We start from the raw sequence: 72,089 nt of genomic DNA on the forward strand, positions 1-72,089 counted from the left end.
TCCTGTTGGTGGCGGCCAGCCTTGACCTCCCTGAGAAACATGGCTGAGTCCACCTGCTACCATGTTTAATTACGTTGAAAGTAAAAGCAGAGGTCTGAGAAATCAATTAGCTTTGAAAGACACGGACAGGGCAAGGACACAGCCTGTTACAGACAAGAATGACAAATGTGGACCATGTGCTTCTTATCTGTGTCTCAGGTGTGTGAATGTGTGTGTGTGTGTGTGTGTGTGTGTGTGTGTGTGCTGTGTGTTTGTGAATAGGTGATCATTCTCTGTATCTGTTTCCCTTTGTCCAGATGTGAGCACAGGCTTGTTGATAACAAGTGATTTTTGCTTGGAGCCATGTCTGTGTGCATGACTTCTAGTATATGTACATCCACGTTATAAAGACACACAGGTGCCTACTCACATGTCTGAATCCTTCCCTGCACAACTCTGTAAGGAAGGGACCAAAGTTTGTTGCATGCTTCTTTTATGCCCTTTCCTTCATCTGCTCACTCTTCCTCATTCCTCTCCTCACCTTGGCATTTGGCCTATCCCACTCCCTATGTGAACTTTTCCATTAGACCAAACTGCGTATGTCCATTTCTGTTTGTAGGCCAGCGATATGCTCTGTCCAGGTGCTGGTGGCTCATGCCTGTAATCCTAGCTACTCAGGAGGCTGAGATCTGGGGATCACAGTTTGAAGCCAACTTGGGTAGGAAAGTCCTTGAGGCTCTTGTTTCCAATTAACTTCTAAAAAACCCAGAAGCTCAAGTGGAAGAGCACTAGCCTTGAGCAAAAAAGCTCATGGATAATGCTGGGACCCTGAGTTCAAGCCCCAAGACTGACAAATGAAGAAGAAGAAGAAGAAGGAGGAGGAGGAGGAGGAGGAAGAGGAGGAGGAGAAGGAGGAGGAGAAGAGGAGGAGGAGGAGGAGAAGAGGAGGAGGAAGAGGAGGAGGAGGAGGAGGAGGAGGAAGAGGAGGAGGAGGAGGAGGAGGAGGAAGAGGAGGAGGAGGAGGAGGAAGAGGAAGAAGGAGAGGGAGGAGAAGGAGGAGGAGGAGGAGGAGGAAGCAGCAACAGCAGCTCTGTTGCTTCTAGCACTTTCTAGTGTCTGTTTCCCAGAAGAAACTTTCTTGGGGCAGAAAAAAAAAGAGACTCAGACTCCTTTTGCTACATAAATAGATGTGATAGTCAAACCCAAAGTTAAATGGAATTTCTCGAATATTAGTAGGCTTGTGCAATGACCTATGAAGTCACAGTCACTAAAGTTGTCTGATTAATTAGTTGCATGTAGAATCTTTAGTGCTCTAAGGACAAATGAAAGAAGTGAAATGATCACATTTCAGTACTGGCTCCCTATGGAGATGTTCAAAAGTTCTGAGGAGTTTACCTTCCTTAGAAGATCTAGGGACATTTTCTTTGTATAGGAAATCTGCTGGCAACCAAAGAATTTTGCAAACAGATTTTCAAAGAGAGGGCAATATTTTGTGATGGTGTGCCTGAACCAGACATAGCCAAGCAGCTTTTCCCAAAAGCCTGCCTGAGCAGGACATTGTCAGGACAGAGGGCTCAATGGGTTCCCCAAAGCAATGAGATATCCACCAGCATCGATAATTGAATGTGACAGGTACTCCATAAATCTTAGGTAGTAGGTGGAATACTCTAGAACTGAAGTGGTTAGACTGAGGGAGCAAAGAGCACAGAACATTCCAGAAGAGGGCCAGGAGAGAAGGCCTTTGGCAGAGCCACAAAGTCCTAACCCAGTCCTGCTGGTTTGGATAAGCAGTGGATTTTTCTCTCTCAGCCAGGCTGGGAGAATGGAGAGCCTTGGCTAAAACTTGTTTCTGGCCTACATGTGGTTAAAGCCAGGAGGAGCTGCCCAGCTGGAGTGATGGGGGAGAGGGAGCTCCCTGAAATGAGACACTGCCCAGTGGTCACAGCCTGGGCAGAAGAACCAAAGAGGCCAGCTGACCCATGAAACAGTTCCTCTTCCTGCCTGCTACACCGAGGGGATTCTCTCCTTACGTAATGTAATAAATTCCCCTGGAATCTCAAGATACAGGTACGAGCTTGGCCCTGGTGAGAAATGGCTGGCTTCATGTTCCCCTCAGTGTGATTTCCTATACATACTGATAGGGGCCCTGCCCACTGCCCTGCATGCCCAGAAAAACAAGGCCGGTTCATGTTTGTGATTCACTTCTTACCTCATGCTAGAACTAGCCTGACCAGGAAGGGGGCCTTAGCTCTCAGAATGAGAAGGGCAGATGGGAAGCTGAAGATTGTGTGCCATTTTGGGCTCTAGACACTCTACCAGCATCACCCTCGGTGGGCTGTCTCTCATAAGTCACGCCTTTTCTTGTGTCTGCCAGTGTATTGGAATATGATACTCTTTCCCTACCACCCCTGCCAGCATTTACTTTACCTTTTCTTTCCTTACTAAAGTTATCAGTGAGGGTGGCATCTATATAGTCTCCTATTTAAGCTTCCCTTAAGCCATGTCCAGCACAGGATTCTACCAATTACAGTGGAATGAGTTGAATGGCAGACAATGACCCCCCTGGCAAGACAGCACAGAAGAGACAAGAAGCCCAGAGCGAATTCCAGCCAGCCCTGGCCGGCAGCTCGCAGGAGACCTCCCTCTGCTTTTCTCAACAATAATCTCAGCCCTGTGTTATGATAAACTGCTTGCTCCGCGCTCGGCAGTACATTCAGGAACTGGACTGTGGCCAAGGAAAACACAGGGGCAATGCTAGGACTATTGAAATAAATTAATGGCCTATGATAAATACAAGAAAAACAGTGCTAGTTAATAAGCTTATCCACCGGCAAAATCATAGTTATTGTGGAGTCATTTTTACATAAATGTCTATGGTTTTAAGTACTAAGACTAATTTTTTTTTTAAAAAGCAATTCATAACTTTTTTTTAAAAAATCCAAGTAAAAAGTTAGTATCAGTACATTGGGAAGCACCAATTACCTAAAACACCTCTATTAGTCTTTTTGTAGAGATCGTCATAGCTGGTAGAAGAGGAAAATTAGAACCATTACTTGGCCATTTTGCTTTCTGGTTTGTTTCAAGTCCTAAATGTTGTCAACCAACTTGATTATTGGTCCTGTTTTATCAGACTGGACTCCGAATTATTTGTGACAGTTTCCAAAAAGTAAGTCTACCTTCAGAAACATAGATCTGTGCCAGAGAGGATCCTATAAGTTCTGGACTTTCTAAAGGGAGATTCCAAAACTTCTCTGGGCAAGAAAAGTGTCCACATGGACCTTGCAGGTGACCACTGCAAATAGGCAAGTTCTCTTCCAACGTCTTCATTCAAAGATCTGTTGTGTCATTTGCGATTCCATGTTCCCACTTGCTTCTTCCACGGAGAATGTCTTTAAGTTTGGTTTGCACAAAATAGTTGACCCAAACCAAGGAATTTAAACTTTGAATACCAGACCAGCTCTGACACTGGGATCCCTAGGAGCCTTCTCAAAATCAATATGAAAACCCGAGCAGCCCACATTGGTGTCCCCAGCTGGCTCTCCACAGGAGGCACATGCAGAGAAATAACTGGAAGCAGCCGGTTTTCCTTCTAACCTGGCATCAATCATTCAGATTCAATTTCTAGGAGACGGGGCTTAGAGGCTCATGCCTGTGCCAAGCCCAGCAGCCCGTGGTTGAGCGAGAACCTTGGTGTTCTTCATGTGCTGCTGAGGGCTGGCTTGTCTTCATGACAGAAAAACTCCATGAACCCACTTCCAGATGAGAGCAAACGCACTCACAGCACGAAGTCTTTGCTTAATGCAAATCCAATCCATTGTCCCCTGTTCTGCTGTACCTTAGGGAAATGGAACTGCTCAGAAATTCCTGCTACCCCAGACTTAATTCATGGCACCCCAGGAGGTATAGCTCTTTCTGCTTCTCCCTCAGAGGAGCTGTAAGTGAATGAAAGGCAGTATTTTTTTTTTTTTTTTTTGGTGTACATCCATGCTTGTTTGTCAAGCTAAAGCCCTTCTTCTTGGCCCTAGTTAAGAGATGGGAATAGTAACTCCCAGCTTTTCAATACGTGGAGTCCCTTCTAACTTGCAAGACCCTCTACCATCCTCCTCTTCTAGTGTCTACTTTCTATACAGAGGAAGAAACTGGAGAGGCTTGATTCATGAGCTTTCAGGTTAATAAAACACTATGTGGCCTCTTCTGTACAATTGTGTCTTTATTGAAGAGTTCTTGCACGTGTGCATGTGTCATTCCCCCATGGAAACCCCATGGGGCTTGACAATATGAGCTAGTGTAGTTTTTTCTGTGGTTGTTGCTGTTGCTGTTGTAGGTAATATTGGGGTTTGAACTCAGGACCCCATGGGATTGACAATATGAGCTAGTGTAGTTTTTTTCTGTGGTTGTTGCTGTTGTAGGTAGTTCTGAACTCAGGACCTCTTTCTTTCAAGACAGGGATTCAATCACTTGAGCCATACTCCCAGACGCTTTTTCTTTTGTCTTTTTCTTTTTTTTCTTTTTGGTATTGTCCTAGGATCTGAACTCAGTTCTGTCCCCAAGCTTCTTTGGCTCAAGGCTATAGCATTCTGCCATTTGAACCACACTGACCTTCTGGACTTTTCTGAGTAGTTTATAGGCAATAAGAGTCTTACGGCCTTTCCTGCCTAGACTGGCTTTGAACCACGATCCTCAGATCTCAGCCTGTGGAGCAGCTGGGATTACAGGCATGAGCTACCAGCACCAGCTGAATTGATTATTTTGAGGTAAGGTCAGTTTGGGCTGTAATCCTTCTGTTTGTGTTTCCCAGAGTCGCTGGGGATGAGGCATGCATCACAGTATCTGGCCATGGCGCCTCCCTTGTAGCTGGGAAGATAGGTATATGAAACTTTTTCACTCAGCCACTGAGGGAAATGGAATCTCTCAAATCTTTTTTATACCTGAGCTGGCCTCAGACCTTGATCTTTTGACCTCTGTCTCCCAAATAGCTAGCATTACAAGCATGAGCCACTATGCTTGGTGAGGTAAAGTCCAGATGGCTCCTAACCTAAATGATAACATTCCTAGGTATGTGGCAGGTGTGTGAGTCAGTGCTTGTTCTTTTTTTGGGGGGGTAGGGGGTCATGGGGCTTGACCTCTTGAGCCTAGGTGCTGTCCCTCAGCTCTTCAGCTCAAGGCTAGCGCTTTACCACTTGAGCCACAGCACCACTTCTGGTTTTCTGAGTGGTTTATTGGAATTAAGAGTCTCATGGACTTTTCTGCCTGGGCTGGCTTTGAACCATGATCCACAGATCTCAGCCTCCTGAGTGACTAGGATTACAGGTCTGAGCCTGTACAAGCTTCAGCACTTGATGAGGGTTCTATCACTTACCAAACTGTGTGACTTGGGACAAGCTTTCTATATCCCCATTTTTCCTCTTCTACAGCAAGATTATAGGATCACTATAATCTGTACAAGGTCACTGTGAGAATTCAAGCTGGAATGGATATCCAGCCATACAATAGTTTGGACTGCATAGACTGTGCTATATGAAAGTTAGCTGCTATGACTTGGAGAAATTTGATGCATCAAAGGTCACATCCCATAAATGAGAATGGGGAGGGAAACGGAATTAGAAATGAAGAAAACAAGAGTCAGCGGAAGTCAGCCAGCAGAGTGAGCTTCTAGGGAGAGATGGCCTGCATTAGGACCACAAGTCTTTGTATGGTTTACTCTGACAAGTCTTCTCTGACTTGAGAATGGGGCTACCATACCTAGGAAGGGCCTCAGGCCACATTCTTTGCAAGCCTGCAATAAATCTCCCCCCCAGAGAGTGAGGCTTCCTCTTTAATTCCTGTCTCTTGTCTACTTGCTGTTGGATCAGGTGAACTTCTCTTCAGGTCAACAAACTTTTAGGACAGGCCTTTTATTGAGTGAGGAATTGGGCTACAAAGGTGAGTGTCAAACAACAGCAAATATCACCCTCAAGAATAATCTCAATAATCCCAGTGACAGATAAGGAAATCATTGTGTAATTCAGTGTTGAGCGTGGTAGCTATGGGAACACAGGAGCTGGACTTGGCCCAGGGCAGTAGGTAGTTAGGAAATGTTCAGGAGTGACAGGAGGAGACAGAGGAGGGATGGGAGGCAAGGTGAGGAATGATAGCCCAGACTAGAAGAAGCACTTGAAGTTTATTTGGGGCACCAGCTCTCTCTCTCTCTCTCTCTGGAGATCCTAAACCATACTTTTTCTTTTGTCTTTCTCTTCCTCAAGCCACTCTGAAAGCACTCAAGCTAGAAACAGGGTCAGTGGAGTTGGTCTGAGTTGTTCAACTTCTTTCTGAGTGGATCATAGGCCTCCAAATGGGCTTGCTACAGACAGGGTAGGTAGGGATGGGGGAGAAGCACTGCAGACCAGAGATAAACCATAAGAAAGGATTGCAAAAAGAAGTTCAAGTGGAGGTGTGGACACAGTGCAAACTTGAAGGGCAGATCCTTCCTATCAGATGGCTTTGTCATCTGGAACAATCTGTTGTGTCTCTTGGATCTTGATCATAAAATTGTAGAACAGTACTTGATAGGGTGCTTTGGAGGAATGAATGAAATAGATGAGGAATACCTGAAACACGTCTATTTTGCAAATAGCTGGGAGGGATTGCCGAGATCCCAGCCTCCCTGGCTCAGTCTGCTGCCTCACTTGTGGAAAATGACAAATGACAATGTTAATAGCAGAATTATGTGCAAAACTTATAGACAATGTGTGTCCATCAATAGAGAACTTGGTAAATGTGTTATGAAGCCAAACATTACAGGTACGTATAGATGTGCAAATGTATGTGATGATTAATTTTATGTCAACTTGACTGGTCTAAGGGGTGGCCTGGCTGGCAAAACATTATTTCTGGCTGTGTTTATGTGGGTGTTCCTGGAAAAGATTATCATTTGAGCCAGCAGGCTGAATGAAGAAAATCTACCCTCTGTGCCCAGGGGTAGTGGTACACATCTGTAATCCCAGGGAGGAAAAGGTAGAAGGAGAGCAAGTAGTGTAAAGCCAGCCCCACAAAGCCCTATCTGACAACTAAAGAAAAAGGCTAGCGGCATAGTTCAAGTGGAAGAGTGCTTGTCTAGCAAGTGTGAGCCTTGAATTCAAACCCTGTTTGTTGTTTAGAAAACATTTGCCCTCCTCAGTGTGAACAGGTGTCATCCAATCTGAAACGAGCCTCAACAGATCAGAAAGGCATGGGAAGGGCAATTTGCTCTACCCACTTGGGCTAAGGTATCCATCTTTTACCCTTAGCCATCAGGGATCCTGGTCTCCAGGCCTTCAGAATTAAACTGGAATTTTCCTGAACCTCTAGCTTGCAGATAGAAGGTGGTGGGATTTCCCAGTTTCCATAATCACATGACCTTTCTGCATGCTGTATCTCCATACAAGCTATTTGTTCTATTTTAGAATCTTGACTAATATAATACATACATATGTATACTTTCTATGTCAGTAAATATCTCCCAGAAATATTGGTATATCCCAAACAAGTTGTAGAACAGCATTATAGCCTGCTACCATATGTTTATGTGTAAGTAATTCCAGAAGGATCTTTTTATTTTTATTTTTGTCAGTTGTGGGGCCTGAACTCTGAGCCTGGGCGCTGTCCCTCAGCTCAAGGCTCAAGTCTAGTGTTCTACCACTTGAGCCACAGCGCCACTTCTGGCTTTTTCTGTTTGTGTGGTACTGAGGAATCAAACCCAGGGCCTCATGCATGCAAGGCAAGCACTCTACCACTGAGCCACCTTCCCAGCCCCTCTAGAAGGATCTCGAAGAAACAAATTTCATACGTTTCTTGTGGGGAAAGGAACAGATTGATTGAGGACAAAAGCCCAAGAGAGTCTCATTATTTTTTAAACTACTTTTTTCAGCTAGGTGCAGGTATCTCATATCTGTAATCCTGCTACTTGGGAGCCTAATAACAGGAGGATTGTTGGTTTGAGGCCAGCCAGCCTGGGAAAGAAACGTTTTCAAGGTCCCTTGTCAACCCATAATTAGATATAGTGGCATCAGCTTGTCATCTCAAGCTACATGGGAGGCTGGGATTGGGAGGATAGAAGTACTGGGTCAGTCTGGGCATAATAGTTTGAGAGATTTTCCTCCATGGGCTGGAAGCTTAAAAGTAGGTAGATCAGTGGCTCAGGTGCCAGCCCCTGAGGGACGTGAAACCCTGTCCTAAAAATAGCTAGTGAACAACAGGGCTGGAGGCCTGGCCCAGTGGCGTTGGGCCAGCCTGGCAAACACGAGGCTCTGAGTTCAAACAATTGCCTTAAAAGTAAGTGAACAGGGCTGGGAAGGTGGCTCAGTGGTAGAGTGCTTGCCTTGCATGCCTGAGGCCCTGGTTTCGATTCCTCAGCACCACATAAGCAAAAAGAAAAAAGCCGGAAGTGGTGCTGTGGCTCAGGTGGTAGAGCACTAGCCTTGAGCTGAAGAGCTGAGGGACAGCGCCCAGGCCCAGAGTTCAGGCCCCACGACCGGACCCAAAAAAAAAAAAAAAGTAAGTGAACATTTTGTCAGCAGGGATAAGGTCAAGGGAAGAGGAGTTGATGAATAGAGAGAGGAAGATTGAGTAAATGTAGTAATAATATTCAACGTATATATGTGAAAATGGAATTAGGTAAATTCAGGGGCTGGGTAGGGTTGGGAGAGATGGGGGTGAATAAGAGAAGGGGTGATATTGATCAGGATGCATTGTACTGATAAACTGACATGTTGAATTGAAACCCCTTTATACACACCCATTCATACCCATACATATAAAACTATTTACAAGTTAAAAACAAACACTGAGATAAACAAAGTACAGATTATACACACAAAGGAGTATTATTCAGCCTTGAAAAACTTAGAACATTCTGATCAAGAAAGTAGAATGGTGACTACCAAGAGCTTAGCAAAGGAGAGAACACAAAGTTACTGTTTAGTAGCTAGAGTTTACAGGATCAAAAGAATTTTGGAGAAAAAAAGAATTTTGGAGATTGCATGTACAGTAGGGGAAATGTGCTTGCCTGTTGACCTGTACACTAAAAATGGTTAACTTTTAGATGGCAGGTTTTATGTTGCCATGATTCAAAAATCTAAAATGTTACTGGACACTGGTGGCTCACACCTGTAACCCTAGCTACTCAGGAGGCTGAGATCTGAGGATCATAGCTCAAAGCCAGCCTGGGCAAGAAAGTCTGAGAGACTCTTATCTCCAATTAAGCCCCCCAAAAGCCTAAAAACAGAGGCTTGTGGCTCAAGTGGTAGAGCAGTAGCCTTGAACACAAAAGCTCAGGGATGGCTCCCAGGCCTCGAATTCAAGCCCCAGGACCATCCCATGCACACCCTAAATCCCCCTCCACACAAAGCTAAAATGTCTGAAAACGTTTTTTAAGAATGCTGATTAGATTGATTTCATCCTCGCATTAAGGAATCCCCTGGCTGCCGCCCATTGCCTAACATGCTCAAGGACTTAGGAACTCTGCTCTTCCAGGCCTTTCCCTCAGTTCAAGCAAGGCCACGTTATCTGATGGTTCTCTGCTTTCCTTCTTTAATCTGAAAATAAGAAACAATTTCCCGTCCCTGATACTTTAATTGGATTATTGCATATTGCTATTTTGCCAAAATGGTAGGTTCCCGGCCATTTTGATAACCTCCTTCTATGCTCTTCCCTAATCTAAGCTGCAAGTGAATGATGCCTTAGTGCCTGTGACATGCTCTGAGCACCTTAGACTTAAATGAAGCTAAAAAGTGAAGAATCCTTTTGACCATTAAGTATTGCCTTGCAGCAGGCCTCCTAATGATATGTGTGATGACCACTTAGATCCATGCAGGGGTGCAGAAAGCCAAGATCTCAGCCGGCCAAATTGTGATACCAGTCCTGCCCCCTGGCCCTCTGTAGAAGCCCCAATGACTGAGCTTCTCCTCCACCCCAGTGTGAGGTGAGAAAGATGGGATGGAGATGGAGAAGACGCACATACACAAAGGGATGCTGTTTGTCTCTCCATGTTGGTGCTAAGTCTCTTACAGCATTCTTCCCTAAACTGGTGAGCTCACTAGTACATTCCTTCCTGCAGGGCTAATCCTGCAGGTAATACACCAAAAAAACAAAACAGGCAAAAACAACCTGCTTCGTTTCAACATAGTGTGTTTCCTAGTCCAGCTCATTTCCTCTTTGACTAGAGTGGTAAGGAGTTGTTAGCAGGCCTCCCTTCTTCCCCCAGCCAGCCCTAATTGAGAAATCCAGATTACATGTCCACCAGCCTTCCTTCCAGGCTGGGAAGGAGAATCATGAAGAAGAGTAGTCTCCTCTCTTCCCTGGACCCAGATTGGCCATCGCAGGATTTTAAGCCTGATTCTTATTCTCTCTTTGCCTACCAAGTCTCAAGTCCACTGCCAGGCTTCCCATGCCCATTGTGATCTGGATCTGCCTGTTCATCTAGTGTGCTTCTTGCCACCTCCTACGATAGGCTATGCCCACCCCTGCCTCAGTCCTTTGCCCGGGGACCCTCTGAGCAAACCTTATGCCTCTTCTGCAAGGGTTGACAGAAGTCCAGCCCTCCACCAGCCCAAATCCCTCTTTTCCTCTTCTAAATTCCTATGGCGTTTATAGTTAGCTACCTTGTAATTTACCAAACCACTTAATCACATGCTATCAGGCGCTTCTCAGTGATTAGTTCTTGCAATTGAATCTGGCCTTCTGAGTCAAGCCCATAGGGCAAAACCCTGACACTACATTGCTATTATACTATGGAACATATAGTAATATTATTATTACTATGTTTTTGCTGGTCCTAGGACTTGAACTCAGGGCCTGGGCACTCTTTGTATGCAAGGCTAGCACTCTATCATTGAGCCACAGCAATACTTCCAGCTTTTTCTGAGTAGTTTATCGGAAATACAAGTCTCACCGACTTTTCTGCCCAGTCTGGCTTTGAACCACAATGCTCAGATCTCAGATTCCTGAGTAGCTAGGATTATACATGTAAGCCATTGGCACCTGGTTAGTAATATTATTTATTATCACTTATTAAGCACTTAGTGCACACAACACATTGTACTTGTTAATGTCCCCAGTACATTTAATGAGAGAGTACCATGTTATATCTAAGTTTCAGATGAGGAAACCAAAGCCCAGAGAGAGTAATACAGACATAACATTAATAAGGGTTGAGATGATTCAAGACATTAATCAAACTCTTTTTTTTTACATATATAAGAAAAAGGAAGCCAGTGCCAGTGGCTCACATCTGTAATCCTTGCTCTCAAGAGGCTGAGGATCATGGTTCAAAGCCAGCCTGTGCAGGAATGTCCATGAAACTCATTTCTACTTAACCAGTAAAAATCTAGAAGCAGAGGTGTGGATCAAGTAGTAGAGTGTCAGCTTGAGCAAAAAGTCCAAGGAACAGTGCCCAGGCCTGAATTCAAACCCCACTATCAGCTCACACTCACATGTACACACACACACACACACACACACACACACACACACACACACACATACACACTCACACACACAAAATAGGAAGAAAAATAATTTCCTGGTAACATTCCTTTGTAAGGCATCAGAACTACTCTTAATGTTTTTTAAAAAAAAGCGTAATGAAGAGAGCCTGGCACATAGTAGATTCTCAGCAAACTATTTTCTGAATGAACAGATGAAGTATAATCAGCAAACATCCTCAGTGTAGACACCACCTGTAAGGAATGATTCATACAACCAGAAAGAATAATGGAAATGACACTTTAGTTTGCTTGATGAAACCCCACATGCTGCAGCTGCAGTCTGCTTTCTGTATCTACAGATTCCACCAGGCATGGATCATAAATACCCCCCATGCTGTGTTGTTGCAATATGGACTATGCAGTTAGGCTATCATAACTGCGCCTCTACTGAACACCCACAGACTTATCATAACTGTGCCTCTACTGAACACCCACAGACTTAACAGATTCACGGGATTGGGAACTGATGGGAAGTTCTAGTTCAGAAGGTAGATTCCTGGCTGAGAACTCACTGAGAATCATACAAGTTAATTATTCTTCCTCACATTAGTAAAGCTAGTGCATGAATGTAATAGAATCTTCTATGGCCATTAAAAAAGGATGCTACATCTGGCAGTATCCCCACACCCACCCAATGATCTAGCAATTCCATGCCTCTCTCTCACCATCTGGAATGTGTGTATGAACTCTCAAAAAATGTACAACAATGTTCACAGCAGCTCCATTCATGCCCCCAAACTGAGAAATGCACATAATGTCCATGAATAGTAGACCAGGTAAGCAAAATGCAATTCCAATCATCCAGCAGACACAGCCACAGGCAATGGAGTATTATTCAGTCATAAAGAAGAATGAAATTACATCAGTTGCAGAAAAATGGATAGAACTAGAGATATCATGTTAAGCAAAATAAGCCAGAAAAACAAATACCCTATGTTTTCTCTCAAAAGCAGAATCTAGATGCACAAACAAACATGAGTGGAAAAGGACTATGGGAGGAGATACCAGTGGCAGTGGTGAGGGAGACCAGACAGGGTGATGTGGGTAGTTAAGTATTCTAAGTACATTGAATATGTCTATAAAAATGTTACAATGGACAAGTTGAAAAAAGAATTTAATATGTTACAAGAAGACCCATCACTTTGTAAAATAAAAAAAGGGAAAAAAGTAAAAAAGAGAGAAGGAAAGTAACATTTTAGGAAGTGGAGCTGGCTCAAGCAGTAGAGCACTCACCTTGAGTTGAAGAGCGCAGGGACAGAGCCCAAGCCCAGAGTTCAAGCCTCACAACCGACAATAAATAAATAAATAAATAAATAAATAAATAAACAAACAAACTAACATTCTAGTAAATGTAAACAATGTGAGTAGATAAAAAGAAAAAAGAAATAGGTACAAGCTTGGACAAAATTTATACACAGTTTTATGGGTGACTCTCACACACTGAGAATGTTCACTGAAAGAAGAAATGAGGTTGGGTGCCAGTGGCTCAGGCCTGTATTCCGAGACACTCAGGGGCCGAGTTCTGAGAATAGTGATTTGAAGCCAGCACAGGCAGGAAAGTCTGTGAGATTTTTATTTGCAACTAACCACCCAAAAGCCTGAACTAGAGCTGTGACTCAAGTAAGAGAACGCTAACCTTGAGCAAAAAAAGCTCAGGAACAGCACCCAGGCCCCGAGTTCCAGCGCAGGAGAGGCACCAAAAATAAATTAAATAAATAACAAAGTCATTTGCTTTTTCTTTTCCTTTCTTGCACGGGGCCTTGGAAAGTGAACCCCACCAGCTCCTTCAGTACCCTCCCTAACACTTTCTGTCCTCCTTTTCTACCTACTAATTCTTTTAATAGGGATAGATTACTTTCATCTAAATCAAAGCTCAAGCTTAAAATGTAAATAACCTGGATGCATTAATGCATACCATTAACATTCACAATAAAGTGTGGAATACAGTTTTTAAAGAGGAGGGCATGGGTGGGGAAAGGGATACAGGTCTTGTGCACAACCGGGTACTCATCCATGGTCCTCATCCTTCTCCATTGCTCCTAGCCCCCGGGCCTGCTCTCATGATCCAAACCACCCAGAAAGCAGAAAGTAACCATGTCTCCCTTGACCAGCTTTATATCTATTCCAGACTCAGGATTACAATAATTTGGGAGAGGGTCAAACAAGTCAGAACCCCAGATGGCAGAAGAGCTGCTTTAGCTTAAGACTCTTAACTCTTTCCTCAGGGCAGGAAAGGTTGGAGACAGTGAAGGATGAGGCTATCCAGGCTCAGGACTCAACCTCAATCCAAAGCCTAGTTATGGCTTTAATTTCTGTAAATCAAAGCCTTTAGTTTTTCTCCATTTGCTTAGCTGGACATGTTTCCCAGGGTGCATAAAATTTTTTTTAAAAAGCAACCAAAGTAGAGATTGTGGAATATTGTGGCTATCACCAAAACCATTGGCAGGCAGGCAGACAGGCAGGCAGGCAATGCTGCTTTACTAAACTTTATTTCTTAAGCCTTTTACTCACTACTGACTTGACATTATCATCCCATCCTTAGCAAACATTTGACTAATTATCATCACACACGATGGGCCTAGTGCCAGCTGCTTTTTATTTTAACTTCAGATTCTTCAGGGTGTTTGTTTTTTCTTTTTCTTGGGGGGTGGGGAGCAGGATAGAGGAATGTGTCTGCTTTTGCTGTTACACAGAACTGATCAGATTTCCTTTTATAATCACAATGAAACATCCAGACCAGATCACATGAGACTTTTTCATTCAGAGTATCTGGATGCGCGTTGACTTGGTCCATCTCAACAGACCCTCTAACTCTGAAGGAGAAATGCTGATTGGTGAGGCTGAGCAAGTCACCCTTGGATCACAATGAGCAGAGAGACTCAAGGTGTCCAATACTCCATGTTCTTCATCTGGGTACTGTGAGGTTAAGCCCCAGAATACTTAATGTAGCCCCTCTGATAGGATAATAAGCCCTTACCTCAACATCTGCATTGTATCTGGCATTACAGGCAGTGGTCAGTGAATCTCTGTAGATAATAGATATCACCTTTTGCTACCAACCTCTAGAGTGGCTGGGGTAGTGGTGGTGGAGGGGCAAACTTCTTAATTCTCTGTCCAAAGCAGGACCACCAAGCATTAAAACTTAGACCCACTGTAGATCTAGAAGGCCAGAGCACTGAAGCAGTGCTTGGAGGCCTTGAGACTTAGGGGTGGCAGGGCACAGCCAACCCTCTGTTCCTGTTGCATGTCATCTCAGGGCTCCTGATGAAGTCTATGGAGGGCCTGTACCCACAAGGACCCAAGGAGCTCAGACTCACAGGCTCAAGGCATAAAGCTATATTATTGGGAATCTGAGAAATGAAAATGACCAAAAATATACAGGGGGCTTGGAAGAAGCTTCAAAAGCATAATGAAACATAATGAAGACAGATGTCTATGAAACTAAATCTTGGTAGTCACCTCTTCTAGAATTCCAAGGGCATATTCATCAGATATCCAAAAATGGTTAGAAATGGAGCTCTACCTTACCATTCAGTGTTCTGCCAATGAAAGGAGCAGCCAATGCCACCCCATTCCTAAGTGGATTTCCTTGGAATAACTCTTTAAATGCATAAGTACTCTAAGGGGACTAATGCCATGAATTAGTCTGATCTTAGATTTACTTTAATAAGAATCTGACAACTATGCTTGTAAATTGGACTCTTCCCCCTCCCCACTACTTGATAGGCAGGTGCTCTACCACTTAAACCATGCCTTCAGCACTTTTTATTCTGGCTATTTATTTATCTTCCAATCCTGGGGTTTGAACTCAGGGTCTGGGTGTTGTCTGAACTTTTTGTGCTCAAGGCTAGCGCTCTACCACTTGAGCCACAGCTCCTCTTCTGGCCTTTTCTGAATAGTTTGAACTGCAGTCTTCAGATCTCAGCCTCCTGATTAGCTAGATTACAGGGCAGAGATTTAGAATAAATAAATGAAAATTTGAAAAAAGTACAAAAAGAAATGGTTCAGCAAATAAAAAGAATACAATAGCCAATATTAGTATTTAAGTAACAAAGTTACTTTAAGGCTTAGTTGGTTTTATTGGGGGGGGGTTCTATTTTTAACTCTTCTTGGTAGGAGAGTTAGAAGACCAGTAAAGGATATGTTAACTCAAAAAACCAGAGCTTTACCAGCTTTACAATGTCGGTGGGGGGGGGGGGGGGAGGGAGGTATGATTGGGTGGGGGGGAGGGAGGAGGCTGGGAAGGGAGGTGAAGGGTAAACAAAGGAGGAGGCTGCAATGCTTGGTAAGAAATGTATGCATTATCCTGCCCATGTAATTGTAACCCCTCTGTACAGTATGTTCGCAAATAAAATAAAATTAAATTAAAAAAAAAAAAAACCAGAGCTTGCTTTGTATGTGCTAGGATCTAACAGTTAATAAATAGTTGAGAATGTTTTTGTTTTTTTTTAAAGGAAGGCAAACATCCAAAGATCCTTAAACACATTTACATAACAAGCTACTGTGAGAGTCAAGGACGCCTGGCCTCTCTAGGCTGGGCAGTGAGCAGGTAGGTGGCCAGCCAGGGAAAAAAGAACCTGGCCAGCAGCGATCTCCAGGATGGAAAAGGCAAACAGGAAGAGTCAGAGGGCAGAAGCAGAGCTGGGAAAGAAGGGGCAGGCCTTGGGGACAGAGTTCCATTTTCCCTAGAATTCAGAACTCCTAACAGTGAGGTCTCTAGCAAAGGAATTGGAAGGCTAAGGGGCAAGATGAGAAAATGAGAGCCTCTGTTCTACTGTGTTGTATCTTTTGAGTGTTGACCTTTATAGGAATATATATATATATGTATAAAATATGGAGTGTGTGTGTGTGTGTGTGTATGAAGTTTTGAAATGTTGGGCCTTGGCTCCTGGTTGAGATAAAGACACCTTGTCTTCACTCATATGAAACATGCCCAGCCTGGGAAAAGTTAGAAATCTCCAAGCTGAGCCCCCTTTCTCCCTTCATTACTATCACCAAGTTTAGTTTTGTCTGAGATTCCTAGGACTCAAGACCCTTGGGTTCCGTCTACAGGTAGCTGGTAATCTGGCCAACCAGGCAAGGGAAGGAAGGGAAGGTGGATAGGCAGGAGTGGAAACTAGGCAATAAAGTTCCTGTCACTTTCCACTTCAAACCCACCACAGAAGTGACAGTACCAGGTCCACATCATTCCTGCTGGCTCAGGCCAAACCAACACAGTGGTATTGGAAGGCTGCACCTCTGTGAAGCCAACCTCAGCCGACCCAGATCTTCTTGGAGCTTTCAGGAAGGCCACATAGCCTCCAGATGGGGCTGGGAGCCAACCCAGGCTTGGGATAAATTGGCCAGCATGCCTCTCCCCCACCTTTTCTCCCATCTTTCTGGCAGATTCCTCGACATCCTCTTCCTTTTTTTTTTTTTTTTTTTAAATCCTGGACCATCCTCAGTCTCTGGCACCAAACAAATAGACAGGGGGCGGGATAAAGGAGGAGAGAGAGACAGGAGAGACCTTTGGTTTGTTGGGACCAGCGGCCCGGGAAGGCTGGTGGAGAAGGACCGAGGCTGCTCCGCCCCGCGGGCCCCAGGCGCGCGCTCTGCGGCCTCGGGGAAGCACGCGTGGAAGCCGGTCTGAGCGTTCGCTGGTTGCTTCCGCCAGTGGGTACGAACCCGGACTGTCTTAAATGCATTTTTTCCCTCCCTTATAGTCTGTTAAATTGACTAATAAACTCAACACAGCGTTCTCTGTGCGGCTTCAAAAAACTCAGTAATTTCGTTAGAAAACGTTGAAATCCAACCCCAAAGTATTCAGCCCCAATGTTTAGTTAAAGTAACCCCGTGGGTTAATAAACTAAACAAAGGCAACCCATGCAAAACTGGAGCAATGAAAACCAGGCTAAATAAACGAAGGGAAGTTTATAAGAACCCTTTCGACGGGGGCGGGGGGATAAAAAAAAAAAAAGAGCAAAGGCACCGGGCGCGGAGGTTTAATGTGGACCATGTGAGCGGGGCTCAGCTTACAGGTACGCGGGCTGCCGGCGCGGAGGAGCGCTGTCAAGCGGCCTCGCCCAGTGCGGGTGGCTTTGCGTCGCCGGGGAAACCTTACCCCGGGCGCGGCGAGCAGCCTGGCGGCGCGGGCTCCGCTGGTTACGATCTCCCTGCCGGCCCCTGGCGCTCCGCGGGCCAGCCAGACGGCACAGCCGTGCGCTCCCGGCACAGCCGTGCGCCCCGGGCGCAGCGCGCGCACGAGCCCGGGCACTGCGAGCCGCCTCGCGGTGGCGCTCTTCCCATCCCGGGATCACTCGCTTATAAATTGCCCTATCAGAGGGACTCTGTGCGATGTCACCGAGGCTGCAGCAGGACGTCCCGCGGGCACCAGAGACGTTGCCACTCCTAAAGACCTTGAAGAAGGTCTGATGAAAAGGAGGGCAGGCGGAGGGACGCACAATTGCTAAAATTAGTTTCTTGTGCCTTTAGGGTCCCGAGGGGATGGGGGGTGGGAGGGAGGGGAAAGCCGGGGAGGTAGAAAAGAGAGACAGCTGGAAACGGCTAGGTCCCGAAATCAGGGCGTCATTGTGACTCTCGCTTTGGGATTGAAGTTGTAAAACAACCCACCTTCTGGTCCATCTTGCCCTCACCGCAAATCCAACAAGAAAGGAAAAAGAAGGGATAGAAAGGAAAAGAAGCTTTATTTTTCGGATCAGGCTAACTTTCTTCTCCCGGGCTTCCTTGCCTCCTTGGCCCCTAGAATTCCGAAGAGGGGCGGCTCCAGCCATCACAGCCGATTCTGGGCGCTGCTCTTGGAGATCCGAGGCCGTGCACGTTCTCAGTTTAAACCTTCAGGCTGCGGAGGGACAATGGTGGCACCGCGCACGGGGGGGGGGGGGGGGGGGGAAGGGAGGGGGAGGGGGGAGGGGAGGGGGAGGGGGAGGTGCGTAGGGTTCCCGCCGCTGCTTTTCACCACGTGGTGAATCCTCCAGTCTCCAACCGCCTTCCACTAAAGGGGCGACCTGCGAAGAGCGGGACACGCGGGCGATGGTTCGAAAGAAGGTGTGAGTTTTAATTTTAAAAGAGCATAATTGGAGGAAGGTAATCCCCCCCCACCACACACACTCACCCCCAGCCCTTGGCCCAGGGGGTGGGGAGAGGAAGAGAAGAAAAAGAAAAATCAGGCGAAACACCACACATTTATCTATCGACCGCTTAGACAAGACAAAGAGGTTTTAACAACAGTTTGAAAAGAGCGGCCTGTGAATGGTTACTATTCAATTTGTATTTTATTCCCCGCTGGTCATGGAATTGAGATCAGAAGAAAAAGTGAAAACACATGGCTGGGGTCAGGAGATCAGAGAACCACCACATACAGCAAAGGGAAGGCAAAGCAATGGGAACTCGTGTGAAGAAATGGATTATATAAACAGAGCTTACCATCGCCTGCACCCCATTATCCTATAATTTACCCTGCATGGGAGCATAGAAATATATTAAACTAGTGATAGGTTTTACCATTTCTTTACAACCCAGCCTCGTGCCAATCAAGCCTACTATATACTTTGAGACATGTTTAGAATTCTCGAACTAATGTGTTTATTTTAAATATCACAGGGAAATTATTACATCACCAGAAAATAATGCCAGAGCGGGGGTCTGCCGCCCTTTTGAAGTCTTCCTGCAAGGAAACATGATTTTAATTACATAATCACTTTGAAACTATAATTATACAATAAACGACGAGGATTAAGCGGGAAGTATAGAGTACATTAAAAATTGCTTAGGTCTTGAGAAAACAAACTGAACATGCAGGAGGAAAAGAAAGAGATGAAATCCGAGGAACTTGGGGGTGGGGTAGGGGGGGAGCGTCGATAAATCCTAAGATTGCCTTCCCCGGAGCGGCGGCGAGATGGAGCCTGAGGCTCCGCTGGGCCACGGAAGGGCGGGAGGTGCCCGAGTGGTCGTGCAGCTCAGTGAAAGCCGGTCAATCTGAGACCGAATCAAAGAGCAGCTCGGAGGAGGGCTCCGGGTGCATTTGTTAACCTTTCTCACACCCAAACAAAGTCGTTTTGGAGTTTACAGAATTCATTCATATTGAAAATCGACGCGCATGGAAATGCCGTCGGGGGATTGGGCGCTGCCTAAGGCTTTTGTTTGTTTTTCCCTTCCAGAAGGAAAGCCCCCAACACGCAGGGCGAACGGGTGGCGGGTACCCCGATGCCCGCGATGAGTTTATAAACAACCGCCCGTGCGCGGCTCAGTTAACTCGGCGGGCTCCTAGGGCGCGCAAACTGTAGACACGCAGGCTTGGCCTCTTCGCTCCAGCTTTTGTGTCCTGGGCTTCTTTTCTGAAAGCTGTCCCGCCAACTTACACTGGTTTCTGGGTTCACATTTCGAGCCAGGCCCAGGGAAGGCCTAAGGGATTGTCCTATAAAAGGTAGCAACTCGATTGTGGGTAGTCACTCGACTGTGTCCCTTTCTGTTTAGTTTCGTGAGTGAATCAGAACGTACACAGAACCAGAAGCCGACCCCCGGCTGGCCCTTCTTGCCTTTGGGTTCTGGTAGGAGATAATGCACTGAAGCCCCTTCCCCAAAACCTGGGAAAGCACCCAAGGGACAAATATTCCACCAGTCGGAGGCCGGGGACTATGGTTTGTCCAGAAGCACCAGTTGTACCTGAGGGCTTTGCCAGGACACAGTGCAATAGAGAAAGGAGGAGGATACAGTTCCCAGTCTTAGGCATTCATCTTTAAGTGGAGAGTTTTTATGAAATCGCTGTCACTGCCTCCTTGACCCCCCCTCCCCAACCCATACCCTCGGAAGGTCTTTAATATTTCAAGGCAGGTGCCCTAGGTAAGGGTGGTTTGAAATGGGAGTGGCTGGTCTAGCCACACTTTATGCATGCATGAAGGGTTAAACACCACCACCCTGACCACAGCAAAGAAGCACACTCTGTGCAAGAGGACATGATTTTTGTTCAAGCAGAAAATTATGATTGCAGAAACAGTGATGTTTAAATTCAAACACATTCTGGTAGATGTTTCCCCAGGGACTCCAATGTGAGGTATTGGGAGACAGGAGAGAAAGTGACAATAGGCATCTTTTCTGGCCTTTACTTGGGCCCGGGTCCCTCCTAACTTTGCCCAGTCTCCTACAGTATGAGGCAAAAGGTGGCCTTTAGCTCTGAACCATTAATATTAAGACACATGAGCATCACATTAGTCTGCAATGGACCATCAACGACCAAAAGTGAAATAAAACAGTTCATCCAAAGAGTCCTACTGGGAATGTGTTTATTTTGTGCTTTTCTAAGCCCAGGATGCAATTTACTCACTGCCCTCCTGCAAACAAAAGAGCTGTGATCGTCTCCAACCTCAAGACCCTTTCAAAACCCCAAGAAAATTACCACTGGGCACCAACTGAGGAGTCATTTTGAGTAGGAAGCACTAGTACCTAGTATGTTTAGCTCTTCCCTCGCGAATAGCTCCAAGGCTCTGATTCCTCTAGATCAACAGCAACATCAATAAACATTAGTTGTCCTCCTCTTGAATAATAACGGCAATCTTACCTGTCTCGCTTAGTTCCCTGCAACAACTGCAGGGAAAATTTGGAAACACTTTATTAATAGCATCAAGCATGTCCACCCTGTTTATTACATGCTCTGGAACTGAGGTGTTTTACATTCAACTATTCCCCTCTGGTTTGCCTGTGGGTAGGAATATTTTGATCACCATTTCCAGGAGCAATCGAAGCACCCAGAGATGACCTAATCCGTACCAGGTAACATGGCAATAAAGGTCCATAATGGATTTGAGGTCTTTATACTATCTACAGGGAGTGCAAAATCGGAGAAACTGAGGTTTATCTGAAGCTCCAGTGTGCCGAGGAGTCAGACAGGAACCTAGGATCCGTGTCATCATGACTTCACCTGCTGAGCCACCCGCAAGGCACAGAGAATATCCCGCGGTGCTATAGAAGTCCAAGCTTGGACTGCATGCTCTGCCTGAGAGCCAGGGCACTTGGTGAGTGGCTTGGTCCAGCCCTGAGCTATTTCCTCTGCGTGGCAGCATCAAAGGAAACGTCAAGGAGGTGTCAGTCTTCTTGGGATCGCCTCATGACTCTCTGTACCTTCGAGGAGACGCAGGAGCTTAGGGGATCTAAACTGCCAGATTGAGAGAGGACTGGAGAGGAGGCCTGGCCTGGCGGTGGGAGGCTGGGGGCGCAGCTGCCTCCACGCGCCGGTGATCGCTCTTTTCCTCCCAGACTAAGAGCTGGCGACCCCGGCTTTGCAGACTACGCAGTGCGCCTCCGGTGGCAGAGCCGCGCATTGCAGGGAGGCGAGTCACAACATGCCACTGTAGTCCATGCCCCGGTACCACTCTTCAGTGTGCGATTTCTCTGTACCACAAGCTCTCAGTCACAGCAGAGCTATGTGATGGACAAGATGGAGAAGGGTCCCAGAAATTGGCCAGGAGGGGCCATTTTTGGAGGTTGGGTCTTCGGTGTGTGGGTAAGATCAGGGGAGACTGTGGTTGCCACTATCTGGATCTCCTGCATCTCCGGAAGGCCGCATCAGTAGAGGTCTGCTCCCATTTATGGGCACCGCTTATGGACTGGGCCAGCTCTGTCTCGTTTTCTCTTTCTAGCTATTAATGAGCAGCGCAGTGGTGCTCATCCTTATTAGACACCATCCAGCTATCTTAGCACAGTGCCCAGCAACTCTTCAGGAATAGTAATGCCAGTTCCCTATCACGGGAGGAAGGTAGCACCAGGGTACCACATTTGGTAGACCCAGCCAACATGTGCCCCGGTCTACTGGAATGGATCTGGTGTCAGTCACCAGACAGTAAATCCCTTCCAGTCTCCCTCCTGATCTTTCAGAACCCACAATTGTGAGAAAACTCAGCATAGGATCTCTGGGCAGCAGCAGAGAGCAAAAAATGTGATGGAGAGAAAATCCTTCCAGAAAAATATAAAAGACAGAAGTCCTCTTTGGAGGGCTATCCAGTTCTGGTGCGAGGGGGCATTACCATTACTGCACTCCAGACATGGTGGATGGCTTTAGGGAAATTGTCCCAATCCTCACAATTTACCTAGTGACACTTTGGTGATGATCGTTTCCTAGGTTGGGGCTTAATGAAGATCTGTATTTGGTCCAAGGTTAGCCCAGAGGTAAGTCCAAGTTAGCCTGATGCGAGAGAGCAGGTATTTATTTAGCCTCTTTAGGCTGAGACCTTATAGCTGTCACCCCCTAGATTTCATCCTACTGGGAAACACCCTGAGGACATAGCAGGGAGATGTAGGGAGGCCACCCAAAGTCTCAGCCTTGGGCAAAGAACCACCTACATTTAGGGTCATGAATACAGAGGAGTCAGAGTGGCTTTGGTTTCCTTGGGGAAGGTAAGTTGCTAGATGATCCTGTGCCCCCAGATAGTTCCCTAGGTCTATTGTTTGAAAATAGATATGTGGCCAGTCACATAGGTTCAGTGTCATCCCTTAGGATAGCTTGGAGTTGTGAAATGAGCACTAGACCAGGAATTGGGAAATTGAAAATCTGCTCAGTCAGGCCACTGGCTGGTGGTATGATCTTGTTTAGGTCCCTTAGCCTTTTCCATCTCATGTAAAATAGTGATTGGATAGGATGATCTTTAAGGATGCTTCTGGCTGTATAGCTTATGATTATTTTGGTTCATGCTGTGAATATGTTAGATCCAAATTAGAAACACAAATGACAATGTTTCAGCATCTTTGTGGTCTCTGTTGGCTTTTCATACTTCCTCTAAAGCAGGAATTGTTCTGACCCCCCAGTAGTTTATGAGACTATCCTGATCGATGATTTAACCCCTCTGTCCATGTCTCACAGGTCATTCTGTAATTAGAGAACTTTAGAATATTTGGAGAAGATAGAAGTGTTTGATGGAATATGGGAAGCAGTCCATGGTCTTGGAAATTCCCTAGCCCTATTCTCTTCTTAAAGATATGTCTGTGTTTGAAAAGTGTGTGTGGTGGTAATTGTGGTAGGAATCCAGTCTTCTGAATCAGGCTTTCCTTACATCCTCAGTAGTTTTCCTCATCCTGATTCCCAGTGAGCCACAGATCCATTGCTAATGCCTCTGAAGCTTTGAAGCCAGGCACTGGCAACTGATACCTGTGATCCTAACTACTTGGGAGGCTGAGATTTGAGGATCATGGTCCACAGCCAGCCTGGTCAGACAAATCTGAGAGCTTCTTATCTTAGCAATTAACCAGCAAAATGCCAGAAGTGGAGGTATATCTCCAATGATAAAGCACCGGCTTTGAGCAAAAAGAAAATGCTGAGCAAGAATGTGAGGCCCTGAGTTCAAGCCCTAGTACCAGCATGAAGAAAAGTTGCCTTGAACATGTAAGGGCCAGCATCATAATTTATGGTCCTGAATGGGGGCCCAGCATAGGCATGTAAAATGGACAGGGGTTCCCATCTAGAGCAGTTCACCTCTCTGCATATGTGTCTCTATGCCTAATTGTCCTATTCTCTGACAATTCATGAGAATAACTTGGGCTATTAAAAATATGGATGCCCCTGACTATACCTAGCCTACTCAGTATCCAGGCTCAGCAACACCATGCACTACAGCACATCAGTTGTTTTCCCTTGTGAGCTGACTGAGAGCTGCAGCTGGCTGCCAAAGCCCAGCATCCCAAGAGAGTAACAATACTGTGTAATGTTAACCTGGGGGAAATGATCAAAATACCAAATACAGTTTCTGCTGAATGTACATAACTTTCAAACCATCAAGAGCTCAGGTAGAATGGCCACACACAGATGTTTTCCAAAAGCTTCTATGATTCTATGCAGCTAGGGTTGTGAGAAATTCCTATAAGTGTACATAAAGAGGTCACAGAGAGGCTACTGGTCAGCCTGGAGCTCTCAGGACACAAATAGATCTGGAGACTCAGATCTGAGGCAGACACCATGTGGACTCATGTGACTGCCTAGGGAAAGAAAGAGTCAATGGTAGGTGAGACAGAACCTAGGAGTCTAATGTCCATGAGATAAACACTGCAAAAGACTCAATCAGAGGAACTTGGGATGCAAAAGGAAGACCTGGGGGAATGGTCTCCTGGCAATCAGGAGAGAAAAGAATGTCTTGATGGCCAGCGGGGTCAACAGCACCAGCTCCATCGAGATACTGATTTAAGATTAGGACTAAGGGCCAGGCATGGTGTAACATGTCTATAATCCCAGCTACTTGGAATCCAGAGATAGGAGGATCACAGTTCTAGGCCAGCTGGGGCAAACAGTTATTGAGATCCAAACTCAACAAAGAAGATGGGCATACTGGTGCACACCTGTGATCCCAACTACTTTGGAGATAGATATAGGATGATTGTTGTTGGGAGCTGGCTGGGCAAAAGCACAAGAACCTATCTAAAACTAAACTAAAAAAAGAGTTGGAGGTATGGCCCACGTGGTATAAAAAAACAAACTTGTCTAACAAGCTAGAGGCCCAAGTTGAAACCTCCCCATTCCCCCCCCCCCCCCCCCCCATAGATTAGGACTGAAAGGTCTGCATTGGATTTGACATCTAAGACATGTTGTGTGGCCTCAGCAAGAGGAACGTGTTGGGATCAGGGGACCACAGTGGGGTGAGAAGTGAATGGGGGTGAGCCAAGGATGCAGTTAGGATTGGGAAACATCTCTGCTAACGCTGCAAGCATCTCCTCACTGCCCCACAGGAAACAAAAGGATTCTGGCTGCGATTCATTTTATTTTTAAAAATGAGCAATGCTTCATGAATTTTCCTGTCATCCTTTGCACACAGGCCACGATAGCCTTCTCTGTACCCTTCCAATTTCAGTCTATGTGCTGCCAAAGCGAACACTGGGTGTTATTTTTGATGCCCAGATTGAAATGGGGCTCCCACCCACATCCACACACATCCACACAACATTATATGCTGGAGGAAAGCCCAATCCAAAGTCAGAGCTAGAATAGGAAATCTATTTAAAACCTGCTTAAGTATTCTCTGAAACAGTGTCGAACTCAGGGTAAGACAGTCACCGCAGCCAGGTGGCAAACTAAGCAAAACCAGTCGTGGCTCCTGACCACCGAACTCAGTGTTGAAGCTGCCAGGCCTTCAAGGCCTGACTTTGTCATCTAACAGGAAGGAAACCCATGGAGCAAAACAATCTATACTCCTCCCCCAGGATGGTTGACCACTATAAGGAAAAACTCAGAGAGCCTACAATGAGAGAAAACCCACAAAACACCAAAAAAGAAACAGAAGAAACCCTTTGGGAACAGCCCAACACTTAAAACTTGACCAAGAACCTTGATACTCTAGGAGACTTTGTGTCTTATCTCCTCCCCCTCCCCATATTCCCCCTCCCACCCCAACTTCTCTGCCATGGGTAGTCTGTCTCTTCGTCTCCTCTCCCTCCTCCAGGAGCTGCCAACTTCTCTTCTTCCAAGTTGAGCCTGCTGAGGGTCTTGTACACCAGAGGGGCTGCTGGGTAAGCCTGCAGGCTGCTAGACTCAGCTTTCAGCAACTGAGTGGATGGAAGAATCTGGACAAACTCCCCCTGGGTTGCCACTTGGCCATTAAGAACAGAGTGGGCTGCATAGCAGTTCCCTCTGGCTGGGTGGGGTGACTGGAAGTGGACACAAGAGGGCGCTCTCTGTAATGACCTAGGTGAGAGTTATAGGGCATGTTAGTAACATTGAGTCTAAGATTGGGGCACTTCTCTGTGTGCTGGGGGGGGGGGGGGGGGGGGGGGGGGGAGACAAGGTTGCCACTGTTGTGTTTTTAAGGCAATGCCAAGTATGCTTGGTGGCTCTCTGTTGCCAGGTTCTAAAATACCACCCTACTATTTCTCTCTCTTTAGGCGATGGCCTGCAATTTTCCTCTTGCCCTGCGGCCACCACCATGCAATTTGCATTTCACTAATTTCCTGGCTGAATCTTAATCCTGTCTGGTTACTGTTCTGAGGGCCTAGAGAGCAATAGTGAACTGTTGCCATCCTCCCAGCAGTGCACAGTATGGAATTTAGGAGCAGCATCTGATTAGGTGCCTGTCACATTGAAATTACGGTTTAAAGAACTATGTAGAGCTGAGTGTGGTGGCTCATGCCTGCAATCCTAGCTACTCAGGAGGTGGACACAGGGAGGAGTATGATTGAAAGCCAGCCTAGGCAAAAAGTTCTCACGAGACACCATCCCAACTAATAAAAAGCTGGGCATGGTGGTATGCACTCAGCATCCCAGCGAAACAGGAAAGATAAATAAGAGTGTATCAGCCAGTCTGAGAGTAAAAGCAATAAACCTATTTCAAAAATAATTGTAACAATTTAAATGGCTGGAGATGTGGCTCAAGTAGTAAGAGCATCTACCTAGCAAGCACAAGGCCCTGAATTCAAACCACAGTACTACCACACACACACACACACACACACACACACACACACACACACATACACACACCATCTAATAAAACAAATGACAAACAAACATAGAGGGTCAGAGGCTCAGGTAATACCAGATCAGCATAGTTCAGGTTCCCCCAAACCTACAGCACCACGAGTTGAGCTGAGGTAGCTTTGTAATATGTAACATATGACATTTGCTTACGCGGGAGGGGGTGCTGCTTGGCAGAATCGCATGATTGACGCTCTTGCTCTCCAATTTTCTGCTCACTGAAGCATTAAAGCGGCAATCCCAAAGTCACTCTAAAGCTCAACAGCCTGAGCACAGAGCACTTAATAAGCATCTACAAATAAAAAGCTTTTATTAGGCCATCCTGCCTTCTCAATTTGCCTCAGATCTCAGGCGGTCTTCCATAGGGCCTCAAAAATGTAACCGTAAGGGATCACCGAGTGCTTTTGCAGGTGGCAATTAAAACAGCTGAGCTCTTCCTCCTCCGTAATGAAGGGTTACGAAGAGTATATATAAGGACCTAGTAAACACCTCAGATTCCTTATTTATGCTTCCTCGTTCTTAAGACAGAGCGGCTTAGGGGAAAAAAATCACTTGGGTTCCAAGTCAGAAGAGCTAGGTTCTGGTACATATTAGCTGTGTGACCTCAGATGGCTTATTTAGTCTCTCTGAGCCTTGGCTTTAATTGAGCAAATGAGAGGGTTGAACTAGATAATTGTCAACGGTTGTCTGTTGTTGTCTGATGCTCTAGGAATACACAGCATTGTTGCATACCTAAATGTATGCTATATAGCTGGCTGTCATTGGCTCAAAGGAGAGCAAGCAGACCTCCTTGTTTGGACCTATGCTCAGAGCCACTCAGGACAACAGATCTAGAAGGGATGGCAAAGGCAGGACCTGATCAAACTGGTGTTAGAGTGCAAGCAAGTTCATGGTTCCCGATTCATCTCAGCCTCTGCTGGCTATGGCCAGCAGACTTTAATCCTAGCTATTCAAGAGGCTGAGATCTGAGGATCATAGTTAGAAGCCACAGCCTGAGCAGCAAAGTCTGGGAGACTCTTATATCTAATTAGCTACCCAAAAGCCAGAAGAGGAATTATGGCTCAAGTAGTAGAGGGCCAGCCTTGAACAGAAAAGCTAAGGGGCAGCATCTAGGCTCTGAGTTTAAGCCTAGTACTCGCATAAAAAAGAAAAACAAAAACAAATTTAAAAAACCCTTTACCTTTGTGCTTTTCATCCTCTTAAGGCATTTTTATTAAGGAAACAGGTAATTAAGTAGCCCGTGTCCCCAGTGTGGAAGTTTACCTGCAGGCACTAAAATCTCTAGAACCTGGGCTCTGTCCCGAATGTGGATTGTGTTCCAGTTAAGCTGAAATGCCTCCCTTGACTTCCTGGTCCTGCCTACCCTGTTGTTATTTTATTTTCTTATAATACTATGGTTTTAGCCCAAAGCTAGGAATGTGCTCACCACTTGAGCCATGCCCCTTTCTCTGCCTCAATTATTTTTAAAGGAGGCTCTTGTGTCTTCTGTCCTGTATTGCACTCTCGTATCTGTGCCTCCTCAGTAGCTTAGAAGACAGGCATGTACCACCATGCCCAGCTGACTGACTGAGATGTGAAATCCTGGCATTGCAATCCTGATCTTACCTTGTCTCCCTTATCTTTTTTTTTTTTTTTTCATTTCCTTTTTTGCTGGTCCTGGGACTCGAACTCAGGGCCTGGGGGCTGTCCCTGAGCTCTTGTGTACAAGGCTAGCACTCTACCATTTGAGCCACAGCTCCACTTCTGTTTTTGTTTGTTTGGTAATTAATTGGGGATAAGAGTCTCTCAGGCTTTCTTTTTTTTGGGGGGGGGGAGGTCCAGTCGTGGGGCCTGAACTCTGGGCCTGGGCGCTGTCCCTCAGCTCTTCAGCTCAAGGCTAGCGCTCTACCACTTGAGCCACAGCACCACTTTCGGCTTTTTTCTTTTTGCTTATGTAGTGCTGAGGAATCGAACCCCGGGGCCTCAGGCATGCAAGGCAAGTGCTCAACCACTGAGCCACCTTCCCAGCCCCTCTCTCAGGCTTTTCTTCTGGGCTAGCTGTGAACCATGATCCTCAGATCTCAGCCTCCTGAGAAGCTAGGATTACAGATGTGAGCCACCGGTACCTGTCTTCTTCCTTGCCATCTAAGCCCACCCTTGGCTTCTTCCATGGACATACCACTCCCAAACGCAACTTTTTGTTGTGGTTGCTCTGGAAGACTTGCTGTGGACCCCATTGGTGCTAGCTGATTTTCCATGTCACGCCCTCCCTGTCCCTGCCACGGCCTTGCCTCCAGTGTGAGCCGTGCGGCGGCGGGCTGCAGTTTTGATGGAGCTTGTCTGCTTTGGAATGCACTCTCAAGGGCAGGAGAAGCAAGCCTGTGTGCGCCTGCGCAACCCGGGCCGCAGGCGGGTGGGAGCTGGAGGCTGCCATCACCCTGCAGGACAATGGGACTTTTATTTCTGGCCGGCCTCAGCTGGCAGCCTCTCTCCCACCCTCTTTCTCAGTGGGGCTTTGGTTTAAAGTTACCCTTTCAGGATTAGTTTGGTGTTTTCTTTCTCATGCCACCGGGGAAGTTTCTGTTTCCGAAGTGGACGGTACACAGACAGGTCAGTCAGTCACAGGCCGAGCTGGACCACAAGCGTGGGTGTTCAAAGGCTCAGCGAAACCAGCCTGACAGACAGCGGCCAGCCGAGCGTGCTGCTTGCTGCGTGCAAGGGCACGGTGCATGGCAAGCTGTGTGTGTGTGTGTGTGTGTGTGTGTGTGTGTGTGTGTGTGTGTGTGCACGCACGAAGGAACTGGGGCTTGAACCCAGGGCCTGGGCACTCTCCCCTGAGCTTTGTGCTCAAGGCTAGCACTCCTATTGCTTGAGTCACAGATGCACTTCCCCCTGGGATGGCTTTGAACCACTATCCTCAGATCTCAGCCTCCTGAATAGCTAGGCACTTTCATTCTTTTAAAATAGGGTCTGGCTTTTTACTCAGGCCAACATGGATGGCAATCCTCCTAGTTATGCTTATCTTGTGGCTGGGATAACAGGACTACTCTATTGAACCCAGGTGTTTATTAGCCGAGACAGAATCTCACAAACTTTCCCCAGGCAGGCTTTGAACTGCAATCCTCCCCATCTCAGCCTTCCGTTATAGCTAGGATTACAGGTGTAAACCACTGTGCCCAGTGATGCATTTCAATAAATACCAGACACCCTCATGGTTACCACTGCAATCATGACCTAGAACACCAGGGTCCTGGTGCCTCTTTGCAGACAGTTCTCCATTCCAGCTCCAGACAACCACTGATCTGCCTCTGCTCTGATGGAGTCATTTTGCTTTCTCAAGAATCTCACCTAAATGCCATAATGAAATGTATACTCTTTTGTGTCTACGTTCTTCTCAGCATGTGTTTGAGGTCCATTCATGTTGACGTGTGCATTTGTAGGTATTTTTGTCTATTGCTGACTAGCTTTCCATCATATGGATATGCTATAATTTGTGCCTCCACTCTTCTGTGGTGGGACATTTGAGTTGTTTCCAAGTTGGGCCATTATAAACTGGTCGACAAGATGGTATATTGTTGTTCATATTCATGGAAAAAAAACAGAGCATATATAAATTTACCTCAGAGCCTGCAAGTCAGAGTAATTAGCACCATATTTCTAAAGTAAACATCTTTATATAAGCAAGCAGTAGGTTGGTCATCTAAATCTTGATTATAATGATGATAATTATTAACATTATATGCTTACATGACACTTTCAGTTTTCCAACTCTATTTTCAGACCCCATTGCTGGTACTTCAATCTGTAAGTTCCAGCTGTTAACCCCATCTCCTCCTCCACACTCCATAAGAAGGGACAAGACTGATTCCACTGGTGTTTGGAAGATATGATTGATTTTGTTAACAGTTTTACCTATGAAACACCAACCCCTGAGCCTGCTTATGCAGATCATTTAAGTCCTGATATAGATCTAGTTCTAAGAGCTCTGCTATATACATGTCCATAATTAAAAGATCCACTAAAAAAAGAGTCTCAAAAAATAAGTAGATAGCACTAAAACACAACTTACTTTTCTGACTTTCTGTGGTATTTCTGAAATGGAAGGCACTCTACCTAAAACAAAGTCACTGAGCAAAGTGGTAGAATAAACCTTTGCCTTGAAGCTATGACATCCATACTTGTAACCAGGAATGCAATTTCCTTCTGGCTTGAAGTATTTGTTTCCTTTTTAATAGGTTATGCCTCATTTACCTTGATTTAGCACTGGGCTCAATACAGTTATGGATGTGGTGTAGGGAAGAGAAGGAAGGAGAACAAGAGAGAATTTTATGGGAAAAATGGTAGCCAAGGTCTTATAGTCCAAGTCCATGCATGTTAGAAACTATCACATCTTGATTCTTTCTTTCCTGTGGAAAGAGTAAAGAATTTTCTGTGCTTATGTGCCTGGAAAAATGGGAAGAAGCAGGCAGGAAAATGCCATTTGATAAATAGTGATTCTGCGCATGTCCATTTAAGGCAGCATCATAATGCACAGGGTGGATGTTTGAAAAGCAAATTCTACTGTAATGCAAATAATAGATCAAGCCTTCTTATCATCTGTAGGAACAATCAATCTCTAACCAAATATTTTGATGGTCTTAAAATCCAGTTAAAAAGAGCAATTCTCGAAGGTGGTTAGAACCCTCATTAGAAGGTTTATTTTCTTTGAGTGTCTAGATTGATATCTACCCACAATTACAGTTATGATGAATTTACAGGAAAAAGTCACATGAGCATATTTTGTTAAGTGACATAGAAGAAATATAGTACCATGGTGAAGAATAAGCTAGAAGGACCAAACCAAACTGGGATGAGGGCCTTCTATGGTCTGAGATGCCAATTCTGGTAACAGTTGATCTGAAACTCCACCAAAACCCCTGATTATACTTTATGCTATCATTCCTTTTACTTTTACAAATCCCTAAGTAACTATAGAGCCATTTGTAGTTTCATAACATTCTACAAATACTTCCTTTTCTTCTTCCTTGCTTCCTTGTGTGTGTGTGTGTGTGTGTGTGTGTATGTGTGTGTGTGTGTGTGTGTGTGTGTGTGTGTGTGTGTGTGTGTACTGGGGGCTTGAACTCTAGCTTTTTTGCTCAAGGCTGCCACACTTCTATTTCTGGTCTTTGGTTGATTGGAAATAAGAATCTCTGGATTTGTCTTCCTGGCTGGCTTTGAGCCTTGATTCTCAGATCTCAGTCTCCTGAGTAGCTAGGATTGTGGGCATGAACCACTGACACCTAGTTTACACTTTTAGTAGCAATAAAGAATAGTAATTGCTGGGTGCTCATGGCTCACGCCTGTAATCCTAGCTACTCCGGAGGCTGAGATCTAAGGATCACAGTTCAAAGCCAGCCCAGGGAGGAAAAGTCTGTGAGACTCTTATCTCCAATTAACCCCTAGAAAATCAGAAGTGGTGCTATGGCTCAAGTGGTAGAGCATTTGCCTTGAGATGGAGAGCTGAGGGATAGTGCTCAGGCCCAGAGTTCAAGCCCTACAACCACCACCACCAACAACAAAAGAATAATAATTTAAAACAAGCCTAGTGGATAAAGATTCATATAAGAAGTTAGATATTATGACTTCCAGAAATGAAAAACTGCTCAACCTTGTTTCTGTTTATATTCTGTTAATATTCTTTTCCATAGAGTCACATATTAAAGATAATATTTTAGTGAAATAAAAAAAAGTCTGAGCCAGGCACCAGTGGCTCACGCCTGTAGTCCTACCTATTCAGGAGGCTAAGATCTGAGGATTGCAGTTTGAAGCCAGCCCAGGCAGAAAAGTCCGTGAGACTCTTATCTCCAAAAACTACTCCAAAAAGGCCAGAAGAACTTCTGTGGCTCAAGTGGTAGAGAGCTAGCCTTGAGCACAAAGAGGCTCAGGGACTGCACCCCAGCCCTGAGTTCAATCCCCAGGACTAGCAAAAAACCCCCAAAGTCTCTATCTTTTAAACAACTTTAAAAAAGTAATACAAACTTTCTTTACCATGTCAAATGCTACAGCAATGCATGAATTATCAAAAGTGTGGAATTCTCTTATCTAATCAGGGCTGAGATTATAATTGTTAATAGTGTAAGGTGTAACATGGTAGTTTTTCTATATCTTTCTCGAACAGAAAATTTAAAAAATTAAACAAAAAGTTATAACATACATATTATTCTTCAATTCAGCTTTTTTAAGGTCATGTAATAGAGCAAAGTCTGGGCCAGCCTTCAAAGGAAAGGGCCTCTTTCATTCAGGCATACCCCTACTCCACTAACATTGGTTGTGCCTTTACTTCATACCCAGCCCATTCTGAATGCCCGCACACAGGCTACACATGCAGGCAGGTATCCCTGCAGCATAACTCATTTACCTGCATCAGATGGTCATCTACCTTGTAATTTTTGTAGACCACAACTTTGTGCTACTAGTAGAAGCATCTGGTTGCAAATCTTTCTTGGGGCACTATAAACTAAAGTCTAAAATTTAGCTAAACCAGTAGGGTGTCTAATAGGACTTTATCATGTATGTTTTGCATAATCCTATGAAGCCCAAAGATATTTCATCTTTGAGTTGAAACTAGAGTATGTTTTGTTTCCTTTTGGGGGTAGGGGTACTCCTGGGGCTTGAACTCTGGACCTGGTTGCTGTTCTTAGGCATCTTTTGCTCATGGTTAGCATTCTACCACTTGAGCTATAACTCCACTTCCAGCTTTTTCTGTGATTAATTGGAAGTAAGAGGCTCAAGTACTTTCCTGCCTGGGCTGGCTTTGAAACATGATCCTCAGATCTCAGCCTCCTAAGTAGCTAGGATTACAGGTATGAGCCACTGGAGCCCAGCTTATTATTTTTTTTAAATCACTGATACACAATTGGTGTATCATACAACAATTGTATGAATACAGCAATACGATATTGCTGTAGTGGAAGAGATCCCTAACTTATACTTCCAACCAGAGGCAACAGATATTCCCCCAGCTGCTCCTACACTTGGCAGATATAGAAAGACAAGGTCATCTTCAAGCATATTGTCTTTTAAGTTTTTTGTTATTATAAAGATGATATACAGAGGAAGCACAATGTCTTACAGAAGAAGAATAAATGCCTCTGATTTTGTTTCACATTTTTCCATGCCAAAGGCACACACACACACACACACACACACACACACACACACACACACACACACACACACAGAGTCCTGTGGTGCTCAGTCTCTCAGCTTCCACAGTCCAAGAGTTGGCATGATCACTTCTCAGGCCCTAGTAGCTTTCTCTTAGAAGGAAATGCAAACCCTGGAAAATATCTGGGATGCTATTTGTTAATGTTCTGTCCCTTCTATACATCTGATTGGTATGAGAAGAGGCTCAGCTCAGCCCCTCTCCAAAAGCTCCTGGCTCTGGATCATCTGGTCTCCAGGCTTCCTATGGGCACCTAGCATCTACTAAGTAGCTGCCTTGCTCAGAGATCCCATTGAGGCTCAGCCTTGTTGGCTATGTCATAGTGGCATTTATTACTTTGCTTGGCTTGCAGGAGACTGTATGGCCAGCTGTCCCAAGTGGGAAGACTTCTGTCCAATCTCAAGAATTTTGAAAGCATTGATTGGGAACTGAACATGAGCCTCTTAGAGGTGAATTAGGTAATTTCTCGCTGGGATGAGGTGGGGAAAGGCAGTCTGGACTGGTTCTGAGCATCTCCCAAATGTCTTTACTGAATGTGCCAAGCTGCAAAGCTAACAATTTTCTGACCCTGCCATTCCTGTAGGCAGTTGTGTGGGTGATTAAGTTGTTTTGGCCACAAAACTACTGCGGAGAGCACTCACCACCTGTAAGGGGCCACTGTATTGCTTATCACATACTATACAAGGGGCTGAGGTCTTGGCCCTGGTTTCTTAGCTGTAGCCCAGTCTATGGAGTACACAGTTGCCATTAAGCAGGGAATTTGCTCTACTGCCACATTTGTGTTTGCTGTGTTGTGAGTAATCAACTGACTTGAGCTTCACTCAACTATGACTTGCCCATTTGCTGTATTGGATTCCTAGTGGTGCCATAACCAATTACAGGAGGCCTATTCTTAAGACTCCCTTGGAGAATCGATTTCCCCGAGTTTTCTGGCTTCGAGAAGCTATCTGATCTCTTTGGCCCACAGTTCCTTTTCCCATCTTCCGAGGGTATCACCATAGCCTCTACTTCCATCATGATTTTCTCTGCCTTGAACTTTGCCTCTCTCTTCCAAGGATCCTTGTGATTGCATTAGACCCACCTTATCATGTCAAGGTCTTCCATCACCTCGGCTCAGTTCCTTTTGCTGTGCAAACTGATATATTCAAAGATTCTGGAGATTAGCACACAGACACCCTGTAGAGGCCTTTATGGCAGCTGCCATTCTCACTTGGTCATCACGTGTGGAGCCTTGTCACTTCTTGCCACCCTCTGAAGTTCTTTCTTATCTAATGCTCCAGAGGCCAGGAGCACAGCATCACACACTGTGACACATAGCAAGACAATATTCACGCTATCTGATGCTCTGTGTAGAGAGTCCAGCTTGCTATTCCTATGTGAGGCTGAGAAGCCTGGTGTCTCCAGAAGAAAGTTCCAGAGGCCATAGCATATTGTCTATTTACCAATGAACCCCAATAACTAGAACTGTGCCTTTTGGAATAAGAAGAAATCAAAATGAATGTGAATATGTATTTCCACTTCTTTAAAAACTTACAAAATCAGCTGTAAAACACATGGATACTTAATGGTGAAAAGGTGGGGCAATGTATTTAAAACAATACAACTTGTTCATACTCTTTTTTTCTTAATTAAGTATTTTATTGTGAAAATACTGTACAGAGGGGTTACAGTTACGTGAGCAAGGTAATGAGTACCCTTCTTATCCAGCATAGTTGTTCATACTCTTTGATGCGGCGTTGATTGTACTTCCTGGAAGAGAGCCTATGAAAACAAACAGAAATGCAAATAGAAATTTCTAGTTAAAGATGTTCACTGTAGCATTTACAAGAGCAACACACAGTAACCTTCTGTCTCATAATCCGGGAGCTGATTTTGTTAAGAATTAGGATACAGCCATTTTATGAGAAATAGCATTGCTATTGAAAACTAAGGTTATAAATTTGGTATGATGCAGGCAAATGTTTAAGTCAAATTGCAGGCTACAAAAACACAAAAGCGATATAACATGTCTCGGATTATTTACAATGAATGGACATTATTTTTTATAATCACAAAACAAAATGCTTAAGCCTTGTAGATGTGTGGGAAGCATCTTAAAATGTCTGAGATCTGCCACTGCCCTTCAGCCAGGAACCACAGCCTAGTGGGTGATTCATGAATGAGTCACATCTGAACCTTCCCATTTCTTCCTGTTTCTCCAGCTAGGAGATTGATGGGTGTTCTCTGAGAAGACTGTGGATTGGAAAGCAAAGAGAAGTCTAGAAGGCTGCTGACAGGAGCTATGTCACTGGAACATTCTGACTGTGACAAGTGCCCAGATCAGAGATGCTAAAGAAGGCCCGTTACTTGAGGGTGGAAGTAGGAAGACAGAACACAAGGACGAGAAAATTGGTCACTGTGCTGGAAAGGCCTTCGATTATTGACAGCTTCAAGTAATCAACGCCATGAAAGCCATAATCATTTCACTACTATAAAGGTTTGGGATTTAAAAACAACAACAACAAACCCAGATCTTCTGATGCCTATCTGCCTGGGTCTCCCCGGGGTCACATAAGAAGAGGACCCACTCAGGAATGAGTCACAGATGACTCTACTCCGTGTCTGCTTTGAAGTCAGGGCAGCTGAATTGATCTGGTCTTTGGTTTGAAGATTGGATGAAAGGATCAGATGACACAACCATATCCAGACCCCAAATGGGGGACAGAGCCTCTGCTTCCTGTACACTGATGAATGAAGAAAGGATTTGCCCAGCTAGGGTGTAGGGTCTGATCTCTGCTGCTTGGGAAGCTGGGTGGAGGGTGTTGCTTGCTTCCTAGGCTAATTGGCCTGGAGTACACAGGACTAGGCTGAGGCTGCCTGTCATGTGGCTGCGTTTGAAGGCGGTGCTGTCAACATGAGCCAGCTTGGTTCCACTTGTTTCTCTGGCAGGAGGCGACCAGACCATCCTCTCTGTAGAAGGTCAAGTGGAGCTCTGGTTTTTAGCCCTCTTCTATGGTGTTTATAGATGTTTCTCTATTCATTTTCTCTCAGGTAGTTAATGATATCATTTCTCTCTCCAGTTTTCTGAAAGGAATAACAATTGACTCAAGAGACGAAAGTGTTGAATATTAGTGAGGGTAGTGAAAGAGAGAGGGAAGTGGAGGACCAAAGGCCAGCACCAGGAAGGTGCAAGGTTCCCTGTCTCTGGAGCTGGAGACCTAGGTGGCTAAAGGGACAGAGGTGTTCTGGCAAGGCAGGGCCTAGGCAGGTATGATGCAGCACCAGAACACAAGGGCTGTGGGCTGAAGAATGCACATCCTTCCCCAAATCAAGCATGTGACAGTCTTTTTTTCCTGCATTTTTTCAAACATCAACTAGCTATACAAGGGGGTTTCAAACAAATACAGTTATCTTGACCGTGTTCATCTTCCTTCACACTCTTGGTTCCCATGCACACATATTGGTCCCTGCTCACATCGCTAGGACCTAATTTACATTCCTGTCGTTCCGTTTTTTATGTTATGTTAATTGTTCTAAGGGGTTTCACCATGGTATTTCATAGACATCGGACACACCTTAGTCATGCTTTCTTTCACTCTCTCCATCTTTCCTAATCTTCATTATTCACCAACTTTCAGTGAGGTTCCTTATGACAGATGCGATGAGCTTTGATCCTGTTCACCCTTTAACATTCTCTTTTACTCTTCTGCTAATTCCCTCACACAGTTCCCCAGTAAATAACTTGTTCTCTCTCTTTATATGTATATATGACTCTATATGTGTTCAGATGTTTATCCTTAGGTCTAGTATTCTCCCTATAAAAGAAAACATGCAACTTTTGTCTTTCTGAACCTGGCTTATTTCATTAAAAATGATCATTTCCAGGTCCATCTATTTCCTTGACAATAACATAATTTCATTTTTCCTTATGGCTAAATAACACTGCAATAGATACATATATCTATATATCTATTCTATATTAAATATATAGCTATTTATCCAATATATAGATATAGGTAATCTATCTATCTATCTATCTATCTATCTATCTATCTATCTATCTATCTATCTATCTGTCTGTCTGTCTGTCTGTCTGTCTGTCTGTCTGTCTGTCTGTCTGTCTGTCTGTCTGTCTGTCTCTATATCCATTGCATTTTCTTACTCATTCATCTGTTGTAAGACAGTTAGACTCTCTCTGTAGCTAGGCTATTGTGAATTGTTCTGCAATGAACGCAGATGTATAAGTGCCTGACTTACATTCCTTCAGATCTATGCCCATGAGTGGCATTACTAGATTGCATGATAGTTCTATTTTTAGTTTCCTGAGCACTCTCCATACTGATTTCCTTAGTGGTTGCACTCGTTTACATTCCTACAAACATCCTTGCATACTCAACAGCCTTGTTTTTGATGCTGTGCATCACAGATCACATCTTGAGACACTGGGGACCCTCCTCCCCAGGGTGGGTCAAGGATGAGCAATACTGACAGTACTTTATCTCTGGATGCCATATTAGTTTGCCATGGGTACCATAAGGAAACACCATAGGCTGAGTGGCTTAAAAAACAAAAATATATTTTCCCATCAATCTAGAAACTACATATCTAAGATCAAGATGCTGGCAGGTCTGTTTCTTGTGAGGGCCAATAGGGAAAGCTCTGATCAGGCCTTTAAATTGCAGCTGGCCACCATTTTACTCCCTCTTCTTATGACCCTACTCTGTGCATTTGCACCCCTGGGGTCTCTCTGTGATCTCTAATCACCTCTTATAATAAGCACACAAGATATATCGGAGTAGGTTTCACTCAAATGGTATTACAATCATTTCAATGAATATCCGATCTCCAAATTTAGGCACATTCTAAAATAGTGGGGGTTAGGCCTTCAGCAGTTGAGTTGGGGGGGGGGTGTGAGGCCATGAAGTGCATAACAGGTGTAGGTTGCTTTAAAACACCTCAACATCGCTTAGAAGCAAACCCTCTTTCTTGTTTAGGCTTTAGGAGCGGACTTTGCCATGCTGGGAGCAAAGATGGAATGAGGACCAGAGGGCTTCTGAAACTTCTGCTCAGTGAGTATGAGTTAAACACTGTGCTACATGTTTTTGTATCCTTGAGTCAACATCCCATGACTTAGTCTTCACTCTGAACTTACACATCAGAAAACAGAGAAGTGAAGCAATTTGCCCAGGGTTAGTCTGCTAATAAGTAGAGCAGGAACATGAATCTAACAGTTCATGCTCTCAGCCATTGAAACATACTGGTTTGTAAAAGCCTTTTATTCACGGATGACAGGCAGCCATTCATTTCCAAAGGACTTGGTTTGCTTATCCAGAGTGTGTGTGTGTGTGTGTGTGTGTGTGTGTGTGTGTGTGTGTGTGTGTGTGTGTGTGTGTTGGCAGCTGGTAAACAACCTCTATGTTTTGTTTTATACAGAGAATGACCGAGAGTTGATCTATGGTTAGGCTTTGGTTTCAAAAATGAGATGTAAGCCCAGTGCTGGTGGCTCACGCTTGGAATCCTAATTACTCAGCAGGCTGAGATCTGAGGATTGTTGTTCAAAGCCAGCCTGGGTATAAAAGTCTATGGGACTCTTATGTCCAGTTAATTACCCAAAAGCCAGAAGTGTAGCTGTGGCTCAAGTGGTAGAGCACTAGCCTTGGGCATAAAAAGCTCAGAGACAGCACCTAGGCCCTGAGTTCAAGCCCGAGGATCAGCACACACACACACACACACACACACACACACACACACACGAGGTGCAGGCTGGGAAACAGTCTCAAGGCCTCACAGGCAAGTCCTGTGAACTTGAGGTCTTGGAAAGCTAGCCTTCTAAGATTTAGAAATGGTTTGTATAAACAGTACTCCAGGAGGAGCAAAGACCTGTTCCACCCATAGAGGATGCTGAGATGGCAGAACTGGGCACCTTCGTTTCCTGGAGACAGACACTGGTCCCTGTGATTCAGAGGCCCTCAATAACAATTCCTGACACCAAGCTGGGCACAGAAGGGAAGAGATAGTAGAGTGCCACCCTCTTTCAGGTAGACAGGGCCTGGTACTCAGAAAGCTCAAGGATTCTCCCACAAAGGGATAGGGGGAGAGAATCCCAACATGTGATTCCAGAAGTCCTGATGCTTAGGTGAGTAGGTGCATGACCCAGAGTTATTATTATTTAGGAAGATAAATAGGTCACTTCTTATATTTGAATGTCATAAAGCAAATCATATCATGTTTATTCTGTCTCCCTTCTGGTTCTTCCCATTTTTTTCAAGCTGTGTGATTCTAAATTGGGTATGATGGCTTAATCAAAAGTGTGCAGAGGGGCTGAGAATTCCCACCAGCCAACCCAACTGCTCTCTGGTCCTCTCACACGAGCAGCTTATATACAAATGTCATGCTTGTACTTAGCTGCTTTAGCTGTGTGTGGTCCATTTTTTCCAAACCATGAATTAGCCTCCTCCTAAATAAAAGCCAGATCTTTTCTCTGTTTTGACTCTTATCTTGTAACGGTCAGCACCAAACCCAACACCTAGATTGCTCATACATGGGGAAAGAAATGTGTTTAAGTTTTAAATGATCATTGGGCACAGACTGGATTTGCTCTCATAGTGACAGAGCTGTGCTGTCATGGGTATAATTCCCAACCAATGGTCTGAGCACAAAGCTGGGTTATTATGCTGGGGTGATTGTAATGAGACATTCATTGCCTTGTATATTGCTAGAATGTGTGCTCTAGAGGTTGTTGCCACCTTGTTCATCTTCTTGTGCCAGATCTTCACCTGACTGAGTGGAGAGAGGGCTGCTGCAGAGCCCAAGGGCTTGGGATTAGTCCTTACCCTTGAGTGAATTATTTGAATTATTTAGCCATTTGGTTTTTATTTTGTTTTGCTTATTTTTTTATGTTCCTTCCTTCCTTCTTTCCTTCCTTCCTCCTTCCTTCCTTCTTCCTTCCTTCCTTCCTTCCTTCCTTCCATCCTTCTTATCTTTCTTTCTTTTTCTATTTTTGTTTGATTGAGATAGTCTTGCTATATAGCCCAAATGGGCTTGAACTCCCCATCCTCTTCCTTTGATGTCACAAGTGCTAGGATTCCAGGGACATACTACCATGCCCAGCAACAGCTAGTTTTTCTTCACTTTGTTTCCTGGGAAGTGAAGAACATTTATATAATGGGGCTTCTAGAAGGTTTTATGAAGCAAAATTCCTGGCATGGAAACAATGCTCAGGCATCTCTGGCCACTCTCTCTTGTCCACTGCTTGCTTCTTCAGAGGTAAGACCAGCATCCAGAAATGTACCAAGAAAAGGAAAGGAAGCCTTAGCAGAGCTAGAGGAAAGAAAACAGCCCAGGAACTCACACTTACCTTGAAAGAGGATCTTCCATCACCAGCCAAACCATCAAGATGAGTGTAGCCCTGGCTTCTATAGTAACTAAAACCTCACAAGGAATTTCAAACTAGAACCACCCAGCCAAGGTTCTGAATTTTTCTAAACCACATATGTGAGAGACAGTATTAAAATTGTTTTGAGTTACTTAGGTTTTAAATAATGTAACATCTAACACAGATAATGAATCCAGGGAATAGATTAGATCTTGCTATGGTAAAAGTTACAGAAAACAATACAACAGTAGTAACTAGCTCAATATATGGAAGAAACTTCCAGCAGTTGGAGCTATGAGGCAATGTATATAAATACCTTGAGTTAGTGAGAGTTTTACAAGGGTTTGAGAAGAGGTCAGATGCCCACTTGTTGCTGTAGAAGTTGAAGAATCTACTATGAAAATCATTGCACTAAATATACCTCAGGTCAAGCCAAGATTCTTTTTTTGTTTCATCAAGACTTTTTCTTACTAATTCAATAAACCCTGGGTGAGAACCCACTATATGTGGCACTTTGGATAGAATAATGAAAAATATGAACAGTATGTCTTGTATTTCCCTTTCTTGCTTAATTGCTCTTATTAGAACTATCACTGCTATGTTGATAGCAGAGTTGCCTTGTTCCTGATATTCTAGGGGAAATATTAACGCTTTCACTATTTATTATAGATGACATCTATTAAACTTCCTTCTAAATTTTCTGTAAAACTTCCTTCTAAATTTTCTATTAGATAATCATACGCTTTCTGCCTTTTCTTTTATTAGTATCATAGCTTGCATTAATTGGTTTTCAAATAGAGAACAAGTCTTTTATCCTTGAAATAAATGTCACATGGCTACAGTCTATAATTCTATTGATATGTTACTGTATCCTACTTGCTAAGATTACTAGGATTTTAGGAATTTTTGAATCCATATTCATGAATGAGGTTGGTCAATGTTTTTATGATATGTGGCTTCTCTTCTTTGTTGTATTTTCCAACCTGCTTATATCATTGCATTTGAGTGAATTTCTCTTTTTAAAATTTTATGAATGCATGGGCTGAGAAGGTGGCTCAGTGGTAGAGCGCTTGCCTTGCATGCATGAGGCCCTGGGTTCGATTCCTCAGCACCACATAAGCAAAAAGAAAAAGCCGGAAGTGGCACTATGGCTCAAGTTGTAGAGCGCTAGTCTTGAGCTGAAGAGCTGAGGGACAGTGCCCAGGCCCAGAGTTCAGGCCCCACGAACGGACCCTAAAATTTTATGAATGCAAGTTATGTGTACAAAAGGGCTCGTCATGTTATTTTTTTTGGGGGGGGGGGTCCGGTCGTGGGGCCTGAACTCTGGGCCTGGGCGCTGTCCCTCAGCTCTTCAGCTCAAGGCTAGCGCTCTACCACTTGAGCCACAGCGCCACTTCTGGCTTTTTTCTTTTTGTTTATGTGGTGCTGGGGAATCGAACCCAGGGCCTCAGGCATGCAAGGCAAGCGCTCTACCACTGAGCCACCTTCCCAGCCCCTCATGTTATTTTTATATAGGTATAAGATACATTTTGATCAGAATGTATTTTGGTGCATTTTAATGCTTTTCCTTCTTTCCCCCACATTTTAAATAGCTTTTAATGGGTGTCATTATGACATTTTCATACATACGTATAATATACTTTCATCATATTTTCCTGTCCCCCTCTCCATCCTGTCCCCCAGCCCCAAATGTCTCCCCAACAGTCCCCTTTTGTATTTATTTCATGTCAGGCAGTTATAATTTTCCCAGCTATCAAACTAACAAGTAAACTAGTAAAAACTAATAAGAAAAGCAATATATATATATATATATATATATATTCTGTTGATGCCTATGTTCATTTATCATCGCTTTTCTCTCTCTAATGTTCCCATGTTTTCCCTTTGTTTGAAGAACTCTACCCATTCTTTTAGAGTGGGTCTGCTGGTGACAAAGTCTCAGTTTTTCTTTGCTTGAGAATGTCTTGAAATCCCTTTCATCATGGAAGAACATTTTCCCCTGAGTGTAAGACTCTTTTTTTTTTTTAGGTTTAAGATTGGGACTTGAACTCAGTACCTGATGCTTTTGCTCATTGCCTAGTGCTCTACCAACTGAGCCATACCTCCAATCTAAGATTCTTGATTGACATTTCTTCCTTTTCAGCACTGGAAAAATATTTTGTCATTTTTCTGTAGCCTTCATGGTTTCTGAGGTAGAATCCACTGGATTCTTTGCCCTATAGGCTAAAATGTCCCATTTACTCTGGACACTTTCAAGATTAGTTTTTAAATTTTTATTATTTATTGTTATTATAAAGGTGATGTACAGAGGAGTTACAGTTACATTAAGTCTGTTTGGACAATGTCACCCCTTCCCTCATTCTTTCCCAGTTTTTCCCTCCCATCCCTACCCACAAATTGTATAGTTCATTTTCAACATAGTGTCTAGTAAGTACCACTGCTTCATTTGTTCACCCTCAAGATTTTAATTTGTCTTTAGTTTTCAGAAGTTTAACTCATGATGTAGCTTGGCATGGATTTTATTGTGTTTTCCTGCTTTAGGTTTATTGGTTCTTGAATTAGCAAATTTGTGTCTCTTGCTAAATTCAGGTAATTCTCAGTTTTTATTTCTTCACGTAATTTTTTGGCTCCATTCTTTCTTCTCTCCTTGTTCTCTGTCTGAGATGTAAATCTTACATCCTTTATTACGAAGTCCCATAGGTCCAACTTCTTAAAATTAAGCAGAAAATTTATTTCCAAGCTCTGTGAAGACTATTACAAACACAAATAAAGTATGCTTCTAAAAGTGCCCCAAATTAAATCAAAAGTAAATCATCCATGTAAAGCATTTTTGACGTGAAAGTTCTTTTAGGTTGTAATACTTTCCACATTACTTTTTTAATAACCATTTGCAATGTTTTATGTGTATGTCACATTTTAAACATTTTTAGGAACATGAATAATGTAGTATTTTTAAAAAGTAGAACCATACCTCTATAAAGTAAAGGAACTTAAAAAAGATAAAAGTGTTCCTCATACATAAGTAGATAGGGCAACCTAATATATAATGTAACACTAATCTTTTTACACAAATTTCTAAGAACTATCTCCCATGCTTAGTGTTAGAAGTAAAAAAAATCTTCTCATTTCATATAATCAAGATATCATTCGATTAGGAAAAAAAGCCTATTCTGCCCCATCTCCTTTTATACTTTGTCTTCATTTAATTGCAAATTCATGAATAAAGAAAAACCTTGTTTTGGGGTAAGAATCATAGAAGCAAAAAAATTACAAAAGTATTTTTTTAGAAAACAAAAATAATTTTCTTCTAAAAATATTAAGTATCTAGTAAAGAAAACATATATAAGATTTCAAGCAATATTGGTAATTTACTAATAAAAGAGGTTTATTTTGAGCTGGGTGCCAGTGGCTCCCAGATTACAAAGTAATCTGAGACCTAGAAGATTATGGTTCAAAGCTAGCCCAGGAAGGAAAAAATAGGTGTGAATCCATCTCCAAAATAACCAGCAAAGAATCAGGATGGAAGTGTGGCTTACATGGTAGAGTACCAGCCACACAAGAGCAAATGCCTGAGTTCAGACTCAAGTACCAACTGCCTGCAACAACAGAGGTGGGGAATTATAATGATTTTGGTTGTTGTCCTTTGGCTAGAGAAAGTGAGATGTTATTGAGGACATTTTATTGCTGCATCTGTTGGCATTTCTTGCTCTCTGGCTTTTTCCGCTCCATATCTAGCATAGGAGAGACCAAAGGAAGTCCACGGAAGTCACCATTGGGTCCTAATATTCTGAGCTGCTCTGCCTTTCTTCATCATCCAGGGTCTTGTTATGCTATTTTCATATATAGCAACTGTAATGTTCTGTGTCAGGAGAAATATACCTACTTCATCTTTCCTGAGCTGAAGTCACTCTCTGCACTGTTAGAGAACTAGTGTAAGGAATAAATTCATTGCAAAACTAGGAAAATCCAACTATTAAGAACGAGTCATGATTTTTATAGGAACCCATAAAAGCTGGTATTTGGGAGCCAAAACTAACTCTTCTAATAGAGAAAGACTTTATATAAGTCTTCACTCAATGTTATTGTTTGGTTTTTTTGGAGGGTGCCTCTTTTGACCCGTGACAGATATGACATGTTATAAAAAGAATAGTGAAAGCCATCATTGAGCTTTAAGTATTTGATGATTATTAGTGAAGGAGATTTTATTATATATAATAGAGCTTTGAGATTTTTAGAGTTCTGCTGCCTGTTGGGGCTGAGCTTGAGAATAAATTATTCTAGGCCAGGTGCTCCATTGGACTGATCTGCTCAGTATCCCCAAACAACCACATCATTTATATGTGTGCATGTCAGGCATACACATTGCAAGTCTCTGGAAGTGGGATTAAATAAAATTCTTTCTTTAGGTCATCTCCACTTGGCACTGGGCTAGAAAAGGGACAGGCTGGCTAGTTAATGAGACCCTAATGTCAAGCTTAAGTTCCATAACATGAAAATGATGGTCACCAGTGTCAGGTGACATTCTGGGATCCAAAACAAACATTTCAGAAAGGACCTTATTATTTTTTTTTGTAAGTTACAAAAATAAAACTACCTTTTGGGGGAGAGAGGACAAAGGGGTATAGGAAAAGGAGGATGAGAGAGAGAAAAAAGGGAAGGCAAGGAGAAAGAGAGAGAGAAGGCAGCACCCCAAGTCTGCTAGGGTGAAACTGACGCTTGTGTGAGTAAGACAAGGAAATCACACTGACGCCAGTACAAGAAATATTTTGTTGGTGTTGGTTTGATGGGGGAGGGGGAGAAGAGGATGAAAAGTAACCAAATGTTCTCCAGAGCTGAAAGCAACTCTTCCTGACAAGCATGGATTTTTCTTTCTGTGACCTTTTTTCGGTATCAACTAGATATTCCCACAGAGTGCCTGTAGCCCTGAGAGATCACTGCCTTCTTATGTCAATATGTACATTATCTGTCAAGATCTCACTACTCAGAAAGAGCAAAAGTTAAATCATGTTTGGTGTAGCCGACCCTGGTTTTGTTTCATAAGCCTCTGTTTTCCAAATCTTCTGTAATGTTACATCATGGAAACTCAGGACTGGTACGCTCTTCGGTTTTACCTTCTCATGCTGGCATCTACACAATGGATTACAGAGTTGATTTAAGAACTGTGCAGTAAGCAGGTAGACTTGCTAGCATGAACTTTACCTTCCAGGCCTCCCCAGTTAGAGTTAGCTCCTGGCAAGAATGAGCAGGACCAAGTGAGAACTGGGGAGCTGGGGAGGCAGCTCTATTAGCAGTTCTCTATCCAAGCTGATGGGTCTCCAGTAATGGTTTCCTTTAGCTCCAGAAGAAGACCTGTGTGTTGGATTTACATTTTATGAAGAGGATATACAAATATACCTCTTGTACTACTTAATAACACATACCTGCCTCTCAAGGAATCAGAGTCCGGTGCAAGTGATGGTATAGGAAGAAGCACCTAGTGGCTGAGAGGAAGCCTGCTCATTCAGCAGACACAAGCAAGCATGCTGTGTTCATAGGAAAATGCTGTGAAGGGCAAAAAGAGGCCAAACAAAGAAAATGGCAGTCTGTGCACTGAAAATTGGGTTTTTGAATCCTCCACATCAATGATGACTGGTCTAGACTGTGTACACAGCACACAGGGTATGAGCCTACTGGGAAATATACAACTGTAGTGCAGGTAGATTGGGTTTGAATCTTGACCCTCTTTCTTACTAGATATATGATCTCATACTGGTAGTCTAATCTCTCAGGACTTCCATTTGCTTATGTATAAAAATGGGCATTTTATAGATGAATGTACTTCATTTTTTACATAAAGAAATGTACACCATTTAGTGCTTATTCAATGCTTACTATACGGCAAGCGTTGTACTAGGTCCAAAGTAATGAGCAGGTAGTAGGTATAGCTCAGTTTGAGAGCTTGACTAGCATGCATAGGGTCCTGGGTTCAATTCCCAGAACCATAAAAAAAACACAACAACAAAAACAGCCTAAATCACACTTACACTTTTCATGATTGTGATGTAAATGAAAGGATGTATGCTAGACATCTAGCATACATATTGATCATTATTACTTTCTTTCTCCTTTTTTTTTGTTGTTGGTCATGGGGCTTGAACTCTGGGCCTGGACACTGTCCCTCAGCTCTTCAGCTCCAGGCAAACACTTGAGACACAGTGACACTTCTGGTTTTCTGGTGGTTTATTGAATATAAGAGTCTCATGGACTTTCCTGCCCGGGCTGGATTTGAACCACAATCCTCAGATCTCAGCCCCCTGAGTAGCTAGGATTACAGGTGTGAGCCACCAGCATCTGGCTTCCTTTTTCCTTTTTAAAAATCTTTTGAAAGTGTAGAAATTGTTTGATCTCAAAGAAACATTTGTTCGTTAAAAGATCAATTATATCAACAAAGAAAGTTTTAGTCCAGGGACAGCTTTCTCTTGGGAGAACTTGTTATCTCTTATGTTAGGAACTATTGCAGAGTACCAGTGGATCACACCTATAATCCTAGCTACTTGAAAGCTGAGAAGGATGGGTCAAGGTATGAGGCCAGCTCAGCAAACAAAAGTTCACAAGAACCCCTTCTCAACAGAGAGCTGGATAGGATGGCACACATCTGTTTTCATACCTACACCAAGAAGACTAAAATAGGTAGATCACAGTCCAGGTATTTGGGAGGGTAGGAAGCAAGACTCTATCTCAAAAACAACTAACAGATATAGGACTGGTAGCATGGCTCATTGGTAAGGGTACCTGCCTAGCAAGTGAAAGGCCCAAGTTTAAACCTTAGTATAAAATAAACTTTTGCTAGAGGCTGAGATAAAGAGGTAATGAGGTTGATCACCATCATCCACCTGCTCTGACCTTTTCATTCCAAGGATAGCCCTACTGCTGACTGACAGTCATAAGGGACAGAGTCCAGAAAGCACTGCCTATCCATGTGGTAGAAGGAAGTGGTTTAAGCTAAAGATAAGAATAACTGGGGCTGGGAAGTTGGCTCAGTGGTAGAGCACTTGCCTTGCATGCATGAGGCCCTGGGTTCGATTCCTCAGCACCACACAAGCAAAAAGAAAAAAGCTGGAAGTGGCACTGTGACTCAAGTGGTAGAGCTCTAGCCTTGAGCTGAAGAGCTGAGGGACAGCGCTCAGGCCCAGAGTTCAGGCCCCACGACTGGACCTAAAAAAAATAAAAAGATAAGAATAACTATCCTGAATAGAAAGCCCATGGATTGGGAGAAGATCTTCACTAGCCATACAACAGATAAGGGTCTCATATCTAAAATGTACTTGGAACTCAAAAAATTAAATCCCCCAACAACAAATTCTCAAAGAAACAACTGCCCAATAAATAAGTGGGCTAAAGATTTACAGAGAAACTTTTCTGAAGCGGAAAGAAGGATGGCCAATAGACATATGAAGAAATGCTCAACCTCCCTAGCATAAAAGAAATGCAAATCAAAACAACACTGAGATACCACCTCACCCCAGTTAGAAGGGCTATAATCAAGAACTCTAACAACAACAGATGCTGGAGGGGATGTGGACAGAAGGAAACCCTACTGCATTGTTGGTGGGAGTGTAAACTTGTTCAACCACTTTGGAAAGCAGTATGGAGGTTCCTCAAAAGACTCCACATAGAGCTCCCCTATGACCCAGCAATTCCACTTTTGGGCATTTACCCAAATGATCATAAACAAGACCACACTAAAGCTACCAGCACAACTGTGTTTATTGTAGCATTATTTACCATAGCTAAGATATGGAACCAACCCAAATGCACACACACACACGCATACACACACACACACACACACACACACACACACACACACACACACACACACACACACACTAGAATTCTATGCCTCCATCAGAAATAATGACATTGCCCCATTTGTTCGGAAATGGAAAGACTTGGAAAATTATATCAAGTGAAGTCAGCCAGACCCAAAGAAACGTAGGTCCCATGGTTTCCCTTATTTGTAATAACTAGTATATGTCTAGGAGAAGCAGAAAAGGTCAAAAGCTATGTACATATGACCAGATAAGATGATGTTGAGCAAAATCAACCCCAAGATAGGGACACAGTGGTTTTTTTCTTTCTTGCTATTGTTTCTAATGTATTTATAATGTACCATGTGATTTTTTTTTGTTGCTTTGTATGTTCCTCCCCCACAATATAACCCCTGTTTTCACTGTATTTGATGTTGGTGCCCTGCATCTTGTATATACACTTCTCTAATTTGGGGAGGGGAAGGGAAAAAACAAAATGTTTAAATAGAGATACAGGTTGACCCATTGTAACAAGGAGATGTACAAGACACTATGTTGAAAAATGAACTTTACAATTCAGGTGGGGGTGGGGTGGGGGTGCGAGTGTAGTTGTGGAGATGGGAGAGAAGGAATGGTAGGAGAAAAAGGAGGAGGCAGCAATGCTTGGTGGGAAATGTACTCATTACCTTGCCCATGTAACTGTAACCCCTCTGTACAGTATTTTTACAATAAAAACATATAAAAAAGAATAACTATCCTGGATTTTTAAATCCAGGATATGTCCAATAGACATAGAAGACCTTGAGATAAGAACTACCAAAGTACCAACAGAAAGGTGGTACTCAAATACATTTGCTGGATATATAATTGAGATCATTCTGCATTGTCCATGTTGTAGGGTCTTGATGATGATCAAAAGCTCTTTGAGGCTTCAAAATCCCATGCAAACGTAAGGAATCAACATTGCTTGTTTCAGGTGTTGAAAGAAAGAAGGGGAAAGGCAGAGTGGGAAAGATGAAAGAGGGATTGGGGTTGCAGCTGGATTTAAAAGCAATCCGAAGCGGTGCTGAGGGTGAAGGAAAGATAGGTAAATTACTGCAGGAATTTGACAGCCACTTCTCAAACAGCCTAATAGTCTTTCCAAAGCTATTCTTTAAAACCTACTTAGAGACACTCTATCCTGTGACCAACTTTAGGGTACTAGAGATGATTTTGTACCATAACAGACATATTATGCCATGGAATACCAAGACATCTTTCAAATTAATGTCATGCTGTGGAGAGACCTAATGCATGGGAGATGGTAAAAAAGCAAAAAGTAATTTAAAAAATAAAGCAGGTACGATCTTTAATTTAATAAAGAAAATGATAATAACAGAGAAGAAAAACAAAAGACAAAGAGGAGACACAGTAAATATTTAACAGCAATATATTACTATAACTAATCATAATTGTTCTTATTTATGTTTGTACATGTTTTACATTTAATAAATAAGCATTGCTTTATAATTGGAAATATATCTTTGCACACAAAGATTTGTTTCTTCCCTCTTTTGTCCAGGAACTGATTCACATTATAAACCAATCATTCTAGGCCCCAAATAACCAGGAATCAAATGATATCCAATCCTCAGGACTGAATCTAATTGTCCTATACAAGTCCTGGTTGTCAAAAAATAAGACCTGTAATTCAGCTCTTTGTAAGGCTAGACTGGCTTTTCCCTTCTACTATGGAAGTAGAAAGCCAACTTCTAGCCATGGCCCTGTCTGTGATAGCTGTGTGCTCTCAGAAACAGGCCTGTCCATCTCTGAGCCTTATGAAATCATCAGGACACTCATTCTATTCACTGCCTTCTCCTGGTTCATCTGAGCTTTATTTATTCCATTTTACTCCTCAGACAACACCTCCCAGGGAAAAGGCACACAATGCAGAATCCTTTGAAGTTCTTGTTGACATTGCTGATTGGGCATTAGAAGACTCAAGGGGGCTTTGGTTCTGTTTGGCTGGGTATAAAGTACTGCTCATTGATGAAGTCAGTAGGTCTGAGCTGGCTCTCTTCCCTCTCTGGCCTCTTAATCAGAGCCCTGACTGGAAGTCCTGATTGGCATCAGAACAGCAGCCAACGTTTGGTCGACAGAGGACATCATTTTTAATCAGGAGAAGACAGAAATGGACACAAAAGGCCTCTTTGCTCCACATAGCTTTGAATATCAGCTTGTGGGTTCTGCTGTCTGTACTGGCAGGCCTGGTCTTGGGAAAGGTCTGGCATACATGAGCAAAGGATCAGTCTCCTTCCTTCTCTGGGATGGACACGGCACAAATTATTCTGCTCCTGGAGCAATAACATGCTACAATCCCCAACAGGCTGAGGGGACACCTAGCCTCATCAATCTGTAGCCCGCCTGGCCCCCGAGAGCCACAATGCTCTCATTTCCCCAGCTCCAACCTCCTTTCAAAAGCCTTTTATTAAACCACCAACTATTTGCTGTCGAGACATTTAGGATGAAATCATTGTGTTAAACAAATAAACGCAGCTTCGTCCAGATTTCTGCTCTGGGAGCAGAGTAAGAAAATAATTTCTGTCTGCTCGCCACAAAAGCGGCTGGAAAGGCCCAAAGAAAAATATTATTTTTACTCCATTGTGTGAAATATTGTCCTTGAGGATCCGTCAGGCTGAACGTTTGAAGAGTTTGTGCTGGCAGATTTCAAGGGTCCCCCAGGTCGCCCCCCTGGGATTGTTTTCTGCATTAATAAACTTAGCATGATGTGTGTTAAAAGGAACATTCTGTTTGCTTTGTAAATAAGGGATGTCAAACAAGAAGCAGAAGCTTTACAGACACTGGGTGATGTGTTCTCAGAATGGGAGAGGGAGGTGGGGGAGAGAGAGAGAGCGAGCAAGAGACACCCTGGAAGAGCGGGCATCACTGAACCGAGCTGAGGCCTTGTTGGGAAAACAAATCAGTCTGTTTGAGTCCAAACCAGGCCATTTCCTCACTGATCCTGGTGGGAAAACTGCACACTTTGCCCCGAACCAGCAGGATACGGCTTGGGAAGGAAAGTTCTCAAGTGTCTGTCAGCTGTGTTGGTGGACAGAGCTCCCCCGCCCCCACTCCCTCTTCTTGTCCCCTCCCTCTGAGAGAAGGTTCTGGCTTGTCAGGGTCTCCCAGGCCAGGCCAGCAGGAGGGGGCAGAGGTTAAAGCCATAGCTTTGGGAAGGACGATCTGACCACCACTTCTCTACCTCTCTCCTGTGCCTTTCTCAGATGTCAGGGCAGCCCCCCTGAGCTAGTTCCTCTGTCAAATTCCAGACAGGCCCTGGGGACGCTGACATCGTGGGAGACACATCACCCTGGGCCTGTGATCCCTTGCCTCTGCGGGGAACCTGCCGGGCGGGGCCAGAGCCCAGCCAGCGCAGGATGTGGACGTCTCTGGCGCAAGTATTTGCTATTTTCACAGGTGCCTCCTGATGGCCCCACAGCCCCTGCGCCGGCCTGTCCCTGGTCCACAGCAATTTATTGAAGGCTCCCCGGACCTCCCAGGCGCTTTCCTTCCACCCCCTGCCTGGCCTCTTCCCCTCTGCCGTCCTGTTCTACTCTGGGAAGTTCTGATTTTTCTCCCTATTCAAAACTTCATACTATTCCTTGAGGCTCTGGAGGAAGGCGAAGACAAAGAGCTCTGTCCGTTCTGAGATCATCACATAGGTCTGGATGCAGAACGCATCAGAGGAACTGTCCCTGGCACCAAGCAGTCTTGGGGGCGGGGAGGGCGGGGTAATGGAGGAGAGTGTTATACTTCTGTTTTGTGCCACTTCGAACCTTTTCAGAATTTTTTTTATTGTCATGATAAAGATGATGTACAGAGGGTTGCAGTGACATAAGGCAGGTAAAGAGTACAACGTCACCCCTTCCTTGGATCTTTTTGTTCCAGTCTTCTCCTCCCATCCCTGCCCCACAAGTTGTATAGTTCATTTTCAACATAGTGTCTAGTGGGTACCACTGCTGAGTTTGTTCAGCCCTTGTCCCTCCATTTCTGTGCCCTTCTTTCCCTCCCAAGGACAGATAAACAAACAAAACAAAAAGAAAAACACATCAATTTCAACTTTCAGCCAAGAAAAATCCTCGTGTTTCTATTTCCTGGAGTTCATTTCACTAAATATTACCTTATAGGATTGGTGCACATAGGCATTGTACCTTTGTGTTCCTCTCCTTTAGAGTATCCTCCTTTGGTCTCAATGTATGTTCGTACCTAGAGTTCTATATAAGTGATCATTTATCATGTGCCAGTGCATTTCAAACTTCAATTCTTTTAAAGTAAATCAGGCTCTGGTGGTTGACATCTGTCATCTTAGCTACTTGGGAGGCAGAGAGTAGGAGGATCACAGTTTAAAGACAGCCCAGTCAGAAAAGCATGAGAGAGGTCCTCTCCAGAAATAACCAGCAAGAAGTTCCACTGTAGGCATGCCTCAAGTAGAAGAGTGCCAGCCTACTCTTTAAAAGAGTTAGTGACTCCAGAGGTGTGTGATCGCAGGCTACTGCCTCCGTTCATCTCAAAGAGCAATGACAAAAAAAAAAAACAAACAAACAAAAAAAATGGTATGAGTTTCTGGGCAACTGTAACAAAGTACCACAATCCTTGAGGACCTCAATCATAGAAAGTTTCTCACAGTTCTGGAGGCTCACATTTCTTGGCTTATATTTCCATCTGTCCCTGATCGGCTTCACATTGATGCCTTTTCTGTGTGGCTATATTTTCTCTTCTACATGTACTGTCTCTCTGTCTCTTTCTTATGGCACTTACAAAACTATTTAGATCTTACCCAGCTAAACCAGAATAAGCTCCTCCTTCCAAAAGCTTTCTTTTACTTTTTCCCATACAAGGTGACATTTTCTCTCTCATCCTTTATAGTAATATTTCACAGGTTCCAGTAATTAGAAGATGGGCATACCTTTCTGGAGGCCACCAATCCCTTGGTTAATTTGCAGATGTGGGCAAGAGCTTGGGTCTTTTGAGTTCCCATGGAGAATAGCCATGTGTGTGACAGGTCACTCTCAAAGGGCAAGTTTTATAGTTTGCAGACCTGAGTGTAAGTCCCAGCATTTATTTATATTACCAGTGATTGAGGATAACCACATAGACTTGGGTAGGTGATTAGATGAGATGATACGTAGAACAGAACTTAGAAGGACCAGGCACACGGTAAAGGATTTGCCTGCTAAAGCTTCCATAACAGAATTGACCGATAAGTGGTTTAAACAGCAGAAGTTTGCTATTACCTGGAGGCGGGAAAGCAGAAGGCTTGGTTTGTCCTAGGCCCTCTGGCTTCTTACTGTGTCCTCATCTGGCTCTTTCTCTGTACCTAAGTCCTGGTGCCCCATCCTCTCCTTATATGAACACCAGTTTGGTTGGATTAGAATCCCACTATTTTTATCTCATTGTGGTTAATTTCTGCTCTAACCATCCTCTCTCTCCAAATATAGTCACAGTAAGGGTTAGGATTTTAATACATCAATTTCAAGGGAACACACGTTAGTCTATAGCAAAGCTCAATGTTACTTATACAGAGTGCATGGGTTAGATATTTTACCATTAAAAGCTGTAGAAGCAGGAAGCCATGACTCAAGCCTGTAATCCTAGTTGCTTGAAGGTGGAGATGGGGGTTGTGGTTTGAAGCCAGTTCAGCCTAAAAGGTTCCAGAGATTCTGGCTCAATCAAAGGCTGGGCATGGTGGTGGCATACTTTGTCATTCCCAGCAATAAAGGGGAAGTACCAGTAGAAAGATCATTGTCTAAGTCAGCCCAGGCATCAATTGAGAGCTTACCTTGAAAATAGCCAGTGCAAAATGGGACTGGAGGCATAGCTCAAGTTGTAGAGCAACTGCTAAACAAGCATGAGGCCCTAAATTCAATTCCTAGCACCATAACAAAAAAACTACAGAGATCCAGACACTCACGCTTTCTATTAGTCAAGAAATAATATATACAACAGACATATTGCTAATGCAACACTAGCAACTTTGGTGTTGAACTAAAATTGAATAAACAACCCAGAAGCCCCTGAGGGAGAGAGGGAGCAAGTGGACCACACTTTGAAAGGGGCCAAGACTGAGCAGAAGGCAGAATGAAGAGGAGAAACTTCAGGAAGCCATACAAATAATCTTCTTTGTTGTTAGTCTGTCTTAATGGTGTCAGCTACCTAGCTGAATGGGTAAGCCAAAGAAAGACACATCACATTAAATAGACCTGGACAACTCTCAGATATGAGAGGCTGTGTCATCTAGGGCCTCTGAAAGTCTTCATGATGTTTTTGCAAATTGACTCACTTTAGCCAATATTAAAAGGAAAATTCCTGGCTGGGGATACAACTCAATGGTGGAGCACTTGTTTAGCAAGCTTAGGTCTGGGTTTGATCGTCAGTCCTACAAAAATAATAAAATAATTAAATAAAGGAAGGAAAATTCCTGACTAAAGGCTGAGAACACATCCCAGCATCATGGAGTTGCTGACTTTCTCCATGGTGTTGCCTTTTTAAAGCAGGCAATGCAATCCTCCTAAAGGACGTTTTTCAAATGACTTTCTCAGGGCCTAGTCTCCTCTACTGTGCAGTTCTTGCTTCCAAATGCACTCATACTGCCTTGGAGTCTCCCATCAAAGCCCCAACTCATCTGAAAATACTTGGAGCTGTTTACTCCTGTTGAACATTTTCCTGCAGATTGTTTTCTCTGACTCACCCAACGATAGCCCAGAGGGGGCTTTAGGAAATGCAAAATGTTGCCTTGGTCTGGAATACAGGTCATCTCAGCCAGAGGCATTTGAGTAGGCTCCCTAAATACCACACACCAACAGGACCCTCTCCCTGCCTGGTGGCCTTTCTTCCCAACAGAACAAACCAAACAAGGAAGAGAAAACAGCTTCGGACAACTCAGGAATCCACCCACAGCCTCTCTATCCTCAACAGTGTCGCCCAGGGATTTCTTTTCCCTATCTTGCTCCAAGAGTGTGGGTGATAAGAAGTTCTAATCTTGTGCCTGAAGAGAAGTTCAAGGCAGTAAGGATGAGGTCTAACAGCTAAAGGTCATTATGTGTTCTTACAAGCTGGTTCTAGCATCTTCCCAGTGCCTATCCTCAAGCGTAGTCCAAACTAAAACCCATGTCCAAAGGAAGCATTCCCTCCACAGAGAATGGTATAATCAGGGTAGACTGAAATCATTTCCCTCTGATACATTTAATAGATGTGCATTTTACTTTGCTAGGTTAGTGGAACTTATCTTATCTTGTTCTTGACCTTACTTTAGTTCACTGTCTTTCATGTAACCAAATAAGTTGTAACCAAATAAGCCTCTACATTGTAACAGAAAGAGCTCTTTAAGGTACTGTAGAAAAGAAAAGGGAAGACTTTGATGCTGTATTTTAACACATATTTGTGCAGCTACCTTTATTAGTGCTGTGGCATTACCTCTGTGCATTGTGGTCAGCCTACAGAATAACCAAAGCTCAGCCCTCAGGGAGTAGTAAGCTATGGACATCATCCATATCTTTAGCTATAGCAATACATGGCTTTAGAACATGAAATGTGGTGACTGTTTCCATGGAGAATTAAAGCACGCTGTTGGACGTCTTATAAAAGCTACAACCTTCCTTAGGTTCTTGCTTCCAACACACTTGGGAGACTGGGATTCTTTTCAAAACACAAAATGTTCTGAAAGAGATGAAGCCTTGAGCTAAACAGAACCAGTTCTATGATCTCTTTGAAATGAGCAGTTTGGAAGTCTACAGGTCTTCCATTAAATGGAGGAAAGACTAGAGATCATGCAGCCTCCTGTAGAAGGGAATCTGCTTAAGAAGTAACTAGGTCTTCAAAGATTCTTGTTTACAGAAAGTGATAGAACTCTACTTCCCGCTTTTAGAACTTGATCTGTTTACTACTACTACTACTACTACTACTACTACTACTACTACTACTACTACTATGCTCATCCTGGGACTTGAACTCTGGGCCTAAGCACTTTCCCTGAGCTTCTTTTGCTCAAGGCAAGTGCTCTACCACTTGATCTACAGAGCTACTTTTGGCTTTTTCTGAGTACTTTATTGGCAATAAGAGTCTCATGGAGTTTTCCTGCCTGGAGTCGCAATCCTCAGATCTCAGCCTCCCGAGTAGGTAGGATTAAAGGTGTGAACCACCAGCGCCTGGCTGATCTGTTTATTTTTAAACTGGGGCATAAATACTAATAAAATTCACCCTTTTATTGTACAATTTCACACACACACACACACATAAAATCATGGAGCCACCTCTGACACCAAGATATGAAATAGATTAATCATTCCTTCCACAAAATATTTCCTATTCCTAGGTCATCAATCTCTTTTTTCCCTTTGGCACTCTCTACCTTTTCTACAACATAGTATAAATAAAGTCATGTCCTACACAGTCTTTTGAATTTGGCTTCTGTCATTTAGCATAAATCATTAAGATTCTTCCATGCTATAGAAATATCAATAATTTGTTCCTTTTTATTTTTGAATATAATACTATTGTCTAGTTTGTTTAAGCTTTTGCCAGTTGAAATATTGTTGATATGAATAAAGCTGCTACACACATTCACATGTAACTCCTTGCTTGGATATAAATTTTAATTTCCCTTGGGGACATATCGGGGACTAAGATTTCTCCATCCAATAGTAAGTGGATATTGGTCTTACTCAAAACTGACAAACCATTTTCCAAAATGGGTTGTGCTATTTTGCATTCCCACTAGCAATGGATGAGAGTTTCAGTTTCTCCACATCCTTGCCAGCACTTGGCATTGTCAGTTTCAGTTTCTTTTGAAATACAAACAGCCTTGATATTTAGAAAGGAAGCTGAGCCAGAAAGGATGTGTGACTTACTCTCTCAGCCTTTGACTATACAAACTAGACATTAGTATTATATTCAAAAATAAAACTTAACCTCAGAACCCTGGACATTCTTAGGTCAGGTTTAGTACCGTGTTTTAACTTAATCTAAGCCCATCCCTTTACAGTTCCATGGTTGTTTTGAAGGCCAACATTTTTGGAACTATGATAACTGTGATAAACAGCAGTTCTTAGCATCACTGGAAAAAGCAGAAAGGTTTAGGACTCCCACAAAACCCCTCCCCAGAGAACAGTCATTATTTGACTTGTTTAGCAATTTTCTGGAAAGCTCCATTCTCAGGGTATATCTTTATTTGGCATAAACCAGAGGTCTTTCTTTTTTTTTTCCTATGTGTAAACATCCTGCCCACAAGGCTTTCATTGAGAACAATCAGCTTCAATTATTTAATATCACAGCAGCTTGATGCAGCATAGCTAGTCCCACTGACAAGAGACTGACTTCAAAAACTTAGGGAACAACTGGAAAATAAGACATTGGCAGGGAACTTTGGAAATCGCCAGTCTTTTCTGGAGATCTAATAGGCCATGTATGTACATGAGGCTTTGTGCACATTCAGAGATATGTACCTGGCAAGAGAAGGTCTGAGGAGACCCCAATATTCTTACCCTTCCTGAGAACTCTGCACTAGCAGGAAAGGAAGGCTAAGGTAGAGTTACAGCCTACTTGCTGAAACATTACAATCATGCCCCCAAACACAGAAAGCTTCCTGGAAAAAGCTGAAGGAAGGACTTACTGGTTAATCATTCCATAAAATCTCTAATAATTGTATGATTTAATGTAATCATTAAACTACTAAGCCACCAGAGACTTCAATTGCCACACTTAACAAAAAGTACACACTTTGTAAAATTAGTCTGGCAGAGTTGTTAAAGATAAAATTAGATAAACATATATAAGACTTTAGGCACAGAGATAAAAAACAGTATCAACAAGGAATAAACCAAAGGGAGGGGGGAGAAAAAAAAGCAATAACTGCAAATAGTAACCAATGCAACAGAGATACTCACTAGACACTATGTTAGAAATGAACTTTACAACTTGGGGGGGGGGGAGGGAAGGAAGTGGGGGAATGAGAGAAAATGAGGGAAGGGAAAACACTGTTCAAAAAGAAATGTACTCATTACCTTACTTATGTAACTGTAACCCCTCTGTACATCACCTTTACAATAAAAATTTTAAAAAATAGTAGCATAAATAAAGTAAATGAAAACAAAACAAAAAGAAGCAATTAGCAACAACAATGACCAATACCACAAAACTCATCTGGAGAGGGGAAGAACTGATTTCAGGAGTTGACAATTTTATCATTTAAAATATTTTCAAAGAACATGTAAAATACACATAAGGAAACTCCAAAAATATAGACTGTGCGCTGGGAATGACAATAACAAGTCCAACAGTGGACTTGCTTTTAAAAAAATACACACACAGGGCTGGGAAAGTGGCTCAGTCGTAGAGTGCTTGCCTTGCATACCTGAGGCCCTGAGTTCAATTCCTCAGTACCACATACGCAGAAAAAGCCAGAAGTGGTGCTGTGGCCCAAGTGATAGACTGCTAGCCTTGAGCTAAAGAGCTGAGGGACAGTGCTCAGGCCCAGATTTCAGGCCCCACAACTCACACACACACACACACACACACACACACACACACACACACACAGAAAGCAAAAACACAAAGTCAGCTTTTATAAATGTGTTCAAATTCCTAAAGAAATCACAGCTAATGAATTAATGAATGAAAGATAGTCTGAGAATAATTCACTAAACAGAGAATATCAAATTTAAACAGAGAATATCAATAAGCAGACAAATTATTAAAAGATCCAAATAAGGAATTGGGATTAGCAAGAAATAATAACTGAAATAAAAATTTACTAGAGACTTACATTAATCAAGAGTCTTTAATTCAAACAAAAGGCATTAGCCACTAGAGAAATAAAAATCAAGCCACAGTGTGATATTACTTCTTATTCACCAGGTTGGCACTTATCAAAAAATAGAAGATAGTAAGTGTTGGTGAGGATGTGAGGAAATTGAAACCTTCATACACTGTTGGTGGGAATGTGAAATAGTATAGTCACATTTTGTTAGTACCTCACAATGTCAAATATACAGTTACTGAATGACCTAACAATACCTGCTCCTATGCAAAAGAATTGAAAACATTTTTATATGAAAGCTGTTAGCAAATGTTTAATTCTTAACAGCTATAATGTGGATACAGCCTATCCATCAACTGATGAAAAGGATGAGCAATATGTGGTATATCTATCCATACAATGAAAATTTTCTGCAATTAGAAGGAAAGAAAAATAAAATAATAAATAAATAAATGAAAAGATAAATAAAGATGATAAGATAAATAAATAAATAAATGTTGTATATGCTTCAACGTGGCAAACCTTGAAAACTATGATTTGCTGTAATCAAACTATTAAGCCCAAACAGAGACTTCAATTGCCACATGTGACAAAAACAGCATGGCCTTGCCTGAGAAAAATACAGAAAATATAAATAGCTATATATCACATGATTCCACTTAGAAACATTCTGAATAAGCAAGTCCCCAAAGTCAGGTAGACCAGTGGTTGCAAGAAACCAACAGAAGAGAGAAATGGTAATGAGTATGGGATTTATTTTGTGAACATTTAAAACAATTTTGCAATTATATAGAAATGGTGATTGCACAACTTTGCAAATACATCACAAACCACTACCAGGTATGGTGGCTCATACCTGTAATCCCAGCTACTCAGGAAGCAGAGATAGGAAGGATCATAGTTTCAGAACAGCCCAGGCAAAAATTTAGCAGACTCCAATTTTAACTAACAAAATGGGTGTGTTTGTGCACATCTGTAATCTCAGCTATGTAGAAAGCACAAGTAGAAAGCTCATAGCCTGACACTGGCCTGGGCAAAAATATAAGACCTTATCTGAAAAAACAAGCAAGCAAACAAAAACAACCAACTCAAGCAAAAAGGGCTGGAGTAGAACACTTACCTAACACACCCTAGTACCACTATAAATAAATAAAACCTATAAAACTACTGAAGTATACATTTGAAAGTGTGGAATCTATGAATTGCATTTCAATAAAACCATTACTTAAAACATAGGTCGATATATGGCAATATCTTGATTTTGGTAATGTTTGGGAAAAGAAAGGTATGTGTACAAGAACTAAACCAAACTTGAGGATGAAAAACCCAACTGCATTTCTTATTTACTTGATGACCTGGCCAGGGTGGAAGGGTTGGGGGTACTTCACCTTTTTGACTTAGTACCTATATTTGAAAAATTGGAGAAAATACCTATTTTCTTCAAAGTTTATGTGTATGTCCAAAGATGGTATATGTGAAGACATCCCTACAAGCTAGTACTCAGATATCAGCTGTCTATCAGTACAATCCTGAACTGCTCTCTGTAGTGGCTACTTGTTCCATCCCATGTGAACTTCCTAGGAATGACCTAGTTGCTATTTTTAGATTCTGATCTTTACCCCAGCTCTCAGTGCTTGTGTTAGTCAGCTTTCGGTTGCTATAACAAATACTTTAGGTAAACAGCTTACAAAGAAATAAAGTTTATTTTGACTCACAGTTTTGGAAGTTTCGACCATGATTAGTTGGCTTCGTTGCCTTTGGAGGTGGGGCACCAAGGTAGTTCATCATGGCAGTGGCATGTGACAAACTATTCACCTCCTGGGCTAAAATGAGAGACAGAGACAGAAACAGAGGGTAACAGAGAGACAAAGAAGGGGGCTGGATTCCCACTATGCTGTTCAAGGGTGCTCTTTCAATGACCTATGACCAACCAGTAGGCTCCACTTCTTATTGACCACCTCTTAAAGAACCAAGCTTGGAACCAAGCCTTTGATACATGGGACAGTCCAGAGCCAACTCGGAGCAATGCTTTACACAGTATTCAGCATAGTAGATCTCATGTATTCTACAGTTGATCACCATCAGGCCTGGGGCTAGAAATGAGATTTGATTATACCTTCAAGAAGGTCAATTGAGAGGAGTGAGTTAGGAGACAAAGCCTAAATTAATACATATTTACAAATGCAGTTCATGTAATTGTATGCACAGGATGATTGAGATTGGCAAGTAATCATCTGTGAATATGTCTGGCCTTTGGGTCTTTCTCCATGCTTCCAATAGAAAGGGAAGGCTGAACACAGTTTGAAAGGTTTCTAAAGATGTATGACTGTTGGCTATTTCAGAAGATAAAAGCATCGTTTACACAAAGCCTAATAAAGTGGGAGCTTGAAAAACATTGCATTTCTGCAGTGAGGAGCCATTCTTAGCTGACTCCCTTTCCTGGTAACCTCTTATTTTGCCTTAATAAAAACACACCATGTAATTCCCTCCACCACTGTTCAAAGTGAGGTTCCAGAAGGTACATTAGCCCGTGTATTTTCTGTTATTTATAGGGCTAATGCCCCACAAGGGAGACATTAGAGGACCCACTACTATTAGGTCATGTGTTGTTCATAATGGTTCCTGGAAACTCAGTTGTCTTTTCCCAAGGACCCCAGGATGTCATGACCAAAAATATACATCTTCAAACCTTCCTATTTCCCTGTTCAAAAGGAGTTTTGCTGCAGTCTTTCGTTCTTAATATTGAAATATTTCCATTGATGATTCCTGGGCTTAGCAAATTTCAAAACCTTGGTGCTTGGAATCGCTAGCTAATGTTTTCTTAAATTACATCCTCTTGTGGGTCCATAAAATCCCGAAGTTATTACAAATAAATAAATGGGGTTTCTCTTCATGATGTAAACCAGCTCTCAATGAAGTCATTGAGGGGAAGTTTGGTTTGGATAGAAGCAGAGCCTGCTGGGCAGGGCTGCTCTCCACCCAAGGGGGCTGGAGGCTCTGGACAGCAGCTGCTCCCAGTCAACCAAATGAAGCCAACCCCTGCTGCTGTGTGCCTTGTTTAAACTTCCAGTCCCCTTTTCCTAAAGGCCTGTGTGTATGGGACAAGGACTCTACCTCTTTGGAGCTAGGTGATAGATGAGAGGGGATGTGTGGACCCCCCCAAAGCCACTAAAGTGGACCCAACTGGACCCTCAGAGTAAGTTTTCAGCCTGTAACATCTCAATGCAGCCTCTCCTGGGCGAATACATCACTCTGGAACAAAGAACTTTGGGGTGCAAAGGCTCATTTCCAAGAAAGGCTTGCTGGTTGTGTGTGCCTTGTCAGGGTATCTCCTAGTGGCTACCTTTGAGGCACATCCTAGGTGGAAGCAGTTCTTGGGGGGTCTGTTTCTTAGGGAATGTTAAATACACAGCCACCTGGGCTCTGACAGACTATCCCACCTTCATAGTTGTCTGAGATCAGAGTTGAAGACATCATCTAACCTAGTATCTATGTGGAAGTAATTCCACTCAGCTACTACCACTTAGCTACACAGCGTGGGTCCAGAGAAGCTGATGGCTCAAAACCCACTCTCCCTGGGCCGGGCGCTGGTGGTTCACGCCTGTAATCCTAGCTACTCAGGAGGCTGAGATCTGAGGATTGCGGTTCAAAGCCAGCCCGGGCAGGAGAGACCGTGAGACTCTTATCTCCAATAAACCACCAGAAAACTGGAAGTGGCGCTGTAGCTCAAGTGGTAGAGCGCTTGCCTTGAGCTGAAGAGCTGAGGGACAGCGCCCAGGCCCAGAGTTCAAGCCCCACGACCGACCAAAAAAAAAAAAAACCCACTCTCCCTGGAAAGATGATTTCCTTTTCTGATTTTTTGGATACAAGGCAGATTCTCTTTTGTGGGGGTCCTCTCTTTCCCAAGTCTCCTCATTAACATAGTTCTCTCGAATCTCCTGCAGTCATGTTAGTTAAAAAAAAAAATGTATTTTACATTACAAATTTTCTGCTCCTGGGAAGTCTGCAGAAAAACCAAAGGTGCCAGGGTCTGGAGGCTCACTCCTGTAATCCTAGCTACTCAGGAGGCTGAGATCTCAGAAGTGAGGTTCAGAGTCAGCCCAGGCATAAAAGTCCATGAAACTCTAGTCTCCAATTAACCAGCAAAAAGCCAGATGTGGTACTGTGACTTAAGTGGTAGTAAAGTGGCAGCCTTGAGTGAAAAAGTCAAATCATCAACAAAGTCTCCAATATCCGCTGACATTCCTCTAAATGTCCCTTTACCTTCTAGCGTTCCATCAGAATGGGATCTTTGAGGACCCTGCTTCCTTGTAGTCCCCACCCCAAGTAGTTCTGAAGTGGGGCAAGTGTTTCTTTGCTCACAACGTCCTGCCAAACCATTGTCTCTCCTGCCTCCACAAACATCAGACAATACCTGGTCACCTTTGAACTTCTAGATCATTCCTTGAATATTTTGTACCAGGTTCACAATCACTCTTTCCAACGCCAAACATGTTGTAAATACAGGGTCCTAGTTTTTAGTTCCCTTATTTCCTCTCTTCCAATGATACCATCTTATATCTATCCTCATTTCCCATTCTCTATTCCCCACTTCAACTTTCCATGTTTCATACCACCTTCTATGGTTCAGCAACTCCAGGAGTCCACTAGGGTCTCCAGTTCATGTCCTTTCTACTGTCCCTCATTCACTCCATGGCTTCACTTCCTTCCTTCCCTCATATTCCATCACTATCATTGCTTCCTCACACACCCCTCGACTTGCTTAGAATTCACTGATCAACTGCTCAACACTTGTAAACTTTATTTCTCTAACCATTGGACGCCTATCCTCAAGCAACTGACATATATCAGGTTACGTTGGATTTCATTTTCCAAGAAGAAACCCTGAGATAGGATTACAGTAGGAGTATAATTTTGTGTGTGTGTGTGTGTGTGTGTGTGTGTGTGTGTGTGTGTGCTTGTGTATAGGAGAGACAATCCTAGAAAACATCCGAAGAGGAGTCAGGAAGTGAGACAGGAAGGAAAGAAAGCCAAGGAAGAGTGTACTAATAGGCAAGTTAACTCTGAGTGACTGTAGAATCCTACTGGAGAGTGCTATTAAATGTATTTAACATGCCTTGAAATTGGCCATACTGAATGCTGAAGAGTGTTGGGTTTATCTATTGTATGAATTTGCTCATGCTGCTATAACAGAGTAAACACTTGTAGATGGGGTGTCTTAAGCAAAGAACAATTGTTTCTTCTAATTCTGGGATCAAGAACTTTAAAATCAGGGTGCTAGCATGATTGGCGCAGATAAGGGCTCCACATCTGACTCCAGATGACCACCTTCCCGGTGTGTTATCTCATGGCAGAGGGAAAAAAAATCTCTGTGATATCTTTTCTTAATAGGACATTAATCCTATCATGAGACTTCCTCAACCCCACCTTCAATCCAAGTAGGCACAAAACATTCTCTTCATAACATCCTCTAAAGCCCTGTCCATCAATTGAGAGCTGCTTCCGGGGATCACATGTCAACATCTCCAGATGCTCTATGTTCAGGTGGAAGGAACATGTTCCCACATCAGAAGGGAAGTCCTCAAGCAGAGATCTGAAAGTGTTCACAGTCATGGTGGCAGGCAAGTGCTGAGAGGATGTGGGAGCAGCTATCATGAGACATCACCACCTGCAGCTTTTCTGCTTTTCTACTGAGCCTGGTCTCAGCCTCAGTCAGGCCTTTAGGGCTGCCTGGAATGCTGCTGCATTTTTCTAATCAACTCCAGTTCTCTCTTCTTTGCCTCTTTCTCTCTCTTTAAGCTTCCACAAGTCTACCTTATTAGTCTTCAACTTTTAACTTTGCAACCTACTAAACAATGGAAGCCTTAGAAGATAACCCCACCCCTTCCACCAACGTGACTTCCAGGATGCCACTCTCCCTTGGTTCTGCCCTCCTTCTCCAGCCACTCCTTTACACTCTTGCCTGGCTCCATGCGCTTGTCTGAATGCTCCCATGCTCCACAGTTCTGTCCTTATTCTTCTGCTCCCTTTTCCTCATTCTCAAGTCTTCAAGTAGCACACATGCACTCATGATTTGCAGGGTCCTAACTCTAGTCCAGACCTCTCCTCTGGATGCCAGAATCATTTGAATCAACTTCTTAGCGTCTTTACTTAGAAGTCTTAAAGGCATCTCAAACTTAGTAACTCAAAGCCATTCTTGATTCCATCCTGCAAGTCAGCTCTTCTGACATTAACCAATCGTGCTGAGTCTTCTTTCAAAAATTGTTTACAATTCAACTGCTTCTTACTATCTCCACTGGAACTATTTCCCACCTGAATTATTGCAGTGGATTCCTAATTGGTCTCCTTGCCCTACCCAATCAATGATTCTCTTCACTCACCTAAATTGCTTTAATTTTAATGTTGTTATGTTAAGCATGAGAAATGTTGAGAATCATGTATTAACAGAAACATGAAAAATACTTTCCCTATGAGTCTAACCTTGAGGAATTTATTAGGTTGCAGGCACATTGACTGTTTTGTACTGCTTGATTTTATAAACAATCCATCCTAAGCAGCATCTAGAGAGCTATAAATAAAAGGGAAATAGCTAGTTATCCTTTTAAAAAGCTATTATACATGGAACATATAAATTCATCATTGTCCTTTCAATTCTATTTATATTAATACAGGCTTTAAGTATTTTGAGAGTAAATATAAAGCTTCTATCAAAATGCACGGCTATCTGGGTACCAATGGCTCAAGCTTGTAATTCTAGCTACTCAGGAAGCTGTGATCTAAGGATTATGGATTGAAGCCTTCCTGGGCAGGGAAGTCCATTACACTCTTATCTCCAATGAAATGCCAAAAAGCCAGAAGTGGAGGTATGGCTCAAGTGGTATAGCACCATCTTTGCTTGAAAAAACTAAGGAACTGCACCCAGGACCTGAGTTCAAGCCCCAGTATGAGAAAAAAAGGTATGGATATTTTTATGCAAAAGCTGAAGAATATGAAGGAAACCGTGTTTAGTTGGATTAAATTCAAGATACCTATTCAAGGAACCAGTTTTCCTGGTGGTGAGAATGCATGCCCATCAAGCCAATCTTACATTTTAGTTATTTTTGTTGCTAATAGTACCTCTCACACACTGTGTGTGTGTGTGTGTGTGTGTGTTTTTAACTTTTCTGAGTAGTTCATTTATCTTTAACATTGCATCATGGTCTTTATTTTAGAAACATTTTTATAAAAGAGGAGCAATCCTAATTCTTTTGAAATCATTTTTTAAAAGCTAACAATGGAGGTTGTTCTATTGCCATGACAAAAAAATATGTTTCTACTTATCTTTCACTAGAAACTTTCCAGCAAACAGCCATTATTGTACATAATTCTCAATACTCAATAAAATACTGATCACATGCTTTCTTTTTTTGGGGGGGGGGTCCGGTTGTGGGGCCTGAACTCTGGGCCTGGGCACTGTTCCTCAGCTCTTCAGCTCAAGGCTAGTGCTCTACCACTTGAGCCACAGTGCCACTTCCGGCTTTCTTCTTATGTGGTGCTGAGGAATCGAACCCAGGGCCTCAGGCATGCAAGGCAAGCGCTCTACCACTGAGACAACTTCCCAGCCTCTCACATGCTTTCTTGGTAAGATTATATGCAAAGAAACATGGAGAATGAATGTTATCTGTGGTCCATTCACCAGGAATCTTAATGGAACACCTATTGGAACCACAGACCCATGCTGACGACAGTAGAGACACACAGACTGCCCTTTTACCAAAGTCCTGATGGATTGCTCTGCAAGAGTCCATTCTCTGAAGAAATTGGTGAGGAAAATTCTGCTCCTGGAGGCAGAATCTTGGACACTGGCCTCCTGGGTGAGAATGAAACATTCCCAGGAAGCACTACCTAGTTTCTCCCTCTGGAAACTGAGAGCAGATTGAGTCTTGGCAATCCACTTTGGTTCTTTCCAGTCCCCATAATATGCCTCTGAAACAGTTCCTCCTTCCCTTCTTCATAAAACCATTGCTAAACCTTCCACGGTTCCTGTGATATCTGTAAGCTCTTCCATAATGTCAAGAATTCTCTCCAATCCTTAATTGCCTGCTGAACGTCAACCAGTATTTGCTCAGCCACCTCCTTTAGGTGGCACAAAGTTGCTGCACAGCTTGTGATGCAGTCGTGCATTATTCTCCTGCCGTTGATTTTGGGGAAGGGGGGGGGTTGAGCAGGGAAGGGTAAATCCAGTACCTTATAAAAGGCCTTTTTTTCAACCAATGGGATTCCATCCTGTTTGTCAAGCAAAGCAAACAACCCACTGAATAGTATTGCCTTAGCACTCTACTAAGGTTAACCCGGCAGTCTTTATCTGCTGACATTGGGTTACCATACTGGTTTCATTGGCTGATATCATAGGTGCATGAGAAATACATATGCCTGTGAATACATAGGAATTACATATAAGATCTTTCAGTGTTGTGAGTCTCTTGTCCATTCAGTATCAAAGTGCTCATCATGACTGAAGCCACCGCCATGTAGTTTTGTTCTATGCCATTTATCTAATTTGTTTCAGATTTGCTATAGGAGTGCTTCATGAATTCACTTTATCTCTACTGGGGTAACTGGTTCTTCCCAGCCAAACTGAGCAGGGATAGTGTCAAATATTCCTTTAGTTCATACTCTTTCGCCAAACTCCCAAAATTAATGTGTTGTTGTAAACAGGTAATCATTTCACCATAGACAACTGGACACCCTCATTCAGAGAAGAGTTGTCAATTTAGTAAATTCAAGAAAGAAACAATTTTATCTACCTCATGTATCTTCCTTCTGACAGCTTTGGGGAAATTTAGCTCTTCCCCCACCTGTGTGTGATTTTTGTGGGACTAAACTTACCACAGTAACTGAGAGAATAGAGTCTTTCCTGTCTCATCTCGTTAATAGTCTTTGCCACACCTGTGTTAAGAACACAACTGATTGGATGTCCTCCTCAAGACTTTGAATCATCTGTGACTCCATCTGTGACCCCAAAGTGGCATTTGTCTTATCTAAAGTGTCTCTGCATCGACTTTATTCCTGAACTCCATGTGTTCTTATTCTGGAATAGTCTTAGTTTCTGCCTGTCTCCCTTCCAGTCAATCAATGAGCACCCTACACCTGCCAATAAATTCTCCTTTACTTGGCCTGTTGAGGATCTCTATTGTTTAAACCACAACACTCAGACTGACCCATCAAACCAATGGAGGAAAATATACTCGTAACTCCATAAAAATCTCTTTAGCCTGCAGGAGAGAGGTCAGAGTTAGTTAGCTGAGCCTTTCTCCTCTGGCACTCTCTGGGAACCAAACAATGCTCTGATATGCATCATTTGAATAGTTTTCTATCTGCTTGACTAGTCTGAATTTCATTCATTAGTTAAAAAAATAAATTCAGTCTTAGCTTTTATTCGCTTAAATTATTTTGACCCACTTGAGACAGGCCTCATCTCAGCATACCCATGGAAGCCCACCTTTGGTGGGCTGATAGTTCTCTTTCCTCCCCAGAACTGGCAGGAGCAAGAAGCTTCCCATTTTATCTGTCCTGGTTGTGCTGTTGGGAAATGGGCGACAGGTGTGTGAAGGTTGAGTCTGCTGGATTGGGACACTTATGACGGGGAGAAAGAACTCTCTTTTTAGAGAGTAGAGCAGGAAATCGTGTGGGAGATGTGGGCAGGGAAGTGGCTCTGTGAGTAGACACAGCCAGGGCCTGGGATGTCACTGTCCTGACTTGGTTTCTGAGTGGCTGTCATGTTTGCAGATAAACAGGCGCATGGATTCTGCACAAGTGGCTGGAGAGAGGTTCTTGTGATGCCATCTGCAGCATAGGGGCACAGGCAGACCAGAAGAGCCTCAGGAGCCCATCACATAGGCAGCTCTTTACCTGGAGGCTTAGCATCTGATGGCAATACTGGCAGTAGCAATAAAGAACAGACTGCCAGAGCTGGCATTTTGCCAAGCCTTATGTATCAGCCCATCTCCTAGACCAGCCTCCCGGCTGTTTTCCAACATTTGAGAAACAACACTTCCACAGGGAGTGGCTCACAGGGGCAACATGGCTGGAGACAAAGAGGTCTGTGAGCAGATGTCTGTACCAAACATGCCCCAAAGTCCTATCGATACATAGTGCAGGTGCAAAAGGAATGGAATAGTCAGACTTAGCACCCATCTGGTGCTGGAAGGGTGATTGCTGAAGCGATGTGGCTGCAAGAACAGGTTGATGTAACAGCACATAGATCTGCCCAGTATACACTATACACTTCCGCGCTGTACTTGAACAAAGTTTTGAAGAAAGTTCTCAGTTGGCTCAGGAAGGAAGAAAGAGGGCTACTGCTTCTCAGTAACTTGACTCCATTATTTCTTCCTTTCTAACTGCATTTTTATTTTTATTTTTTTTTAAATTTTATTTTATTTTATTTGAGAACATACTGTACAGAGGGGTTACAATTACATGGGCAGGATAATGCATACATTTCTTACCAAGCATTGCAGCCTCCTCCTTTGTTTACCCTTGACCTCCCTTCCCAGCCTCCCCCCTCCCCCCCACCCAATCATACCCCCCCCCCCACCGACATTGTAAAGCTGGTTTTGACATGACATTTTGTACTTCTCATTGTTGCAACAGGTCCACCTGAATCCTTAAACGACTTGTTTGTCCCCATCTCCTCCACATGTTATACTGACATCAAATATAGTGAAAGCGGGGGTTACACTGTGGGGGAGGGACATACTAAGCAACAAAGAAATAATCTTATAAATGTGTTAGAAACACATGCATGAAAGAAACAAAAACATTAAAATACATATTTGAGGGTTTGTTTTCCTAACATCACATTATCTGATTTTTTCCGCTTGACTCATACCTATACTAGATATTGCAAATAAGGGAAACCATGGGACCTATTCTAACTGCATTTTTATTGAGGTAATTCACATAATAAAAATTACTTTTTGGCAGTCCTGTGGATCAAAATGGGAGTTCTGTGCATGTTAGACAAGTGCTTTACCACTAAGCTATATTCCAGCCCCAAATTCATCTGATGAAAGTGGTCAACATCCATCTCTGGTCTACCATTGTGGAATACTCCAGTTGTGAACAGTTACTGCCTTTTCTCTCTTCCCCTTCTGTTGCTGTGGATTTGCCCATGTAGACATTTCATATGAATGAATCTTACAAGTGGCCATTACTAACATAATGTTTCCAGTATTTACTCACATTGTAGCACCTATTGGTACTGCATTTCTTTCTGTGGCTGGATAATTAGCCACTGTATATATCATCACTTGGCAGACACGAGGATTGTTCCTGATTGCCCACTGTTGGGAATAAATGCTGCTCTAAACATTTGTGTAAAAAGCCTTGTGTGGTGATATGTTGGTTCTCTAGAGTACAGCCCTAGGAGTGGAATTGTTTGGTGGCAACTCTCACAACTTCTTGTGATTCTTAGTTCGGGAGCATGGGCCAAAAGGATCACAGGGTTGTCCTCACTGCCATGTTTCTGAGCTGAAGCTCTGGGACAGAGAATGCTGTGGGGAGGCTTTGGGGTGGGGCCTATAGGAATTTAGCTGACACCACAGTCTCTCCAGAAGTACCAGTGTCCAGCAAAGGAAGCCAGGTCTCCCTTAAGGAGCTCCCCATACCTACCCTGTTAGCTCAGCCCCATTGTACATGAACCTACGATTCCATCTGCTGCTGTTCTTCTCAGAGGCAACAAATCTCTAGTCAGGTAGTCAAGAAAATAGGTGCAAAGAGGTGATAGGATTTTTTTTAAGTGCTGTCTGGGAACTTGGTTTATTTCCTTTTATAAATTCTTGAGCTTTTTGCCAGTGTTTTGGGTAAGCATCAGAATACAGCTGTGTTAGACATCTGCTCACAGCCAGGTTCTTCTTCAGAGACCAGAGAGATCTAGAAGTAGCACTTGCAGCTTCTGGTAGGACACATTCTGGATGAATACAAAGCTCTAGGCCTTTCTCTTCATCCCTTCTGACATAGAAATCACAGTTTGAACCTACTTGCACCTTTCCTTGTAGCTTTAAATTCAGA

At 43.3% G+C, this 72,089-nt stretch overlaps 1 non-coding gene across 1 annotated transcript; it reads right to left on the reverse strand.

Moving 5' to 3' along the window:
* Window positions 1-25,219: 25,219 nt before the first annotated feature.
* Window positions 25,220-25,327, reverse strand: LOC122117388. The gene has a single exon (XR_006149139.1). It is a non-coding gene; the product is annotated as a U6 spliceosomal RNA (small nuclear RNA).
* Window positions 25,328-72,089: the final 46,762 nt, after the last annotated feature.

The sequence above is a fragment of the Dipodomys spectabilis genome, unplaced genomic scaffold (genome assembly GCF_019054845.1).
Source record: "Dipodomys spectabilis isolate Male_0828 unplaced genomic scaffold, ASM1905484v1 ptg000140l, whole genome shotgun sequence".
NCBI lineage: Eukaryota > Metazoa > Chordata > Mammalia > Rodentia > Heteromyidae > Dipodomys > Dipodomys spectabilis.